Here is a 70,610-nt window from a genome sequence, read left to right on the forward strand (position 1 = left end):
ATGAGAGAATCATAGATTGGTTGCCTCTTGCATGGCCCCCCTCCCTAGTGTGGATTGAGCCCGTAACCCAGGCATGTGCCCTTGACCAGAATTGAACCCAGGGCCCTTCAATCAGCAGGCCGACGCTCTATCCATTGAGCCAAACAGGCCAGGGCTGGTTAATTCTTGTATGTGTCCACCAGGGATTGAATCACAACCTTGGTGTATTGTGATGACACTCCAACCAACTGAACTACCCAGCCAAGGCTGTTTTATTTTTATTATAACATTTATCACAGTTTGAAATGACCTTATTTAGTGCTCATATTTTTAACCCTTTGCACTCCGAACCATTCTGGACATTGGCTACCAGCTACTCGACGCTACTTTGCGGCGGAAACGTGCGTTGAAATAACTCAATTCCCTGTAATCACTAATAAACTGCAATGTCCCCTGAGAGGGGACATCCGAGTGATATGCTAGAATTACGATGTCCCCTGAGAGGGGGCAGCGGAGTGCAAACGGTTAAACTTCTCTTTTCATTATGTAAGCTCCATGAGGCATCACTGCGGCTAAAACTGCCTACAACATACCCGTGTTTCCCCGAAAATAAGACATCCTCCAAAAATAAGACCTAGCGCATGGAAAGATAAGATATCCCCTGAAAATAAGATCTAGCGCAACTTTGGGAGAAAAAATTAATATAAGACACTGTCTTATTTTCGGGGAAACAGGGTAGTAGGCGCTCAACAAATATTGTCTGACTCGGGAGGAAGGGGGTTTAACTAAATGTGTCTTAGAATCGGTGAAAATTGGACCAACCCCCTGTCCTTTGCCCTCTTGAGGGCCAGGTGTACCCCTTACTGGGACAAGTTTCCCCTTTTTTTTGGGAGGGGATCATGTATGGTAACCATTTTCTTGCTCAAGTCCTTACAGGCTCTGCAGTTTGCTTGTTCCAGATGCACTGCCAGTGCCCACCGCAGACCCTGTAGCCCCGGAACTCAATGTGGGTAAAGAAATTCACTGCCCAAGGACTTAAAGGGATGCTGCACTGTTATCCTGAGCACGCCCACTGCTGTTGAAGTAGATGGCACCCAGACCTGACTACATGACTCCCAGCTCCTGCATGGCCTGGATCCTGGCAACTACAGGCCAGGAGGAGAACTGGTGCCTGCAGGAGGGGAACTGGACTTCAGTGAGGACAATACTGATGGGAACTGTGGTACTAAGGGTCTTGATAACTGTATTTGTTGTTTATGCTGAAAGGAAGTAGGCTGAGTCAATGATTTGACTAGGCACATTAGACAAGGGGGGAATGAGAGGGCAGGGCGGGGCGAGGATGCGCTCCCAACTCCGCCCTGCAGGGCGGAGTTATCCCTAGCCCTCAAAACCCCTGGACTGGGAGAAATTCGCTCTCTTCCGCCATGCTGCCGGCGTTGGTGGGAAGGGCCCATGCTAGCATGGTGAAGGCTCTTTTGTTTATTGCATCGGACTTGGCTCCCTGGTGGTCCTTGGGGGATCACGAAGTCTGGGCATAACAATCTTAACAATGCAAAAAAAAAAAAAACCAAACAAAAAAAAAACACAAATATTGTCTGAGTTGAATGAAAGATCTATCTCACAGCATTACTGTGCGGATTAAATGAGATTATGTGTGTTGACAGCAAAGTGCTATCAACCAATTATATTATTTTAATCCTCACTGTCCGTTTTATTTTTTTAAATATATTTTATTGATTTTTTTTACAGAGAGGAAGGGAGAGAGATAGAGTTAGAAACATCGATGAGCTACCTCTTGCACACCCCCTACTGCGTATGTGCAGGCAACCAAGGTACATGCCCTTGACCGGAATCGAACCTGGGATCCTTCAGTCCGAAGGTTGACACTCTATTCACTGAGCCAAACTGGTTAGGGCAGTGGTTCTCAACCTTTCTAATTCCTCGACCCTTTAATACAGTTCCTCATGTTGCGGTGACCCCCAACCATAGAATTATTTTCGTTGCTACTTCATAACTGTAATTTTGCTACTGTTATGTATCGTATTGTAAATATCTGTATTTTCCAATGGAAACCACTAGCAGGGTCGCCTAAGACCATCGGAAAACAGATATTTACATTCACCCACAGGTTAAGAACCACTGGGTTAGGGCATCACTGTCCATTTTATAGAGAAGGAAATTGATGCTTAGGAAACTTAAGTGATAGCATGCTCTCAGCTCCAGAAACCTAGCATATAGTTGGGGTCTTGCTGAGAGTGTCCTTTGGAATGAAGTAGGAAACTAAAGGCAGCTAGCTGGGAGCTGATGGGACTAGACAGGTAAGAGGAGGAGGGGAAGGGAGGAGAGGACTGATTCGATTCATCCTGGATTAGGTTTTCATGGGTCCACACTCATTTACCACATTTGAGTTAGTAGCTCAACTTCTCTGAGTCTTGGGTTTTCATTCTAAGAGGTCTCTGAACCATCCAAGTTTGGGTATCCACATCTCCCTCCTCTCATTGGGGGGAAAAAAAGATTAAACACCATTGGGTTAAGTAGAGAAGATTAAGAGTAAAAAAGTGCCGGGACCGGTTTGGCTCAATGGATAGAGCGTCGGCTTGGGGACTGAAGGGTCCCGGGTCGATTCTGGTCAAGGGCATGTACCTTGGTTGTGGGCATATCCCCAGTAGGGGGTGTGCAAGAGGCAGCTGATCGATGACTCTCTCTCATCGATGTTTCAAGCTCTCTATCTCTCTCCCTTCCTCTCTGTATAAAATCAATAAAATATATTTAAAAAAAAAAAAAAAAAAGAGTAAAAAAGTACCACAGGGGCCAAAACTGGTTTGGCTCAGTGGTAGAGCATCGGTCTGCAGACTGAAAGGTCCCGGGTTCTATTCCAGTGAAGGGCATGTACGTTGGTTGCAAGCACCTCCCCGGTGGGGGGTGTGCAGGAGGCGGCTGGTCGATGTTTTTCTCTCATCGGCGTTTCTGGCTCTCTATCTCTCTCTCTTCCTCTCTGTAAAAAATCAATAAAATAAAATAAATTTTAAAAAAAAGAAAAAGAAAGTACCACAGGGGAGTGAGAACAACAGCCACTTGCCCAGTGCCTTCTAAAATGTGCCACCTTCTATGTCATCTCTCCACCTCCCAACATCCTGTGGGGCCTTTTAAGAATAAGAACCCAAGGCTCAGAGAGATTGAGCTACTAGCTCAAATGTAAATGACAAGCCAAAAATGAAGAACCTGCCCTAGCTGATTTGGCTCAGTGGATAGAGCATCGGCCTGTGATGGACCAAAGGGTCCCTGAGTCCGATTCCGGTTAAGGGCACATACCTTGGTTGCAGGCTCCTCCCTTACCTGGGTCCTGGTCAGGGTGCATTCTCTCACATCAATGTTTCTCTCTGTCTTATCCTCTCTCTCTTCCATTCTCCCTAAAAATCAATGGGAAAATATTTTTAGTTGAGATTAATTTTTAAAATATATATTTTATTGATTTTTAACAGAGAGGAAGGGAGAGAGATAGAGCTAGAAACATTGATGAGAGAGAATCATCAATCAGCTGCCTCCTGCACACCCCCCACTGGGGATTGCACTCAATCAAGGTACATGCCCTTGACCAGAATCGAACCCGGGACCCTTCAGTCTGCAGGCCAACGCTCTATCCACTGAGCCAAACTGGTTTCAGCGAGGATTAATTTTTTAAAAAATAAAGAGGATGGCCAAAACCGGTTTGGCTCAGTGGTAGAGCGTCAGCCTGCAGACTGAAAGGTCCCAGGTTCGATTCTGGTCAAGGGCATGTACCTTGGTTGAGGACACATCCCCAGTGGGGAGTGTGCAGGAGGCAGCTGATTGATGTTTCTCTCTCATCGATGTTTCTAACTCTCTATCCCTCTCTCTTCCTCTCTGTAAAAAAAAAAAATCAATAAAATATATATATTTAAAAAAATAAAAAAAATAGAGGAATCTGGTACCTCACTTGTTAACCGAGGATTGATGAGTCAAAGTAATAATAACAATGACATAAAATGTTTACTTCAGTAAAAAAAAGTGAGTCTTTCTTTTGTTGTTAATCCTCACCTGAGGATATTCTTTTTTCCCCCACTGATTTTTAGAGAGTGGAAGGAAGAGGAGAGGCAGACAGAAAAAGAAACATCAATGTGAGAGAGACTCACCGATCAGCTGCCTCCTGAACGCGCCCTGACCCTGGCCAGGGATCAAGCCGGCAGCAGAGGTACCTGCCCTCGATCAGAATCAAACCCAAGACCCTCAGTCCACAGGCCGACACTCTTAACTACTGAGCCAAACTGGGTAGGGCAAGTGAGTCCTTTTAAATAAAAATAAGTGGATGTTTAGTAGGTAGAAACTCATAAAAGTGGTTCAGGAATGACAGAAGTTTAGGAAACACTATGATCCAAGAACCTTAGGGTAATATTAGCTTGAACCAAAAGAAATGGATGATATCTGATCATTTTTGCTTTAACATTCAAAAATGACTATTTCAGGGTTCAACCTACTAGAAAGTCCTGCATTTTCTGACCCCTGCCTTCGTTCTAGCAAAACCAACTGCTTGCCTTTGTCCTGCACGCACATTTCTCTCCTCTGTGCCTTTGCCAAAACCAATCCCTCTACCTGGAAACCCACATTCTTAGGATGCAAGTGCCACCACCTTCAAGAACCTTCCTGTCATCTGTCCCCCAAAACAAGTGAGGTGGTCCTCCTCACAGCTTTCCTACCTAGTCAGCATGTCTGTCTGCACACTTGGGCCTGTCCCTTCTACACACCTATGGATTCCTTTAAGGAAAGGACACTTCTTTATAAAAAAGATTATTATTATTTTTTTTTTTATTGAGAGAGGGAAGGGAGAAGGAAGAGGAGGAAGAGATGGTGGAGGGGGAGGAGAGAAGGAGGGAGAGGGGGAGAAGGGGAGAGAGGGAGACAGAGGGAGACAAAGGGGGAGAGAGGGGAGAGAGGGGGAGACAGAGGGAGACAGGGGGAGAGAGGGAGAGAGAAGGAGAGAGAGGGGGAGAGAAGAGGAGAGAGGGGGAAAAAGAGAGAGATTGAGATTGGATGCCTCCTGCACATCCCCTACTGGGGATAGAGCCTGCAAGCCGGTAGTGGCCTGACCAGAAATCAAACTGGCAACCTTTTGGTGTATGGGGCTATGCTCAGCCAGTTGAGCCATACCGAGCAAGGCAGGAGCACTTTAAAAAAAAAAAAAAAGTCAGTAGCCTCTGCCTGGCAGAGTAGAACCCTCAAGCTTAGCTAGCCAAGTGAGCAAGAGAATGAAGATCTACAAAGAAGGAAGGCCTAATTCAGAGGTGGCTTCAGAAAATGATCATGTGTCCTAGATCTAGGAAGGAATTATAGTTTTCCAGTGAGAAGGGAGTGGAGAGACACTCCAGGTGAGGCAGCAGGAGTGTAAAGGAGTGGAGGTCTGAGTCTGCAGCACCGGAGAACATGGAAGCATGGCTTGAGTGCAAGGTAGAGGAAATGAGCTGATGGAAAAGGCAATGCTCAGTGTACCCCCTCCCCCAATCCTGTTCAAGGCACCCTGAAACAGATCAACACATCCACAAATACTTCAGGAAGTTGTAAGATGGCATAGTCTTCTATTTTGAAGACAAAAAACAGGTACTCTATCTGGACACAGATGCAAAACCAGCCACACCACTGTGCGCAAACCAGCGTGACCTTCAGCTGCACAGAACCGCCATGTGTAAGCACCGTGACCTCCCTCAAGGAACTTACTCTCTAGAGAAGTTGCTGTGTAACCAAGAATCAGAGGAACTGTCATCACTGATAAGGACCTGGCTTGATCAGCAAACCCACAGGAAGACACTCCTGGGAGCACAACTGCCTGCAGCAGGCAGACAGATCCTCCCCACGAGATAAGAGGCTCCTCTGACCCAGTATGAAGGCAGGGTCCTTATTGTAGCAACAACAAAAGTAAAATGGGATGCTCAGTTCTGTTAGCAGAAGTAGGTGCTTTAACTATTTTCTCATTTAAAGGAGAGCCTAAGGAGGTGGGTATCACTGCCCCCACTTTACAGAAAAAGAAGCCGAGATTTGCTGAGGTAACGGGAACCACGGGGACTGCACCCCAGGTCTCTGGCTGTAAAAACTGCTCTTCCCGCTTCACCACAGAGACGCTTCCTTTTGTGACTGCCTACTGCAGGAGGGACGACCCTCTGTCATGGAAAAGGGGGCACCTTCAATGCCAGTGTTAGTATGAGATGCACAAACTAGCAAGAGGGCACTCACAGCTCGGCCTTCTCTTCGTCAGTCTCCTGCTAGGATGATCTGTGTAGTTGGCTATCAGAATTCCAATCTGGCCCTCTCTCAAGCTCCAACTCCCCTTTCAGTAGATGCCCCCCAATCACCTCAAAGAATCACTGTAACCTTGCAGCCAGCCAGTTCCTCTTTTTACTTCCTGGTTTCAATGGAGCAAGACACAGACAAATCTTTCTTAGTCTGTTTTCTCATCAAAGTAGGGGAGTTGTGCTTGTTAAATAAGCTCATAGCTAAACTAATAATACTCGTGCCAAGAACTGCTAAATAAATACCCTGCTCTTGAAACAGCACTTGATTCAAAATATTTATCAAGCCCCTACTCTGTGCCAGGCACTGTGCTTGCTCCTGGGCCTCCTAAGATGTGCAGGCGAGAAGTCTAGTGGTGTGTGATATTATTCAAAAGATAAATTCCATTAGGAAAGTCCTAAATCTATCAGCAATTGGAGGATGACTTGGAACAAAAATTTTACTGAGGAAGAGGAAGCTTCTATAGATACATAAAAAGACATTCAGCCAAAACAGGTTTGGCTCAATGGATAGAGCGTCGGCTTGGGGACTGAAGGGTCCTGGGTTCAATTCCGGTCAAGGGCATGTACCTTGGTTGCGGGCACATCCCCAGTAAGGGGTATGCAAGAGGCAGCTGATCAATGGTTCTCTCTCATCGATGTTTCTAACTCTCTATATCTCTCCCTTCCTCTCTGTACAAAATCAATTAAATATATATTTAAAAAAAATAAAAAGACATTCAACCTCAGTAGTAATCAGGTAAGTGAAAAGTAAAACCACAATTAAATAGCATTTCAAACCCATCAGACTGAATTAGTACCTGATAGGAATACTGGGCCAGCAGGCCCAAGGTTGCCAAACAATAAACCTGACCAAGCCCAGAAGGAGTACAGGCAGGTGCAATAGGCACTCAGTAAATATTTTGCTCATCCAAGCATAGAAAGGCTGGAGCAGAGACAGCCCACTGGCCACTCATGGACTACAGATGGCCGGCTGCCACACTTTGTTTGCGCTCACTGTGTTTACAAAATTGAGCTAATTGCCAAAAGTTAAAAATCAAGCGATTTCACAACTTCCCTTGGAAGCTCTTGACCCAGTCTCCATGGGGCAACACGTGGCAGCTGAACCCAGCCTTTTACCATGTCTGCACCACTGGCCACCCTCTGTGCTGGGACTTCCATTCTCTCTGTAGGCCTGGGAGCACTGAAGTGTGCTCCCCCGGTGCCTCCCTCCCCCAATTGGAAATTAATGGGATCTACTCTCAGGGATAAAATCCAGAGACTGGTGTTACCAACTCTGCAATGAGGCCAGGAACTACAGCCAGACACAATTTCTTCAGCAAGATATTTACATACTACTATTCCAATCCTTACAACCCTGCAGGAGACCAATGAGTGACAAGGTTGGAATGCAACTCACGAATCTTGGATTTAGCTAATATTTTTAAATATATATATTTTATTGATTTTTTACAGAGAGGAAGAGAGAGGGACAGAGTGCCAGAAACATCGATGAGAGAGAATCATCGACCAGCTCCCTCCTGCACACTCCCCATCGGGATATGCCCGCAACCAAGGTACATGCCCTTGCCCGGAATTGAACCTGGGACCTTTCAGTCCACAGGCCGACGCTCTATCCACTGAGCCAAACCGGTTTCGGCGGATTTAGCTAATATTAAGCACATTCATATGCTTAAGCACTGGTGTTGTACATGAACTAAATTTCTCACTTCAACGTATGCGATAGCAATTATTTCCATTATACTTATAAAAAAATGAAGGCACAGAAGTTAATGGCTTGTCAAAGGTCACACAGCTAGTAAGACCAGAACTGGGATTGAACCCCTCAGTTCACTGTCGAGCCTCAATCTCAGTGCAACATCGGCAGGCCTTTGGAGCTTCTGCAGATTATGGCCTCAACTCCTAGACTCAACAATTCTGTGTCACCAGTTCACAATTCAGCGCCACTCTTTCAAGTCAAACAGTTTGTTCGCCTTTAACACCAAAGTGGGTACCACATACCACCCTGCAGTGTCTCCCACCCTGGTTAACAGCACACCTCGGAGCACTTTCCCTGTCAGTACGGTACTCCGTCTATGACTTACTATAATTTATTTAACTTATCTCCTGAAAAACATTTAGGTCGTCTCCAGCTTGTCCTTGTTTTATTAAAAAATTGATGGATCAAACATGTTCATTCACCTAAATTTGTAACTTTATTTTTTTAAGTTATTTATTTCAGATGGTATCTTCTTAAATCTCTCAAAATCCACTTCCTTAGCTGAGGCTCTCCTTCTCTCACCTGGATCACTAACCCCCCCTCTCCCTCCCCTTTGCAGCCAGCCCCACTCCTTTCCCACGGAGCTGCCAGTTCAGAGGACTTCTAGCATGCAAATCTGACTGTGGATAAAACCCTGCCATGTTCTCCTGTGGCCTGCAGCCCTGGCTACAAATTAGAATCAGAGAGTTTTTAAAGATGATCCCAATGCACCAAGTCCCCACAGCCTGAGGTTCAGAAGAAACTGGTTTGGGGTGTGGCCCAGATCCCTAGTTTTTAAAGTTCCCCCAATGATTCTAACGTGCAGCCAGGGTTGTGAACCACTGGTCTCCAGGATATAGAGTGCGGGTTCCTCTGTATGGTATTCAGGAACTCAATATCATTAAATCTTCCAGCAAATATTTACTGAGCGCCTGCTATGTACCAGACACCTGCTGGCATGGAGGCTAAGTGAAGAATAAATAACATTTAGGCCCCCCATGAAGTGTATGGAATAGTAGGGTCATAATACTTTAAGTCTCATTTCTGCCCCCTCTGACCGATCTGGGATTCCCCAAACTTTCACTGCTGTAACACCAGGGCCTATAAATATGCCGCTCTATCAGCCCAAAATTCTAGTCCTCAGCCTCCTGACCTAGTTAAGACTCAGCTTGAGAACCACTTCCTCTGAAGTCTCTACTTACACCAACCCCAGATCTGCCCAGATCACCCTCATTCCCACCCCTCTACCTAGGGCACATTGTCTGGCTCCCCTAGGTTGTGAGCTCTTGAGGGTAGGAACAGTGATTAAGCCATTTCTGTGTGCCCGTGGAGGCCTTGTTCAAAAACTCCCCAGCTTTTTTTCTTTTTCTTTTTCTAGCTGATTCTAATTTGTAGCCAGGCTGCAGGCCATAGGAGTCCATGGGAGGGTTTTACCCAAAATCACTTTGCATGCTAGAAGCACTCTGAATGAGTGGGGCTGGGTGCAGGGGGTAGGGGTGCGGGGGTGGTTTTAGTGATCCAGGTGAGAGAAGGAGAGTCTCAGCTAAGGAAGTGGAGAAGCAAGTGGATTTTGAGATTTAGAAATACACAATCAACTGGGGTGAACTTGAATGAATATGAGTGCAACAGAGGAGGGTGTGGATAAGAAGTACTCACACGGGGCAATACTCAGTACTAGAGGCACAGTGCATGAACCTGTGTACTGGTGGGGTCCCTCAGGCTGAGGGACCTCCCCCAATATGGGGCCCCTCGGGAGATGTTGGAGGCCCGGTGCACGGATCTGGCACGATCCACGCAGGCCAGGCCCACCCATGCATGAATCCGTGCACCGGGCCTCTCGTACGCATAAAGATCTTTGTTAATCTCTTCCTGCCTCCCCCTTGCTCCTTCCCTTCTGAGATTCATCAGTCTGTTCCATGTTTCCATGCCTGTGTGTTGAACATCTGCCCCCTGGTGGTCAGTGCACGACATAACTACCAGCTGAACTGTCGCTTAGGCTTTTTTATATATGTAGATAGAAGAGCAAGGTATGACCAGATTTTTAACCAGTTAGAGGAGAATCACTGCTTTAGTAGCTTCATGAAGCAAGGTGCTGGATAGGAGGCTCAAAAACTCATACTGTAACCGCCAGGGAGGCAGATGGATAAAGGGGAGTGTTGTCTTCCTTCTCTGAAGACGTGGCCTTGTGTGGTGGAAACAGATGATCCATGTTTTAAGTTGGGAACTCACTTGTGGTATGGTGACTTTGGATTAGGCTTACCCCTAACGTTTCCAGGGCTGGTGGGAGGAAGGTAAATGGAGGTCCCATATGTCTAAATATCTAAAAATTAAAAGAAAAATATAAATGAACAAACAAAACAGAAACAGACTCATGGATACAGATAGTTGCCAGAGGAGAGGGCAGTTGGGGGACTGGGTGAAAATAAATGTTATAAATTAAAATAAACCATTAAATATACTTTCTATCCTATTCTCCTACTTTGACAAACGTACCTTCATAACAACTTGGAAGGCCGCAATGAATTTGGAATTCGGAGTTCTTGGATATAGGGTGGTATAAGGAAAACTAGCCTCTGACCAACCCCTCTTTCTTCCCACCTGTGGAAAGCAGAATGCCCTTTCCCCCCAGATGCCCACAGCCTAATCCCTAGACCACTCCCCAAGTCCTAAACCCCTCATTTATTGCTCAAACGGTCCCAGCCTCTCTTCCAGAGCAGAGCCTCTCCCCTGGTCCCTCCTGAGAACACTGCTGTGCGCACCCCCCGGGGCGGCAAAGGAACAGATGTTTGTGGGAATACGACTTTGGATTTGTATCATAAACTTATTTCTGAAGTCCAGTCCAGAATGGGCCTCAGTGGGCTATAAATCCAGGTGTCACGGGGCTGTACTCCTTTTTGAAGGAAATGATTTGTCTTTTCCAGCTTCAGGGCCACCCATGTTCCTTTGCTCCTGGCCCCCTTCCTCCAGCTTCAAAGCCAGTAACCATGTCACTCCAACCTCTGCTTCTGAGTCACAGCTCTAGTTCTTCTTTCACTTACAAGGATACTTGTGATTATGTTGGTCACACCCAGATAATCCAGGATAATCTCTCTCTTGAGGTCCTACTATGTGCCAAGTAATTTACATATATACTACCATTAATTCTTATGACCTATTTTACACAAGTCCTGGAACCCAGGTAGTAAATGGCAGTACTGCTATCTATGCCCAATCTGAAAAACAAGCTGGTCTTGGGGGTCAGCCACTGGAAACATATAGAGGCAGCCTTGTGACTGAGATTACAGAACATCAATTACAAAAAGCAGTCTGCCCTAACTGGTTTGGCTCAGTGGACAGAGGCTCGGCCTTCAGACTGAAGGGTCCAGGGTTCAATTCCAGTCAAGGGCAAATGCCCACCTTGTGGGCTCAATCCCCGGTAGGGGGCATGCCAGGAGCAGCCAATCAATGATTCACTCTCATCATTGATATTTCCCCCTCCACCCCCGCTCTCTGAAATCAATAAAAAAATAACTTTTAAAAATGCACACACCTCCCACTTTGAGGTACTGTCTTTAATTATAATTTGGGGGCCATTTGGGTGTTTGTCCCTATAAACTTAATTATTTTTTCATGTTTTCTGTGTATTAAAAAAGCTCTCAAAAGTAAGGAAATGGGGGTTTAGAAGTGGTGATGCAAAAGAGGGAAGGCATGGGGTTGTCAGAGTAGGTGGCAACAGTGTCTCCTTCACCCCCACACCCGGTGTCATCTCCTGAAGAGGGGCAGTCACATCCCAGAACAGGCGTGTAGACTCAATATTCACAAGTTAAGACCAACTCCATTTCTGATTGCCGGTCCTCCTTCGGGACTGGAGGAGTATCAGTTAAAATGATAAAACAGCATTTTGTACATCGGTCAACTTGATGTCAGGGAAAAGCTGCTGGAAGTATATTTCAAGGAACAGATGCGTGGTTCAGTCTCATTAAGAGCTACAAACCTAAAAAAGACAGCAGGTCTGGAAGTTCTATAACCTGACAAGCTCGGTTTGAAGACTGGCTCCACCACCACTACGATGACTTTGGGCAATTCATTTTCTTCTCTATGCCTTTTGGAGCCACCATTTTAACGAGTCATAGCCGTAAAAGCTATATGCCAGGGAAGGGTTCCAAACACCACCCAGGAGAGCATACTTGTCCCTGGGAGGAACCACCACTGTGCAACTATTTCCTAAAATCAAGGTTGGAAGAAGGGCCAGATGGCAGCCCGTGGGAGTCTTCATAGGGAGTCAATCCTACCTGCCAGGGACTATAAGGGACTTGAGAAGTCTAAATTTCAAACGCTGTGATCTGATCCACTATGATATACCGTATGTTTAACCAGAACCAATCTTTAAAAGCAAAAAAAACCCCAAATACACACTTCCAGACTATCAACAAGATGTTAAAAGGTTTGACTTATCAAAGCATTATGTTCACCAGGGTCACTGAGGGAGTCTTGAACATCATTTCTGCTTAAATTGTTGAATGCCTTTGCCTTTCAAGCAACTTTCAGACTAGGTAAGGGACATTTATAGCAGAGCAAATAAAAGCAAGTGACAAATATAATTACACATTTTAAAAGCAAATTAAGTTCCTCAATCGGTACAATCACACTCCTCCTTGTTCAGACCTGTGAAAACAATCCATCTGTATTTGTGCCTCAAGCTTCCCGTACCTACATCTTGAACATAGTCAAGTTCAAGTCCTCCTGGTGCCCCCGGGTGCCTGAGGTTGGATTCCCCTTTGACAACCACAAACTGAGTTTCCATAACAAGCTGCTCTGAAAGTGGTTCCATAGCCCCAGGCACCAGCTAGGTCCCTAGCGGCTGGCAGCTTAAACTATTTGTGTTTTCTGGGCCCCAACCTCACCATTCACCTAGGAAGCCTGGGCCTTCACCCTTCAGGACTCAGACCTCTGGCAGCCTACTCGTTGTGGTCTTTACACACCAGTGGCTAAAGCACCTCAGCATGTGTGAAGTTTGACAGATTGGGATTAGCAGGTGGTAAAACTGCAGGAAAAATGGTTATACACAAAATCCAGCAGTCCAGCCTGCTCTGAAGAACCCGGAAAGCTGCAATTTGCTTTGTTAACTTCCTTGTCACAATTCTAATAGAAAAAGCAGAGAAGTGAGAACTCTGATTTTTCCAGCTTAGCATTCTTTCAACTATACCACACCATCTTAGTTTGAAGACATTATGCAAGGATTTTACAGATACTGGTCAGAGGACCAGGTCAACAGGATAAAAAGCCCTAGCTGGGTTGGTTCCATGGATAGAGCATCAGCCTGCAGACTGAAAGGTCAAGGGCACATGCCTGGGTTGGGGGTTCAGGTCTCCAATGGGTGGCATGCAAGAAGCAGCCAATGATTCTCTCATCTCCCTCTATGAAAGCAATAAAAATATATATATTTTTTAATGTTTTACATACACACACACACACACCTCTACTGGGGCAGTTCTATGGAACGGACGTTCCTGACCTTCAGTGCTGGTCACACAGATAAGGCTCTATGTCCTACACTTTTTTTTTTTTTTAAATATATTTTATTGATTTTGTACAGAGAGGAAGGGAGAGAGAGATAGAGTTAGAAACATCGATGAGAGAGTCATCGATCAGCTGCCTCTTGCACACCCTCTACTGGGGATATGCACGCAACCAAGGTACATGCCCTTGACCGGAATCGAACCTGGGACCCTTCAGTCCCCAAGCCGACGCTCTATCCATTGAGCCAAACCGGTTTTGGCCCAATGTGTGACTTTTGATTCAAATTATTTGGCACCTGGCCGGGTAGTTCAGTTGGTTAGTGTCATCCCAATATGCCAAAGTTGCAGGTTCAATCCTTGGTCAGGGCATATATTGTACAATAATCTAACAATGAATGCATAAATAAATGAAACAAAAAGCAGATGTTTCTCTCTCTCCTTTCCCCTTGCTAGAAAATCTATAAATAAAATTAAAATAGTAACCTGGCATAAAGTTATTATGATATTTTCTACCTAACAGTTCAAAACAACATATGCATGCTCACACAATTTCAAGTCCTAATACAGTAGAGGTCTGAGTCAGGGCCCAAGAGTTTCAACAATTCCCAGGTGATCCCATCCAACTTCTAGCAGCTCGACCCAAAATATCAATGCTGTGGAGCCCAGTGTTACATCTTTTTGGAACCAAGCTTCTAACCAGAACAGAGGGTAAGCCTTCCTGGTACTATCTGCTCTAAACTGGATAGGGAAGTACCCCACTCGCTCCAGTCCCCAAGATGTTTCATGACTCACTTAAAATATAGCTGGAGCTAGCACTGGAACCCAGCTAGATCTCTGAACTCCCAAGAGTTATTTTTTCAATGTGCCAGGAGCCCAGGAAGTTTAATTTTAAAACAGAAATTAATTCAACTGAGAATACAGCAGGACCTAATGAAGGGTAGGCAGGCTTATAGTGTTAAAATTAAATAGTAATACAAACATAAAAACATACAGATAGAGCAAAGCACTATCACTAACATGCACAAGGACAGCAGTAGAGGGACTGCCACTGTCCATATTTCTGAAGTGCTTTTAGATAAAACTGGCAAATGCTCTCCTCCATCTCATCTGTACAACATGCAACCTCCCATAGCAGCTAGCACCCAATACCGTAGCTATTCACCAAGAATTTGTTCTAAAAAATATTCATTTCAGCCGAAACCGGTTTGGCTCAGCGGTGGAGCGTCTGGTCTGTGGACTGAAGGGTCCCAGGTTCGATTCCCGTCAGGGGCATGTGCATTGGTTGCGGGCACATCCCCGGTAGGGGGTGTGCAAGAGGCAGCTGGTCGATGTTTCTCTCTCATGGACGTTTCTAGCTCTCTATCTCTCTCTCCCCCTTCCTCTCTGTAAGAAAAATCAATATATTTTTAAAGAAAACATTCATTTCAGTTGTTACTATAATTATAGAAGCTAAAATGAATGAGGCTCCCCTATAAAAAATAAAGCTGAATTACAAGAATCAAGACCCCTGCACAAGTTCTCATTCTGTTTACAAGATGATAGCCCTGGCCCTACAGTAAAAGATTGAGAAGCAGTTGAATATATTTTAAATGAAATAAAATGTATATGGCAACGTATTTCATGATTCTTCCCTGTAGTCAACTGGATCTGGTCTTATTGGGTAAGAAGACTTTATCAGGAAAACAAGATAAGTCACATTTTCATAAAAAACTAGGCTCACCAACTAATCTGTGGGTTTTAATGTATCTGTGAAGACAGCTAACATTACAGCACCATGAAAAGGTGGTCCAAGGACAAATGAACTTGTTAAGTCACAAGAGAGTAGGTTAGAGAGAAATGGTGGCTTTTGAATGTCACTGCTTCAGTGACCTGGAAATATACAGGCAAGAAAGTTCCCCTTTCACACTAAAGGGGGAGCAAACTGATTATGAGAAACATTTCTCATCCATTAACACCTATTCCTTTTGAGCACCATATACCTGGTACCAGTCTAGACATTCTTTTTTTAAATATATTTTATTGATTTTTCTTACAGAGAGAGAGAGAGAGAGAGAGAGAGAGAGAGAGAAAGAGAGAGAGAGAGCGCGCGCGCGAGAGCGCGCGCTAGAAACGTCGATGAGAGAGAAACACCGACCAGCTGCCTCTTGCACACCCGCTACCGGGGATGTGCCCGCAACCAATGTACATGCCCCTGACCGGAATCGAACCTGGGACCTTTCAGTACACAGACCTACGCTCTACCGCTGAGCCAAACCGGTTTCGGCCCAATCTAGACATTCTACAACTACTAATTCATTAGCCTCTGAGGGACATTACTATCGCCTCCATGACAGATGAGAAAACTAAGGCAGGGATTAACGTGCTTAAGGTTAACACTCCTAGAAGACGGTGGGAATCAATCCAGAAAACTTGCTTCAAAGGCTACCCTCCTCCCTCCTTATATTGCCTCTTAACAACCTTATAGACTCTCGTTTTAAAGGAAAACAGAGTCTGAACAGTTAAACCAAAATTTAATCCCAAGCATCACACCGAAGCCTGTAACCCCTTCACCAGGCATCAGCGTCAGTGAAACCCCTAAAGAACAGAACCCTGAGTGAGGGGGGCCTCCCGGAACATGGAAACACCACCCTACCTTTAATCAAGGCTCTGACCCCAGCCCCAATCACCTTCCCCTCTAAACCCAGTCTCCTGGGGCTGCTGCACCACAGCCTGTCACCAAGGGTGTGGCGAGCACAGGCGATGCTGTAAAGCTCGGGCTTAGACCTGCCGGAAGCAGGACAGGGTTGTTACCAGCTATTCCCATCGAAGCTTTAATGGCTTGAGGTCCAGGGACTTGAATATGGCCAGGCTCCTTTCACAGAACACACACAGTAACGTACATTTCACTGAAAACATTTTATTGGCCTTTTGCATAGAAACGGGAATTTATTTGCCAGGAAGGATGATGCCATCATACTGAAAGAGAAGAAATTTTTTTTTTTTCAGAACAGGAGGCAACAGCAAAGATCGCAGCAATGGCTATTGTTTCATTGAGGAGTCAAATCTAATACATGGATTTTGCTCCGAATCCCATACCCACTCTGAACCAAACAGGAAACTGGCCAGTTTGCTACACTGTGCTCAACTGCACTATATCCCAAGAAGAAGGGGCTCTTCGGAGAGCCGTTTTCCCACCCTCCGAGCTATCAGCATTGATGGGGTGGAGAATCAGAAAGGCCTGATTCTGGGCGTTCTTTTAAACCATTAACCCTGGAAGCCCCCACTTGCCAAGCTGCTCAAATATTCTATCTTCAAAGAAGCTGCCAGCCAATTGGTGGCTGATTTTACACCCCCAAATCCCAACTCCATTCACCACATTCCTCCATGTCACCTGAGATAAATCAGCTTTACCTTCTGCTGGAACCAGCGCATGGCCTCCTCTTTGCTGATTCTGTGTTTGGCCCCAATGCAGCCTGTCCTGCGTTTCTTGTCTGCGATGCTGAAACCTGGCCTACCCAGCACCTGTCCCAGGAATAACCAACAGTCACCTAGCCAGCTCAGAGTCACAGCGGACAGACAAGACTCACACACTGGAGATCGCTCAAGTCACCTGGTGGCCCAGTAATTCTGGAACAGATAGCAGCACCCTGGACAACACACCACCACACACACTATAGGTTTGGTTTGGAGGGTGAACTTGGCTGCACCTGCCCTCTTCCCCACCTCCCTTCCAGTGGCAGCCAAGGATTCTCCACCACTGCTTCCCAATTTTTAAAAGTAATATTAAGGACAATCTTACTACATATGTATTATATTTAAAATTCTGAGAAGTTACAAAGAAATAGTTTTATTTCTCTCCTTCCACTTCAATGCCAAGTCCTTCTTAAATTAGAATTGCTGGTCCCTGATTCCCAACGAGCACCGGATTCTCATTACTGTTTGGATATCCAAATCCGACAGGGTGCTGCCATCCTTCAGGCTCCACACTAGTCAGGACTTCTGGTTTTTGCTATTTAGTTTGATATTGGACCAAAGCATAACAGTAACACAAATGGAATCCCATCTGACACAAACCAGCCACATCACCAAACCTGCGCTCTGGATGGGAGCCGCCCTCCCGCAGGGGCTGAGGGGAAGGAGCGGGAAAGAGCCTCAGTGCAGCCAACCCAAATGCCAATGAGGCGCCCAATGCTCGCTCTCAAATTTTCAATCCAGTGGCTGGATGACCTTGTTTCTTGCTCCATCCTACAGCCATATTGATGGCTGCTAGATCCTAGACTTTAAGCTTCACACCAGCAATGACCTTGTCAGTCTAGGTCCGTGCTGCATCCCTAAACACGGCACAAGTGAGGCACATCTTCCAAAGGGAGAGAAGACAAAGGCAGACAACACTCAAGTTCCAACCCAACACCTGAACATAACAGCACACGAGATGAAGGAGCAGCGATTCCACGTCCTCCAGAGAAGCGGAAAAGACCAGATATCCATACCACATAGAAGTCCAGGCCGTAGATACCAATGCTCGGGTCATACTTGATCCCCAGGTCGATGTGTTCCTGGATCCCAAAACCAAAGTTTCCAGTATCTGAGAAGTTATTTTTCCGTAATTCGTATTCTCGCACCTGAGGAGATAAACGTAGCAATCACACTTCTTGTCAACCCAAATTCCCCCCAAATAATGAACTTGGCTTGTGCCACTCAGCACCCCAGAAATGCAATCTGACCAGAAACAAAATCTGGTTTCTCCACTTCACCAAATCCCACCCCAACCAGGGATTTCACAGAACTTTCCCACCTCCCAAGCGCAGGGAAAGACCCAGGGAAACATCAGAGTGTGGTTTAACTCTGCCAAATGCAGGACGAATCCTTTAGAAGTTCAGACATACAGATGACCCTGGCTGGGCAGCTCAGTTGGTTATAGTGTCGACCCCTTACACAAAGGTTGCAGGTTCGATCCCCAGTCAGAACACATACAAGAATTAATGAGTGCCTGAACAGGTGCAGCAACAAATAAAGATTCCCCACCCCCCTCCCTTCCTCTCCTTAGGGGAAAGCAGATCAAAACCACAATGGAATAACATCTCACACCAGGCAGAATGGCTATTATAAAAAAGATATGTTGTCAGGATATGGAGAAAAGGGAACTTTTTGTGCTCTGATGGTGGGAATGTGCAGCCACTATGGAAATCAGTATGGTTTTCCAAAAAAAAAAAAAAAAAAAATTAAGACATGCAACCCTATGTTCGCTGTATAGCATTATCTACAATAGTCAAGATATGAAAACAACTTAAGTGTTCAGTAGGGGATGAATGGATCAATATGTGGTGTACACACACACACACACGAATACTACTCAGCCATAAAAAAAGAAACCTTGCCATCTGAAATAATGCCAAGGACCTTGAGAGTATTAGGCTAAATGAAATAAATTAGACAGAGAAACACCATCATTTCACTTACAGATGGAATCTAAAAAACAAAACTCCTAGATTCAAAAAAAAAAAACCACAAACAAGCACAAAAAAAAGATTGGTGGTGGTTGCTGTGTGTGTGTGTGTGTGTGTGTGTGTAAGAGAGAGAGAGAGAGAGAGAGAGGGAGAGAGAGATGTGTGAAGAGGGAGGGTCTAGGACAAACTTCCAGTTATACCTCGCAGATTTGAAAGTTGCTAACAGTAAATCTTAAAAGTTCTCATCACAAGAAAAAATTGTTTTTTAATGTACAGTGACGGGTGATAGTCAGATTTACTGTGGTAATTTCAACGAATAGCATACTGTACACATGAAATTAATGCAAAGTTGTGCTAATTATACTTTTAAAAAAAGGAACGTGTTAAACTGGTGCTCGTTAGCATCACCCCATGACGAGATGGACCTCACCTTTAGACCTTTCTCCAAGATTTCTTCTGCCTTGGCCCCGCGGACTGTGCAGTGGACAGCAATCTTCTCATTTCTCCTGATGCCAAAGGATCTGACGGTGTACCTGGCTGCAGGCCGGGGAGCACCAGGGAGCCAGTCAGGGGCTGTCACACTCCCACTGCCCATTCCCCAGAACATCATCTCCCTCACTCCAGAGAGACACTAAGGATCAGGCCACACTCGGAGGGGTGGTCTTCTAACCAGTGTCACCGCCACCTTTTCATTGGTTTCATGTGAAACACAGACTTTTCCAACTCCAAGTCACTCAGCCACCCTTAAGCCATTAAGAGCTCAGTGGTAATGTCAAGGTCCCAGGAAGGCAAGCCCACAACCAGAATAGGCCCCTAGAAAGGAGGGTGACCACTGTGTTCTACAAAAAATGAAACATGAGGACAACGATAGCTAATGTTTGCTAAAACCTTAATGGACAGTCATCCCCATTTTACAGATGAGGTTCTGAGAGACTAACGTGTCTAAGATCACAGTTGGCAATAAGAGGTGGGATTTGAACCCGAGGACTTGCCATATTCCACTATCTTAAAGCAACACAACTTTACCCTGTTCTCAATGTCGCCTACATAACCCTACCTGCTAATCAGGCCTAATACCATTTACTGCCTCCCCAGCGTTTCCCTCTGCCCCATCCCTTTCTTGGAGAAAAAAAAAAAAAAAAAAAAAATCTTCGCTTGGGCTAGTCCTCATCTCTGCTCCCATGAAAACCTTGTAGTCCAAACGCCACAACCAACCCTAAAAGGGAGACACTCTTTGGGTTAGGCGGAGGTCAGGTGTCCCTTTCAAATCGGGAGCTCAAAAGGCTGGGCAGCAGGGGAGTTACACGCCCAGGCTGCCCGGCCTCCAGCCCCCTCCGCGCCGCCACTCACCTTTGGAGAAGACCGGGGTCTGGCCCGTGAGTTGCTCCAGCACCTTGGCCGCCCGCGTCAGCCTGTCCCCGCTCTCCCCCACGCAGATGTTGAGGCAGAGCTTGCGGATGCGCAGTTCCCGCATGGGGTTCTCCTTCTCCCCTTGGTCCTGCTGTGAACAGGGGGCGCAGGGTCACCGCCCGCAGCCGCCGCAGCTGCGAGCGCTCTTCCTCCACGTTGCACGTTTCCCTCCGATCAGCCCCCCTCCTGCCGGAAGCCCCGGGCCCTGAGCATCCGTCCCCGTGCGCGTCCGGGAGGCAGCTCGGGGCCTTGTTCCTTCCGCCACGCGCGGCAGAGGGGAGAGAAACGCCGGGCAGGCCCCGAGGACCAAGGTTATAGACACTGAGGGTGAACCTCCCCCAGGGGCCCGACATGTAGGGTGACGGGGAGCGCCCCATTATAAGGCCGATAGGGGGAAAGAAAATATAGGATTTAGCTGTTAAGGAAACGGGAAGCACGTGCTGGTGCCGGGTCCCGCAACCCACTCGGAAGCAGCGCCGAGGCTGCGGCAAAAGGCCGGCCCTCCCCGTGCGGAGGTCCCGGCCGGGGTCCCCAGCACCCGCCAAGCCCCAGGTCCTCGGGGTCGGAAGCCGGAGCGGCCCCCTTCGTTCGAGCCGCTCGCTCCCGCGGGCAGCCCAGGGCCCGTGCTTCGGGGCCTCCGGGCGGCTGCCCCCGCTGGCTCCGAGGAGGACGTGAGGGAGGCGCCGGGGGCCGGCTCCGCGCTCTCGGGCCGCAGGGCTCCGAAGTTTCGGGACGGCTGAGCAGCGACGACTCCGTCCTCCTCGGGCTGCGGGCGAGGCAGCCCTCGGGGGCTCGGCCGTCCGCGGATGGAGGCGGATGAAGGGAAGCTAGCCCGGGCCTCGGTTACTCACCGCCATGATGAGAGACAGGAAGAGAGAGTGAAGTTTCCGGAGCAGGGCCTTATGGGACAGGAGGCGGGCTCTTTCCCACGCTAACCAGAGAGAAGAGGGAGAGAGAGAGGCGCGGCGTGGCGTCGGCTTCCCCCTAGTGGTCACTGCAGGCAACGCTGGAGGACCACGAGTTTCCCGTTTTGAAAGCTTCCAGACTGGGTTTTACTGGAGCTTCCCGGCCCTCCTCCTCCCCCGGCCCAGTTTCAGGGCCTGGGGGGTCTTGCGTGATGAAACAGCCAGAACTACATTAAATCAATTACACACATTATGAAGCAAATAATTTATTCTACAACAAAGGACATTTATACAGTTAGAACAGAGTGGCTTGAGTCCTGAGCTGTGAAGACAGGCAGATGTAGTCCTGTCTTGGCTAGCTAATAGCTATATGCCCTTGGACAGGCTACTAATTAGACCTCCTTCAACCTCAGTTTTCCTTATCTTTAAAATGGGTACATGATATTGTGAACATTAAATGAGATAACTGTGTAGAGCGTATAGTAAGTCCACAATAAGTGGTTACTAGTCTTGTTATTACTATAACCCTACTGTATCCAAGCAACCCCCCAAAAAGTGTTATACACGATATACAATTAAGGGAGGGTCACCTGCAAACACCAAGACTGCTTATAAATCAGTTTCTGATAGAGGAGGTCTCCAAACCTGACTGTAAGACCCCTGACTTATACTAAATCCTTGGCAGCAGGACCCAAGAGGTTGCCAGGATCCATATTCCAGGCAGGAGCTGACCTGGAGTCAGCCAGTTCCTTTAACAGGAACCAACGGGGAAAGAGGAACTTAGAGGACTTTGGTGGGAAAGGAGCCGAGCCGCTTCCTTATGCTGCCATAATTCCTCGCTAGAGGGGAGATAGAGGCCCCCTAGGCTCTCTCTGATCCATCCGTTGGGACAAAAGGGCACTCTGGGAAGCTGGTCCGATGGAGGAGGGAAAAGGCCTCCCTTCAAGCCTCCTCCCTCAGCAGCCACTGGCTCACCCAGAGCTGGGGCCTCAGCCAGACCTCCAGGAGAGGGCAGAGCCGAAGGAGGGGCTGCTTCAAACCTTGGAATGAAGAGGCAACTGAACGCAAACACATGATCCTGGGTTTTCTTTTGCTGTGAAGCATGTTTCGGGGATAACTGACAAAATCTGAATGACGTCTGTAGACTTCGCAATGCACCCATGTTAATTTACTGGCAAAGCCCTAGTTCTGATTCCTTAACCTTGGTTCCATAGGAAAATACCCTTGGGTTTAAGAATTACACATTCGGTTTGGGGTAAAGCAGCACCATAACTGTGGCTTACTCTCAAATGGTTCTGGAAAACATATTGTACTTAGAGGGAAAAGGATAAAGCAAATGTGGTCCAATTAAGATTTAGGGAATCTAAGTGAAGTATACATAGGAATTGATGCAACTTCTCTGACTCTCAAATTGTCAGAGTGAAGTTAAGAAAATAGTTTGGCTCTGGCAGGTTTGGCTCAGTGGACAGTGTTGGCCTGCAGACTGAAGGGTCCCGGGTTCAGCACATGCCGGGTTATGGGCTCAGTCCCCAGTAGGAGGCAGCTGATCAATGATTCTCTCATCATTGGTGTTTTCTATCTCTCTCTCCCTCTCTGAAATCAATAAAAAATATATATTTTTAAAAATATATTTTATTGATTTTTTTTACCGAGAGGAAGGGAGAGGGAGAGAGAGTAAGAAACATTGATCAGCTGCCTCTTGCACACCCCCTACTGGGGATGTGACTGCAACCAAGGTACATGCCCTTGACCGGAATTAAACCAGGGACCCTTCAGTCCGCAGGCCGATGCTCTATCCACTGAGCTAAACCGGTCAGGGCAGGGAAATGACTTTTAGTAGGACAGTGCATAATATGCATGCTTTTATTTTATTTTTTTAAATATATTTTTTATTGATTTTAGAGAGGAAGGGAGAGGAAGAGATAGATAGAAACATCAATGATGAGAGAGAATCACTGATCAGCTGCCTTTTGCACATCCCCCACTGGGGATGGAGCCCAAAACTCAGGCCTGTGCCCTTGAACAGAATTGAACCCGGGACCCTTCAGTCCACAGGTGGACGCTCTATCCACTGAGCCAAACCAGCCAGGGCAATATGCATGCTTTTAAAGCAGACATTGTATTTATCCCTCTGAAAGCCCCAGCCAAAGCCCATCAGAGACATCATCTTCACCCTGACAGAGGGCACACCCGTCCACCGGAAACACAGGACAGAAGAGGTACAGGAAGAACCAAGTTCAGGGCCAAGAGGGTGGCCTGGCCATCAGAGCAGCAGGACTGGCCAGCACCGGGGCCTGGGGTCGGGTAGACCCTCAGAATCCCGATGGATGTCTCCTTTCCAGCAAACCTTTCTACTTTGGACCTCTGTGTCCCATCGGTGCCAAGGGAAACCCCGGCCTCTTCCTCAGAACTAGGAGTAAAAGGCAGGACTGGGAGGGGTGTCCTGGGCCACACACAGCAAAATCCACAGCGGTGGGTCAGTCGCTCAGTCCTAGGTGAGGCCCTCTGAGGAGGGAGGGCGGTGGCTGCCCTGGGGGGAGGGCTGGAAGGAGGGGGGAAAGGCCTTGGGGCCGGGGAGAGGGCTCCAGAAAGGAGACCTTCCCCCCTGGGTGGGAAGCAGACTGTGCAGCGCAGAAACCTCACACAGCACTCCTGGTCTCTGGACTCAAAAACTGGTGGCCCAAAGAAGAAAGCTACCCTTTCTACTAATACTCAACTCTCCAAAGTGGGGGCAGGTGGGGAGCTAGGCCTTGGAAAAATTTAGTAAGCATTTTTATATAAATAATTCAAACTTGTAAGAATAAGTGAGAGTATTTCCTCTTTTTAAAAATATATTTTATTGATTTTCTTACAGAGAGGAAGGAAGAGGTATAGAAACATCGATGAGAGAGAAACATCCATCGGTTGCCTCCTGCACACCCCCTACTGGGGATATGCCCACCACCAAGGTACATGATGCCCTTGACCAGAATCGAACCCGGGACCCTTCAGTCCGCAGGCCAATGCTCTATCCACTGAGCCAAACCGGTTAGGGCTATTTCCTCTTTTTACAGAGGGGATAATTGAGGGTCAGAAGTAGGTTTCCCAAGGCCCAAGCCAGAAGTTGATAATGAGGTCAATTCCCCATCCGAACCCCCGCCTCCTCAGTGAGGACGAGTTCTTCCATTCGTTTGAGGGACTTGGCATTTCTTGAGAGCTGAGTCTAAACCCTAACGCTATCTAGTCCGCTGACCTGAGGCTTTGTTTTCTTTCCAGCATCCAGAACATAGTGGGTGCTTAATACACTCTCCAAAGGACATCACCCTCAGGCCCTCTACCTCACTGACTGAAATGGGTGATGCTGCTCAGGGCTGGGGAGCTGGGCACCAGCGCTCCAGGTTTCTGTGTTCATGTCATGATAGGAGAGGTCCCTGAGCCACCTGATAGAAAGTAACTCTCATGCCATGCCTTCACCCCTCGTTAGCGTTCTCTTGGCATCTGCCGCTGTCCACTCTGTTACACCCTGCCCGCCCCCAGCAAGACGGAGTGCCCTGAGCAGAGCCGCACCTGCCTCTGCAGAACCCTCAGCACCAAGGACAGTGCCAGCGTGAGGCTGTTCAACCGCCATCCGAAGGAACTCACCTTTCTCAAGGGCAATTGGGCAGTATGTGCCCGAAGATTCCAAAACAATGTCTACCCTTTGTTTCATTAGGAACTTATTCTAATTAAAGTATTGGGAACACATGCAAAGGTTTATTTACCAAGAGGCTTATGGCAGCTTTTAAAAATATATATATATATTTTTTTGTTTTGTTTTATTGCCTAGCCAGAGTGGCTCAGTGGTTGAGCATCAACCTATGAATCAGGAGATCATGGTTTGATTCCTGGTCAGGGCACATGCCTGGATTGTGGCCTCGATTCGCAGTTAAACTAGAAAAATAGCTCTAGCTGGTTTGGTTCAGTGGATAGAGCATTGGCCTGTGGACTGAAGGGTCCCAGGTTCAATTCTGGTCAATGGTACATGCCAGTGGAGGGTGTGCAGGAGGCAGCCGATCAGTGATTCTCTCTCTCTCATCATTGATGTTTCTATCTCTCTCTCTCCCTCTCCCTTTCTCTCTGAAATCAATAAAAATATATTTTTAAAACACTAGAAAAATATATTTTAAATTTATACATACATGCCCCCCGGATTAGGACATCGCCATCAACAGGAAGTTCTCAGGGACAACGCAGCTCTCGGAGGAGTTGGGTCTGGCCTTCTGAAACCTTGAGGCTGAGCCGTGGTGCCAGGAGGCCTGAGTTCTGGGTCCAGCTCTGTCACTGATTGGCGGGGCTGCCTGGGACAAACCCCAGACCCCAGGACTGTGTTTCTCCTTTATAAAATGTGGGCAGCGATTAGACAAGGTGAGGCCACACTCTGACCATCTGGGTTCAATTCCGTGAGCTCTGGATTCCATTTCGGTCACCTCTACCCCCACTTCTCAGAAAACTCAAACTTCTCAACTCTTTCCGTTTCCCCTGCCTACGAGAGGAGCTTGGATGAGCTCATTGGCCCTCCAGTGAGCGGTGACTTGCTGAGCCGAGCCGGCTAGGGCTTACTGTACATTTAAGGGTCAACATTTTGAGAGCTTGTTTGGAGGTTCTAGCAGGGGAGCGCAGCTACTCGTATACCCTTGACCGAAGACCGGTCCTCTCCTCTTGGGGGAAAGTCGTCCTCTTCGACCGAGCGCGCAGCTCCGGGAGGGACGCACGTGGATCAGTGAGGGAGGAGGGGGACACCCGCCTAGCCAGCCAGATCAGCCGAATCAACCCTGGCGATCAATGGGGTGACAGATGTCGCAGCCAGATCGCCCTCACATCCAAGGGTCAACATCTTATTAGACCCAGCAGTTCACACTCTCTCCAACAGGAACCTGGTTTGGGGATTTAAGGTCCATGATGGTGAGTCTCTGCAGGCGGCTGAGACTGAGCTGGGAGAAGGTGGAGTGGGTGGTGGCCACCGAGTGGAGAAAGCCAGTCCAGAGGGAGGGAGGGAGGGAGCGAGAGAGAAGGAGGGGAGAGGAAGAGAGAGTGGGACACACAAGCCTCCAGGAAGAAGCAGCGAGAAGAACCCCACACAGTGCACACACCCCAGACCCCAGGCCCCTCTGCTCCCCCTCCCCCTCCCTCTGTCTGCTCCAATGTCCTGCTGGCCCTTTCTTTCCACTTTCCACCAGTCTCTTCCTCCTGGGGGTCACACTTCCTGGGCTCGGAGCCCAGCTTCATACCCTTGGCCTTGGGCCCATCACTCGAACGCTGATGCTGCTCCTCCACCGTGAGGGAGGGTCACAAGCCGCCCCACCTCTGGGGGTGGCTGAGAGGGTGAAGGGTGATGTCGCCACAAAGCACCTGCCCCTCAACAGTGGGAGCTCAGCCGTCATTGTCATTCACATCCGCCTTGGCCTTGCTCTGACCCCACACCTCTACCTCCTGCTGGGGTCCTGCCTCTCCTCCTCCGGGGAACTGCCCCCCTTCCACCTGGGCCTCCTTTCTCCTCCTCATACCCTCCCTCCTTCCTGAACCCTAGACACAGATCCCCGAGGGGCTGGAGAAGGAGAAAGGGCAGCCATCCCTCAAAGAGAAATGCCGCCTGGCTGAGTGGGGAAGGGCTCCCGCCCAGCCCAAACCCAGCGTGACCCCGTGACCCTTGCAGGTCTTCTGCAGACAAAAGCCAGGCAGACTCACCTGGGGAGGTCAGGCCACTGCCGACAGCTGGTCCCCCACCTGTGAGTCAGAAAGGGAGGGCCTAGATGCCCCTAAACTGCCCGTGGGGGGCAGTCAGGGGGGCTGAGTCCACATTGGGGTCAGGTGGGGTGTGGCAAACATTTCAAACATTCCTCCTCTGCTTCTCTGAATCGTCTTGGAGAAATCTCCTCCTCTCTGAGCCTTGTCTCCTCATTGGTAAATTGAGGCCAGACAACACTCCCTGCCTACTGGCCTCCCAGGGCTGTTGGGAGGAAAAAGGCAGAAAAAGAATTGTGTGCGCCACGCTGGGGAGTGAGCGTCTTTCCACTCTTGGCCAGCAGATGGCGCTATGGTGACGCCAGTATCTCAACCCCAGGTCTCCTTACACCCGGGTCCCCCAACCCGCCGCCGCCTGCCTGTGCTTGGGTGGGGACATGTGTTGCACGTGGCAGAACTCATGGGATGTTCCTTAGGAGCCCGAAGTTTGGAGTCCATCGACCCAGCTGGACCGATTCTATCCCTTTGAAAAGGCAATGTGACTAGGTAACTTGCTTAACCTCTCTGAACGTCAGTTTCCCCGTCTGTCCAACCAGGCTGGCGTCTCCCCTTCCGGAGTCAGGCAGGCTGGATGTGATCTGGGATACAAAGCTCCCTGCACGCCCCGCAGGGGGTCAGCGACTGGTACAGCTGGCCAGAGAGCCAGGCTATACCTCCTTCCGACCCTCCCCAGCTGCCCGGACTGAGCCACGTCCACTCCTGTCACCAGCTTTCACCCCTGCCCTCTCTCCTCGTCTGGAATATTCGTCTCCTCCTTGTTTCATGCTTTCCTTGAAAACTTGGGACCTGTTGGTGTTTTCCCCCCTAATTGCATTTTAAGCCTTAATGAGATATCAACTATATATTATAAAAATGTACTCATTGTGAGTGTACTATTCAATGCTTTTCAACAAGCCTACCAAATTGTGCTCAAGACTTGTTTTTTTATAATATTTTTTTTTTATTGATTTTTCACAGAGAGGAAGAGAGAGGGATAGAGAGTTAGAAACATCGATGAGAGAGAATCATTGATCAGCTGCCTCTTGCACACCCTCCACTGGGGATGTGCCCGCAACCAAGGTACATGCCCTTGCCCGGAATGGAACCCGGGACCTTTCAGTCCGCAGGCCAGCGCTCTATCCACTGAGCCAAACCGGTCCCGGCAAGACTTGGTTTTTTAAATCCTGTATCTTAAATTTGACCTCTCTCCAGAGTCCAGGCCCTTTATCCAATACCCTTTGGACACTGTCACCTGGCTATCCCTTGGCCCCTCTGACTCAACACCCTCCCCAGCCAAATACATCCTTCTCTTCCCTCCTTTCTCTCCCAGCAAGTCCCACCTCCTCCTGGGCTTCTTCAGGCTAGCAACGCTATCTTCCTTCCCTGTGTCCTCAGCGCTTCGCCCAGGACATGGCATTCAGTAGATGCTCAATAAAAATATGCTCTATGCATGGATGAAATAAAGAGCATCATCCCCTTACCCAAGTGTGATTGCTCGCCCCTCACTTCCCGCCTGCCAGCCACCGACGACTCTATCTTAGAACTGTCTGCCTGGGGTCTGACCCCGCCTGGAGCCCTCTGCTCCGGCCCCACACTCCTGCCCTCTGCGGTGGCAGCAGCCTCTTTCCTGCCCTCCCCCCTGCCCCGCCTCAGTCTCCCCACCCTGGCTTTCTCCCTCCATCTGGTCCCAGAGTGGCTTCGCAAACAAGCACATCCGGTCTTACCCTCCCCCCGCTAAGAAAGTGCTGCCCATTCTGCTGTAATGAAGGCTGGGTCCCCATCCCTCTGGCCTGGCCTCGTCCCTCTCCCCTCCCCAACTCTTCCCGGCTCCAGGCACCCAAACCGTAGGAGCCGTATGACACCATGGCTGACGGGCAGCCTGGCAGCCTGGCTGTGGTTCCTATCCCCACACTGCACCCTGTTGAACCTCAATTTCTTTTTCTTTTTAAAAATATATATTTTATTGATTTTTCACAGAGAGGAAGGGAGAGGGATAGAGAGGTAGAAACATCGATGAGAGAGAGACATCAATCAGCTGTCTCCTGCACACCCCGTACTGGGGATGTGCCCACAACCAAGATACATGCCCTTGACCCAACCTGGGACCCTTCAGTCCGCAGGCCGACATTCTATCCACGGAGCCAAACCGGTCAGGGCAGAGCCTCGGTATCTTCATCCCTAGCAGGGGAGTGATGACAGCGCCGGCCTCCTAGGGCTGTTGTGGGGTCACATGAGATGACGAAGTAAAACACTTGGAATAGATGTGGCTCGTGGCCAGGACTTCAGGAACGTTAGTTTCAGGGCGGGCTCCCCAAGCACACAGTTTTGCGCCTCCGGGTTCAACTATAGAGACTGTCTTCCTCCTTTCTGTCCACCAGGGGGCGCTGCAACCCATGCCACAGCCCAGGGGAGATTTGCTCCATCGGAAGGCACTGCTCAGGCCCTCCAGTCAGCTGGAGTCAGACCCTCCTCCTTCACAGATCTGGGCACACCGGCACCCCTCTTGCCACCTCCCCCCGGGCAAATCCAACACTAGTCACATATCTCCCCTGTAGCTCTCAACTCCGCCCCTCTCCTCATCCCCACGGCCACCCATCAGTCACCTAGTCAACCTGCTCCCACCCTGCCCCTTCAGTGCTCTTCCCAGAATGAACCCCCACTCTGACCGCCCCTCCCCTCAGCCCTTCACTGGCTCCCAGCATGGCCCGCCAGCCCCCTCCCCAGCCACAGGGGAGACCCATCCCTTCCACCCACCGGGCCTCAGCCACACGGGCCTCAGGCGTGCTCTCCCGCTCCCACCTCAGGGCCTTGGCACATCCCGTCTCTCCCTCCTGGACTCTCTCTCCCCACCCCTCCGCCTCTTATTAATCTCCTCCCGATCTTTCTCTGACCCTCCCGTCACCACGAAACCAAGGTCCCCGGGAGAAGCTGTCCCAAGGGAAGGGCCATGACCCATGTCTGTACCTCCAGACGGACCCCCTACCTCACCGGGGCCGGGAACAGGGTAGGGGATCCACAAATGTCACACGGATGAAAGATAACTTTCGCCGCTCCTTCTAAGGTTGACATTTTAAGGATGCTTCAAGAAACAATGGTGTGGCCGTGACCGGTTTGGCTCAGTGGATAGAGCATCGGCCTGCGGAGTGAAGGGTCCTGGGTTCGATTCTGGTTAAGGGCATGTGTCTTGGTTGAGGGCAGATCCCCAGTAGAGAGCGTGCAGGAGGCAGCTGATCGATGTTTCTAACTCTCTATCCCTCTCCCTTCCTCCCTGTAAAAAATTAATAAAATATATATATATATATATATATATATATATATATATATATATTTTTTTTTAAAAAGAAACGATGGTGTGTTATGATATACAGAGCTAATGCCTGCGGTGGGCATCGGAACTGGCTGTCATTCCTGTTACTCTCCCAGAAGAGCGTGACCTTGGACCGCGAACATCTCTGCAGACTTTCCCAGCCCTGATCAGCCCTGTGGATGGGCAGGCCGTGTCATTGTTTTCTCCCTTTTACGGGAGAGAAGCGGGAAGACTGGGAAGACGAATGGCACGCCCAGGGGAGCGTGAGCCGGAGCTCAGATGCGGGCCCCCTCCGTCCGAGCTGTGACTCTCCCTCCACGCCTCCGGGCCTGGACCCTGAGCGCCGCCCGGCAGGGCGTACGGTGTCGCCCCAGGTACCTGGTGGCAGGTGCAGCCCTGTCAGGGGAGGCCCACGGGGCTGCTGAGGGAATGCACAGGGGAAGGAAGGCCCCAGGCCACCCCCTCCTTCCAGAAACGCCCAGAGATGCTCTCTCAGGTCAGGGCTCTCTCTCAGAGCCCAGGATGGAAGAGGAAAAGAGCCAGGGCAAGAGGAGGAACAGTGCACCCAGCAGCACCCTGAGCACAGCGTTTTACAGTTTTTGTGGTTATTTTGTAAGAATTTACTGGAGCCAAACTGATGACATATGCCAGGGAGCAAGGCCATAAATGCTCTCCAGCACCTGACGGTTCACAAAGCCCTCACCCTCACCGGCTGCACCTGAGACCCCACAGGAGCGCTGCTCACTGCAGCACGGAACAGACAAACAGGGGAAAAAGAAGACAAGCTTTTTCTATTTTATTTAAAAGTATATTTTATTGATCTTCTACAGAGAGGAAGGGAGAGGGATAGAGAGTCAGAAATATCGACGAGATCCATCAGCTGCCTCTTGCACACCCCCTACTGGAGATGTGCCTGCAACCAAGGCACGTGCCCTTGACCGGAACCAAACCTGGGACCTTTCAGTCCATAGGCCAACACTCTATCCACTGAGGCAAACTGGTCAGGGCCAATCTGTATTCTTTTTAAAAATATATATATTTTATTGATTTTTTTATAGAGAGGAAGGGAGAGGAATAGAGAGTTAGAAACATCAATGAGACAGAAACATTGACCAGCTGCCTCCTGCACACTCTCTACTGGGGATGTGCCCCCAACCAAGGTGCATGCCCTTGACCGGAATCGAACCCGGGACCCTTCAATCTGCAGGCTCTCTATCCACTGAGCCAAACCAGTCAGGGCAATGTGTATTCTTTATAAACAACTTAGAATTGTGCTCCCCAAGCAGTTGCCACTTACTGCACGTGGCTTTTTGTTTTATTTTTTTAAATTTTATTTAAAATATACTTTTTATTGATTTCAGAGAGGAAGGGAGAGGGAGAGAGAGATAGAACCTTCCATGATGATGGAGAATTACTGATCGGTTGCCTCCTGCACTCCCCACCATGGGGATCCAGTCCATAATCCGGGCATGTGCCCTGACCGGGAATCGAACCATGACCTCCTGGTGCATCGGTCATGCCGGCTGGGCCTGCACGTGGCTTTTAAAAGTAAAATTAATTAAAATTAGATGGGATATAAAAGTCAATTCCTCAGTCTCACTAGCCACCTCTAAAGTGCTCAGTAGCACCCGGTGGCGTGGCTCAGGGGTTGAGCGTTGACCCATGAACCAAGAGGTCACTGGGCCGATCCCCGGTCAGGGCACATGCCTGGGGTGTGGGCTCAGTCCTCAGTGGGGGCGTGCAGGGGGCAGCCGATCAGTGATGTTTCTATCTCTCTATCCCTCTTCCTCTCTCTCTAAAAAAATCAATGAAAACATATCTAAACAGAAGTGAAGTGCTCGGCAGCCACACGTGGCTGGTGGCCACCGGACTGGACAGTGAGGCGAGAAGGTTCCCCTCGGGCAGAGAGTTGAGTGGGACACACTGATTTATGACACAAGCAAGCAAAAGAAGGGGACAGACACCTGCGCTTCCATTTCCCGGAGAAAAACACTGCTCACATGTTGGCATGGATATTCTTAGTGTTCTCGATGGGCGAGCGTTATCCATTATTGTTTTCTTTCTTTTCCTTTTTTCAAACATGGCTTACTCCTGTGCAAACTGTTTTTACCGCCTGTTTTTTTTTCACTTGTCAAGGGACTATACACATCTTTTCTATAACACTTATTTTTTTAAAACAGTAGCCCAGCTGAAACCAGTTTGGCTCAGTAGATAGAGCGTCGGTCTGCGGACTGAAAGGTCCTGGGTTCAATTCCTGTTAAGGACATGTACCTTGGTTGCGGGCACATCCCCAGTAGGGGGTGTGCAAGAGGCAGCTGATCGATGATTCTCTCTCATCGATGTTTCTAACTCTCTATCCCTCTCTCTTCCTCTCTTTAAAAATAAATAAATAAATAAATAAATAAATAAATAATAAAAACAAAACAGTAGTCCAGCATTTGTATGACTACCACAATTCATGTATCCAATTCTCTCCTCATAGGTATTTGTGTTTTCTTCCCTTTAAAACACACACACACACACACACACACACACACACACACAAAACTATCTGGGTACTTATTAAAAATGTATTTAGCCGAAACCGGTTTGGCTCAGTGGTAGAGCGTCGGTCTGCAGACTGAAAGGTCCCAGGTTCGATTCCGGTCAAGGGCATGTACATTGGTTGCGGACACATCCCCGGTAGGGGGTGTGCAGGAGGCAGCTGGTCGATGTTTCTCTCTCATCGATGTTTCTAGCTCTCTATCTCTCTCCCTTCCTCCTCTCTATAAAATATCAATAAAATAATATATTTTTAAAAAAATGTATTTAGCCCTAACCGGTTTGGATCAGTGGATAGAGCATCAGTCTGTGGACCAAAGGGTCCCAGGTTTGATTCCGGTCAAGGGGGTGTGTGCAGGAGGCAACGTATCCATGTGTTTCTCTCACATCAATGTTTCTCTCTGTCTCTCCCTCTCTTTTTCACTCTCAAAATCAATGGGAAAATATCCTTGGGTGAGGATTAAATAAATAAGTAAAAAGAATTTATTTAAACATTTTGTGTGACAAGAGCTGTATTTTATTCTGAAATCTACTTCATTATTTTTGTCAAAGCAGTAGATGCTCAGTGGAGAAAATGAAAGAAAATACATGATGTAAAGAAGAAAAAGTCCTCCAATCACTCTACCTCAAAATAACCACATTTCCTTTCAACGTTTTAATTGTAAGGTATTTTTCCCAAACACAGGGAAGGTTAAAGACTAGCACAATAAACACTATACACCCACCACCTTGAGTAAACAATCAAAACCACCACATTTTAAACATGTTGGCGTCCTCTTCCTAAACATCTTCCTGGATCTAAACACATACAGATATGTAAATATAAGAACGGCGTCATGCTTTACATGCTGTTTGGCAATTTAAAAACTTTTTAATTTTTATTTATTTTATTTTATTTTTATTTTTAAAATATATTTTATTGACTTTTTTACAGAGAGGAAGGGAGAGAGATAGAGAGCTAGAAAGATCGATGAGAGAGAAACACATCGATCAGCTGCCTCCTGCACACCTCGCACTGGGGATATGCCCGCAACCAAGGTACATGCCCTTGACCGGAATCGAACCTGGGACCTTTCAGTCCGCAGACTGACGCTCTACCACTGAGCCAAACCGGTTTTGGCAAAACTTTTTTTATTTTTAATAATACATCACAAATACCTTCTCATGTTTCACTTCAAATGTTTTTCCACAGCGTCGTGTTCAATGACCACTTAGTATCCATTGTTTGGAGCTATGACAATTTTCATAACCAACCCCCTCAGGTTGGGCATTAATGTTTCCAACTTTTCACTTTCCTATATAATAAAAGCCCAGCAACCATAATGGCGTAACGACCAGGATGACCGCTTGTCCAGTCACTATGAGGTGCATTGACATCTCTTGGTCTCCCCCTTACCTCAGCCCACAGGCTCCGATTGCCAGATAGTGAACGGGGAACTGGGGTGGGTAGCGGTGGGGTGGGACTTGGGAGTGGCGAGGGGAACTGGGTGGGTAGTGGTGGTGGGGTGGGACTGGGGACTGATGAGTGGGCAGAAGATGGCCCCGATCACAGGCTAGGCCTAGGGACCCTACCTGCGCACGATTTCATGCGCTGGGCCTCTAGTAATGAAAATAAAAGTTCAGTGAACGTCCCTGTGTCCTGTTGCCTTTGGAGACAAACTCCTTAGACTGGAGGGCGATTCGGGGGCAGGAGGACACGCCTTCCACGATGGTTATGACGAACGTGCAGGCGACGCTCCAGTTCCCACATCCTCACCAAAGCGTTTAGGCTCCGAGCAATTGTGTGTTTCCATGACATGGTTCCATCTCTGCCTTTCTCTCCAGAGATGACCTTATGTTGATTGCTCCTTTTGGATTTTCAGAGCCTAGCACAGCAGCTGGCACATGAGACACTCAATACATGTATGTTGAGTGCGTGGTTGCTCCATCTCACAGCCGGACACCAGAGAGGGGCGTGACCCGGAGAGTGAAGTGGAAATTCATCTTACTTGACACTGAAGGGTTTGCAAAAAAAGGAAATAAAGTCATTTGACTCGTGTTACTAAAAGGCCTTGCTGGCTATGAGATGGAGACTAGAACACGGAGGGCAGGACAAGGATGGAAGCAGGGTGCTCTGTGGGGAGGCTGTTACACAAATCTAGGCAAGAACTGATGGCCCCAGACACAGGGTAGGCCATGGAGGTGGCGAGGGTCAGGTTAGGGGCATCTTTAGAAGGCAGGGCTGGGGGTATTTGTGCTGGATCAGATATGGGGGTAAGAGAGAGAAGTCAAGGACGATCTGAGTAATGGTGTGAGCAACAGGAAGGATAGATTTGCCATCTGCCCAGATGGGAAAAACCAAGAGACTATCAGGATTAGAGGTAAAAATTAAGAGTTCATCCAGGCCATTGTGGCTCAGTGGTTGAGCATCGACTGATGAACCAGGAGGTCATGGTTGATTCCAGGTCAGGGCACATGTCCTGGTTGCGGGCTCGATCCCCAATGGGGGGCATGCAGGAGGCAGCCGATCAGTGACTCTCATCATTGATGTTTCTCTCTCTCTCTCTCTCTCTCTCTCTCTCTCTCTCTCTCTCTCTCTCTCTCTCCTTCTCTTTTCCTCTCAGAAATCAATACAAACATATTAATTTTTAAAAAAAAGATTATCAGGAAAGCTCTTGGACAAGTTTTGGTGTAAGGGAAGCAAAGAAAAGTGTCCTTGATCGCATGGTGTGTGGTATGTTTAAGACGGGATGAGCTGCGCATGACTGTGCTGATGGGAATGGACCGGAGGGGAGGAAGCCCAGGGCTGCGGACGGAAAGGGGACGCTGGATGATGGCCTGGAGTAGCCAGGGGACCCAGGGCAGCGCCAAACGCAGGGCGTGGTCTTGGCAGTAAACCAGGTGGGGGGAGGCAGAGACCCCGGCACAGATGTGGCAGGTGAGTGGGGTGAAGTGGGAATTCGGGGCAGTTTCCACCCTTTGCTTCTGTTTTCCCACTGAAGCAGGAAGCGGGGTTACCCATCAGCTGGCCGTGACTCTCCCTGGTGTTGTTACGATAGCTGTATTGTATTTAGAGGCACGCAGAGTAAAAACCTTGGAATCCCTGAGTCACGCTCGGCATGGAAAGAGCCCACACTCTGCTGGGACCCGTGTGTTCAGGGAGGGGACTGTGGAAGGCCACATGACATCACGTCCCCATTAAGGTGGAGAGCTCACGGGGGCGGTGGGAGTGTGACTGCAGCAGTGACTCATGCACAGCGCTCTCTTCTCTCCTCCTCCTGTGCTCACGCGTGTTAGTTCAATGCATTCGGACGAGGACCCCGCTGTAAATGTCACAGCCAGAGCCTCGGGCCTCCTGGTCTTCACTCTACCTTGCTCCTCCGTGTCTCCTCTTGTGTAGTCACGGACCAACAATATTTCAGGAAAGCGAGTGACCTGCATAGGTGAAAAGGAGGAAGAGAGAGTATAAATCAGAGAATCCCAGGACATCAGAGCCATGGGTCATCTGGCCCAACAACCTTATTTTACAGGTTTATTTTACGTCTTTATTTTATTTCTCAGCGCAGGCTGGAGAGGTCCAGTGACTCACCCAAGATCACACAGCACAAGCCCATCCTCCCCACCATCATCATCGTCATCACCGTCATCACCATCATCACCACCATCACCACCATCACCATCACAATGGCAGCGAGCCTGTGTGGTCACTCCCTGTTGTCAAGCTTCATCCCCGTTCATCCTCACGGGCTCTCTGAGGTGGCTACTCTGGTCATTTTATTTTTTTTAATTATTATTTTGTTAAATATTTTTATTGATTTTTTACAGAGAGGAAGGGAGAGGGAGAGTTAGAAACATCAATGATATGGGAGTGGGGAGAGGGGTGGCCAATGGTAAGATATGTACATATATAATACCTTAATTTAAAAAATGAAGAAAAAAAAAAAGAAACATCAACGAGAGAGAAACATCGATCAGCTGCCTCCTGCACACTCCCCACTGGGAATGTGCCCGCAACCAAGGTACATGCCCTTGACCGGAATCAAACTCGGGACCCTTTAGTCCGCAGGCTGAATGCTCTATCCACTGAGCCAAAAACGGTCAGGGTTATTCTGGTCACTTTAACTTTACAGGTGGCAAAACATCACAGAGCAGGTAAGGTGCATCCTGGGAGACCCTCCTCTCCCTCGGGAAAAACACTGACCTGATGTGGGCACATGCCCCGTGGGGGGTGTGCAGGAGGCGGCTGGTCGATGTTTCTCTCTCATCGATGTTTCTAGCTCTCTGTCCCTCTCCCTTTCTCTCTATAAAAAATCAATTAAAAAAAAAATATATATATATATATATATATATATATATATATTTTAAATACAATAAGTTACATTTTTTTATATATATTTTTAAATCAATCTTTATTGTTCATATTATTACAAAGGTTCCTCATTTCTTCCCCCCTCCACCAGGTTCCCACCCCACCCTCTGCCCCCCCCATCCCCCATTGTCCTCATCCATAGGTGCACAGTTTATGTTCAGTCTCTTCCTCCCTCCCTTTCCCCGATAGTAAATCCCTTTTCAGATAGTAAATCTGTTACTTAGCATTTTCTCATATCAATAATACCTCCACATGCCCAATGATACACTTCACACAAAAGACATTTTCAAATAGGTCAACCAGCCTCATCCAGGCCCCACCCAAGGCACTCACAGATCAACACCCCAGCGCTATACTAACTCAACACATCCAGATCTAAGCCTTCATCACTTGATTCAGCAGACCCTCAAGTTCCCGCGAAAGTTTCCAGCCATGTCTGAGAGGCAGCCGTGGGCAGGTACAGGCGAGGAGCGAGCTGTTTCGGGCCTGGTTGCTCCGGGCCTGGCCTCTGTTGCTCTGGTTCGTTCCACAACCAGCTGCTCCGGGTCTGGTCACTGCCGCTCCCGACCTAGTTGCTCTGGACTTGGCTGTTGCTGCTACAGGCCTGGCCGCACCCGACCCGGTTGCTCTGGGCCCGGTTGCTCCGGTCCCGGCCGCTCCGGGCCTGGCCGCTCCCAGCCTGTTAGCCGCTGCTCCGGGCCTGGCCACACAAGACCCGGCTGTTCCGGGCCTGGCCGCTCCCAGCCCGGCAGCTGCTGCTCCGGGCCTGGCTGCTCCCAGCCTGTCAGCCGCTGCTCCGGGCCTGGCCGCACCAGACCCGGCTGCTCCGGGCCTGGCCGCTCCCAGCCTGGCAGCTGCTGCTCCGGGCCTGGCCGCTCCCAGCCTGGCAGCCGCTGCTCCGGGCCTGGCCGCACCAGACCCGGCTGCTCCGGGCCTGGCCACTCCCAGCCTGGCAGCCACTGCTCCGGGCCTGGCCGCACCAGGCCCAGCTGCTCCGGGCCTGGCCGCTCCCAGCCTGATGCTCCGTGCTTGGCTACTGCTGTTCTGGGCCTGGCTGCTCCCAACCGGGCTGCTCTGGGCCCTGCTTCTCCGGGCCCAGCCACTCCGTGTCTGGGTGTTCCTGGACTGGCCACCCTGGGCTTGGCCGCCTCTGCCTCAGGCCTGGCTGCCACTGCCCCAGGTCTGGCTGCTCCAGTGCTGGCCGTTGATGCTCTTGTTCTGGCTGCTGCTGCTCTGGGGCCTGGCCACTGCTGCTCCGGGCCCAGCTGCCACTGCCTTGTGCCTGGCCACTCTAGGCCTGGTCGCTGCTGTTCCAACATTCTGTCCCTTTTTTCTCTCTTTTTTTTTCTTTTTTTTTAAAAAAAAAACAAACGCATTTATGTTGCAATGTTGGCTGGTGCGTTGAGTTCTGACTTAGTCTTTGATTTTTCAAGATCTTCTTTGTATTCTTTCTTAAGTAATTTTACTATCATTTGCTCTCACTTGATTTCTTCACATTGAGAACTTCTTTGGTTTCTTCCTCCTTGTCCTGGGAGCTCAGCTGGTTGGCCTGTGGCACCCCTTTGTTCTCCGCGGGCTCCTGCGCTGCTCCAGCCTGTTGCCGGGGTCGGCGCCACCCAGGAAGCAGCCCCCGTCCTTGGCTCCATTGCCCGCGCTCAGCAGTCGAAGGCTCAGGGGCACCCCCCCCCCCCCCCCGGGGGCCCCGTCGCCCGGCTCCTTGCTGGCGCCCAGCTGGCCGGTGTCCGGCAGGGGCTCCTGCTCCTCGTGGCGTTCCTCCAGTCTGGAGCTTTCTTTCTCCCTCCCACTAGGGGAGTCCAGGATCAGAGTCAACAGACTGTCTTCTCTGCACAGTGTGCGCGACTCCGGGGGCTCGGCCTTTCGCCGCACTCCCAGGACTCCACCTCACAGCCCCGTCACCCCCTGCCCGAGCCTGGGTCCCCAGGGTCTGGCCCAGACCTGGAGTTCGGGGCGGTCTGGACTGAGGCTCAGAGCTGCCGCCGGAGGCTTTGTTTCTTCCGGCTAGGGTAATCCAGCATCAGAGTCAACATTCAGTCCTCTGCGCGCCATGTGCGCGCGACTCCGGGGGCCCCGCCTTTCGCAGTCCCCCGGGATTGTCTCCCCCTGCCGGAGCCTGGGTCCCCAGGTTCTGGCCCATAGCTTGGGGCTCAGCGCTGCCGGTTCGGGGGTTCAGCCCAGGCTGGGGGTTCTATTTCCTTCCTGCTAGGGAACGCCAGGCAGCACCCAGCCCTCTCCTCCTCTCCGGCTGCGACCTCTCCGCGCGCGCGGGCGTGCGAGCTCGCCGCATGTCTCCGTACCTTAGGCTTTTTTTCAGCTCCTCTGATTTTCCTTCTGGTTGTCTCCCTCCTTCCTATTGTAGAGTTTTCAGTCAGTCGACTACCTGTAGCTCTGGGCAATGTCCACTCTACATTTTAGTTGTATTCCCTTGAAATTGTTGTGAGCTGCTGCGGCTAGGTGTATACCCAAGCAGCCATCTTGGATCCTCCTCAATAAAAATATATATTTAAAAAAAACACTGACCAGAGACCTCCCATGGGGCTGATAACCCTCAGGTCTGAGGTGGGAAGGGGCGCCCCTTGAAACTCAAAAGCAGTACATTTAAGATCCACAAAGGGAAGTTTTGCTTTGCACAGAAGGGGTACTGACTAAAAATACTAGTAGTGATGAGAAGTATTTAAATGAATTCATAGATAGTTGGGCCTCTCAGGGCAGTTGAAATGACCTTTTAAAAACATAACCCAGACCACAGCACTCTACGGTCCAAACCCTCTCACTCACTGCCCTCAGTTCCAACCTCAGACTGTTCACCCGGTGGCTCCCGCACCACCCCTCCTGCCTCTCGCCTCCTTGCTCACTTGGCTCCAGGCAGGCTGCTCTCCTTGCACAGGGACAGGATAGGTGTCTCTTGGATTCACCCCGCCCTTCCTGCCCCAGGGCCTTTGCACATGTCCTTTACTCCAGTGGGCTACTCTCCCCTGCTCTTTGCCTGAGTGGCTCTTTCTCAGCCTCCACACCTCAGCCTAAATGTCACCGCCTTCAGAGGGCTTTCCCCCCTGACCACCAGCTGAGTCAGCGCCTGGTCAGTCTGTCGTGTCATCGTTTGGTTTCCTTTTTTAAATATATTATTGATTTTTTACAGAGAGGAAGGGAGAGTTAGAAACATTGATGAGAGAGAAACATCGATCAGCTGCCTCCTGCACACTCCCTACTGGGGATGTGCCCACAACCAAGGTACGTGCCCCTGACCGGAATCGAACCAGGGACCTTTCAGTCCAAAGGCTGACGCTCTATCCACTGAGCCAAACCGGTTTTGGTACACCATTTGGTTTTCTTCCTTGCCCTGATCGCAAGCCACATTATTTTATTTATTTGTTTACTTGTTTTGTGTCCACTTCTTCCACTGGACAGTGGGCTCCCTGAGGGCAACGTCCTTTTCACCTCCATGTCCCCAGAACAAGTCCCCTGCTGGTATAATGAACTATTTGTTCAGCGCTCACTGTGCTGGATAAAGTCCTACTTGCTTTTCTATGAATTAATTCATTCACTCTGTACACGTTAAGCCTGTAGGAGAGGTAAGGAAACTAACGTACAATTCGCTAGAAATTTACCCACAGTTTGAGCTGGTGAGTGAGAAGAGTTAAAATCCAGGCGGGGGGCGGGAGGAGCTCCAGGGTCTACACTCTTTTGTTGTTGTTGTTGATCCTCACCTGGGGAAGTTTTTCCATTGACTTTTAGGGAGAGTGGGAGAGAGAGGGAGCGAGAGAGAAACATTGATGTGAGAGAAACATATTGATAGGTTGCCTCTTGCACGCACCCTGACCAGGGCTTAGGTTGGGGAGGAGCCTGCTGCAACCAAGGTACGTGCCCTTGACCGGAATCAAACTGGGGACCCTTTGGTCCGCAGGCCAACACTATCCACTGAGCTAAACTGGTGAGGGTCAGAGTCTACACTTGTTTTTAATATGTATATTTTTATTGATTTTAAAGAGGAAGGGATAAGGAGAGAGAAATAGAAACATAAATGCTGAGAGAGAATCATCAATTGGTTGCCTTCTGCACAACCCACACTGGGGATCGAGCCCACAACCTGGGCATGTGCCCTGACTGGGGATCGAACCGTGAACTCCTGGTCCATAGGTCAATGCTCGACAGTGGAGTCATGCTGGCCAGGCCAGAGTCTACACTCTTAACCATAATTCTCTACTCCCTTTCCAATACATTTGAGGAATGGATGAATGAATGAATGAATGAGAGGCAAAGGGGTTGGTGTAAAGGATCCTAGAATCAGATAGATGTGGGTTTGGGACCCAGCTTTGTCTCCTGTGAACTTGGCTCTCAGATGCTCACTCTATTAAGAAACCAAAAACTTCCCTGAGAATTCTTTAAAGCAATAAGAAATAATTAAAAACCTTTAAAAAAAAAAAAAAAGTGGGCAAAAGTCTTGAACAGGAAATTCACTGAAAAAGAAACCAGAATGCAAAATAAACAAATGAAAAGATGCTCCATCTCATTAGGGGAATGCAAATGAAGACTGAGGGAGAAGTCTGATCACACTGAATGCTGGTGAGGATGTGGAGCAACCGGAACTCTCGTACACGGTGGCAGAGGAAGGGGAGAGCGTGCAGGGGTACAAGCAGGTAGGAAAGCAATCGGCCGCACATGTAAAGCTAAATGCGAGCAGACTTGATGGCCCACAATTTCAATCTTAGGTATATACCGTGTTTCCCCGAAAATAAGACATTCCCTGAAAATAAGACCTAGCACAACTTTGGGAGAAAAAATTAATATAAGACACTGTCTTATTTTGATTAGCTTAGAGAAAGTCGTGTGCATGTGTGTGTGTATGTGTGTGTTTAAGAGACATGGTAGGAGAATGATCATGGCAAAACACTAGGAAAAACCTTCATCCCCACTGACCGGAGAAAGGAGAAAGTAGCGGTCTATTTAGACAATGGAATACTAGACAGCTGAAAAAAATGAGTGACAGCTAAAAAGCAAAATTGTGTATGTATTGAAAAACATAGCAATACTTAAAAAAAAAAAAAAAAAAAAAAAAAGTCAAGCCAGTGAGGAATGCATGTGCATTATACTATTTATGTGAAGGTCTCGAAGCAAACAAAACAATATGTTGTATAGGATTCATTCCCACATGGTATAGTATTTTTTTCCAAAGCGATACAGTGGGGACCACAAATTCAGGATTGTGTGGCCTTTGGAGTGAGGCGAGGAACGGAAGTAGAAGGCACACATGGGTTCCAACAGGGCTGGTGGAGTTCAGGCTTCTAAGCTGGGCAGTGGGTTGATGGATGTTTATTTTCATAAACAAGACATTCATCCCACATTTTTGTATTCACCAAATATTACATGATAAGTGCTAGCCTGTTTGGCTCAGTGGATAGAGTATTGGCCTGCGGAATGAAGGGTCCCAGGTTCGATCTCAGTCAAGGGCACATGCCGGGGTTTGCCGGCTTGATCTCCAGTAGGGGGAGTGCAGGAGGCAGCAGATCAATGATTCTCTCTCATCATTGATGTTTCTGTCTCCTCCCCCTCCCTCTCTCTTCCTCTCGGAAATCAATAAACATATATTTAAAAAAATATTACATAATACAAAATTAAACTTCTGTAGTTCCCAGGGTTGTTGTAAGAGTCAAATGGGCGTGTGAGTAGAGTTGATTCTTCATTCAGCAAGCACCCACCATATGACGGGGGAGATACAAGAATTGAGAACACTATCCAGCTGGGAGGAGGTGGCTCAAGGTCAGAGCAGTGAAGAGCACCAGCTTTGGAGCTAGGGAGACCTGGGTACGAATCCCAACTCTGCTACTTGCTAGCTGTGTGACCTTGGGAGAGTTACCCTACCTCCCTCTTCCTCCATTTTCTCATCTGTCTATCAGGAACGGGAAAGCCACGAGGCTGAGATAAAGCTGAACAGACACTGGCTTGCCATGATACGGAGCCCTTAGCATGAGCTCAGGGACTGTCCCTGCTGGTGCTCCGTGCTGAGAGGCAGGGTGGGGAGAGGGTGTCACTCTGCCCAGGGCAGTTTGCATGGAGGAGAAGGACTGGATGCTGAAGTTCGGATTGTAAACTGAAGGCTCCACGGTCAATGAAGGTTTGGAGCAAGACAGGGATAGGACTGGTGTCTCAGAAAGAGACCTGGCTAACGTGGCTGGAGCCAGGAAGGCGTTACAATAACCTAGGTGAGCCCTAGCTGGTTTGGCTCAGTGGGTAGAGTGTCGGCCTGGGGACTGAAAGGTACTGGGTTTGATTCCGGTGAAGGACATGCCCGGATTGCAGGCTGGATCCCCAGTAGGAGGTGTGTAGGAGGCAGCTGATCAATGATTCTCTCCCATCACTGATGTTTCTCTGTCTCTCCCTCTCCCTTCTTTTCTGAAATCAATAATAATAATAATAATAATCATCATCATCTAGGTGAGAGATCATGCAGTCCTGAATTCGGGGTCTGGAGTCCACAGGGACAGGAGGACTGGAGAGAAGGGGACAGATTGGACTGGAGAGATAAAATGGATTGGCATGGGAGGCTGTATGTGGGGGCAAAGGAGCAGAACCACCTGGGACAGCATCTGGGTGTGATGCCCAGAGACAGGGAACCCAGAAGGAGATGCAGTTGGAGGAGCGATCTAGGGAAGCTGGGCTTCGAGCTGGGAGAGCTGAGCTGGGGTGCTTGGGGGTTAATAAGTGGGTGTCTAGGAGGTGCTCCGTTTGCACATCGGGAGCTCAGGGCAAAGCTCAGCTTGCAGACCGGAGCTGTGAGCGGCTGAGGATGCCCAGGAGGGTGTGCAGCAGACCACAAGGCCTGTGGCCAGGGGCAGGAGGACAAGGGGCTGGGGTGGCCGAAAAGGATCTGTTGGGGGCGGGGGTGGGGGGAGATAGGAATATGAGGCCTCCCTGAGGCGCAGGGAGGGGGGAGCTTGGCGCAGGAGGGTGTGGCCCGCCCCACGTCAGATGCCGCAGAGGCAGAGCACCTCCATCCTGGCCTTCGCCGGTGGCCTGTGCTCCGGGCGCGGCCATTTTCCTGGCATGCTGGGCGCTGGGCTTCCGTGAAGCCGCCTGGTGAAGGGCTTGTCTCCATGTCCCCAGAGTAATTCGTGGCCCCTCCGCTGTCCCCCGCGGCCCCATCCATTTTGCCTGCCTCCTAGGTCTTACTTGTCCTATTTGTCTGTGTCTGTTCCTGGTTGGTCTGTGAACTCCAGGAGCAACCGGCGAGAACCGTGCTAAATGTGTTATATCCTCTGAGCCTCCTTTAAGTCCCAAGAAATAGTCACCCCCACTGAACAGGTGGGCAAGCTGAGGCCCTGAGGTCAGGGACTTACATGGCCTCACTGGGGATGGGCTCCATCTCCAGCTGCAGGCGGCAGTCAGTACCCAGCCTGCAGATTCGGGTGCAGCGGGTGCCCGGCAGTGCCTGGCAGTGCCCGGGGACCTGGTGTGGCAGCCAGCACCCCAGGTGAGGGACCCCCATGCAGGTGATGGAGGGCCGCCCTGGGGCAGCTCCCTCTGTGCTGTGCTGCACTCCCGGTGGACTCTCAGGTCCTGCGCCCCCAAAGCCACTGGCTTCTGGCGATCAGTTGGGGCGCTGGCTGCAGCTGGGAGCGCCCGGGGCCGGGAGGCAGAGGGTGGCAATAAAGTCACAACAGGAAGCTCAGCTTTTATTAGCCCTGGGTGCTCGCAGCTGCAGGTGAGTAATCTGATTTCTGCGGCGTCCTGTTTTCTCCGCTGCATGGCGGTTCCTCGACACCCACTCACCTGCCACCAGCCACGGGAGGGAGGGCGGGCGGGGCGAGGATGGGCGTGGGGCTCCGCCTGTCTGGGTCCCTCGCCCACGCTCCGCGGGCGCGCACCGGGGCGCCGGCCCAGCGCACCTGGCGGCTCCCGGCAGGGAGCAGGGCTCCGCCCGCCCGCGGAATGGGGGGGGGGGGGGCCGGGAGGATGCGCAGACGGGGGCTCCCAGCTTGCTTCCCCAGATCAGATGACCTAGTGCCCATGTCCCGGCTCCGCCAATGATTGCCAAGCCTCAGTGCAGAATGGGAGGGAGTCAGGCTGGTGATGGAGGTGGTGGTGGTGGGGGGGGGGGGGGGGTCTCAAGTGCTTACCACCACCGAGGGCCAGGGGGAGCCTGCTGAGAGAGCCGGTCTCAGCTGCTTGTGTCTCAGGGGGTGCCTTTGTAAGACAGGAATGTGAGCTCTTAGTAGGACAGGTCCACTTAGGGCAGTGGCTTCCCTGTGGTCCACTCTTGGGCCATCAGAAGCCCGCCTTCTCGCTCTTCCCCAGGTTCTCTGCTCTTCCTTGGCTCTCCACTCCATCCCTCCATCCGGGAAATGGGGAGCCCGGGGAAGGCTTGGGTCAAAAAGCCTGAGGGGCTGGGAGTCGGGGGCTTGCCCAAGGCGGCGGGTTTGTTCAGGGAGGTGTGACTGTCTCTAAAGTCCTCTGCTTTTCCTTCTGTAAAATGGGGTTGATAACTCGTCCCCTGACAATCCACCGCGGGGGACCGTAAAGACCACATGAGGAAAAAACCCAGAAACATTTGTAATCTTTAAGTGCATGCAAAGGACTGTAATTAGGATTTCTTTCTGGCGCCTCTTTGTCCTAAGAGGGATGGAACTAGATTTAGCCACTGCATTTCAGAGGATCTTGTAGATAAGACCCAACAGCATCCAGGGAGAAGCCAGAGAGAGGGGGACATTGTGTGAGTTGGGAATCTTTGGTTGTAATGAGAGAAACTCCAATTCAAACTGGCTGGAAATAAAAAATAAAAAGGAAAAGAGCAAATTAGAATCGAGTGGCTCCTTTATCTTGGTTTCAAGGGTGAGTCAACTTCAGGCATTGCTGGATCCGGGTCCCCAGTATTGTCCTGGGCTATCTCCCCACAACCCCCCTCAGTCAGTTCTGTTTGCTTCTGCTTTGCTTGAAAAATGGACCTCCCTCTCTCCCACAGCAGGCAGGCCCTCTCAGTCCCAGCAAAGATGCTCACATATTTACACACCATCAGCTAACACTTCAGAAGGAGAAAGCCGGGTCCCCATGGGCTCCATCCCAGTCCCTGGGCGGGCCCTGAATGACCCCGCCTCTGTCCACATGCCCAGGCCTAACCAGGTCATTATGGCAGGGAGAACGGGGCGCTGTGATTGGCCCACTTGCCCTTCCCCAGGGGCGGGGCCTTCTGACGCACACCCCACCGCAGACAAGCAATGGAAGCGGATAGAAGGATGTGTCAGACAGACAACATGAAATTCATCACTCACGCGATTCATTAGGAGACGTGAGGGCAGAACCCTGGGAACAGCAGCAGTGAGGGGCTGGGGAAGGAGGCTGAGGAGGCTGAGGGAGGTTCTGGGAGGAACCAGGTCTTCAAAGGAGGAGAGAAGTTCTCCAAGGAGAGAACTGGCGGAGGGGAATTCTGGAAGCAGTGACAGGCTTCTGCTGCTCTGGATCCAGCCACCCCCCTCCCTGGGGGAGAGAGGCAATGAGCCCAGGCTGGGCCAGTACAGATTCTCCCACTTACCCCAGAAGGGCCTGTTTCCTTCTCTGTGAAGCGAGGATCCTAACAGAACAACCACCCCAGAGGATGACAGAGATGTGAATATGATGTGACCAAGAAATGCCTACTCCAGTGCCTGTGGCACATAGTAAATGCTCAATAAATGGGAGTTACTTACAGTGCTGGTGGAAGAAATAGTAGCGGTGGTCGTAGTAATAGTATCCAGAATCCTAATGCCTGATAGGGCAAGAAGTATAGCTAATCAATTCACTACTAGAGCAGCAATCCATTCATTCATTGAACAATCTTTGAGCGCCTGCTGTATACCAGTCTCCACAACCGATGTGAAGACGAGAACACAAGAGTTTGCAAGGTGTGGGATACAGAGAAGATGGCAGAGAGTTACAACTCAAGCAATACCTGCCATGGGGGCTGGGCTGTGGGAGCCCACACACACTTGGTCTCTGTGGAGGTAACAGGGCAACCCACTGGGAAGGCAACGTTTGAGGTGAGAACTGATGAAGACACAAAAAGCTGGCATCTGTGCACACCCATCATGGGGCAAGGGCTGGTGTGCTGCTCATTTCCACATGTCCCCGTTACATGGATGAAGGAATGGGAGCCCGGAGAGGACAGGTGGCCTACTCAGAGTCACCACACCTGTAACTGGGGGCACCAGGGCTGGCCCAGGGACCTGGCTCCACAGGATGAGTTTGCCAGGTGGAGAAGAGGGAGAAACAGGATGCAAGGCGGAGAGAAGAGGATGATGTGACCCAGCCCTCTGGGAAGGGGAGGAGCCAGGGTTTAAACCGGGGAAGCCAGTGGGAGGCTGCGGCAGGAACAGCAGGATGAGGACAAGATGGGGGCTACAACTTCCACCACCTCCAGCGAGTCCTGGCCTCCGGGAATCTGTGTCCTTATCTGTTCTACGGGATAAGGAAGTCTGTTATCTCCATCCCATTTTACAGACGAGGAAGCGGAGATTAGATCAGGCCCTCTGGCGCTGCTGGAGCGGAGCAGAGGTGAGAGTTCCCTGTAATTCTCCTCCCTGTCTCCAGGTCGGCAGCCACAGAGAGCACCCGGAGAGGAGGGGAGAGCCTCCACGGAGCAGCCCGTAGGGTCCCAGAAGACACTCCTGTGCTCTTACACAAAAACTCAATATCCCAAGGACCTTCGAGACAATGCATGCAACTTGCAAATAGAGAAATGGAGCCCAGAAAAGGTGAGTGACTAGTTCAAGGCCGCCCTGCAAGCTGGCGGTAGACCTCCATCTGACACCTGGGCCTGGGCTTTTCCTCCATTCCCAAGTCTATTCTCACCCACGACCTCTCACTGCACCTCCAGGAGAGCAGCCTCACCGGTTCGAACAGTTAGTGTGGACCAGGCACTTCACCTCTCTTTTCCTCTGGCCCTCCGACTCTCCCTGTGAGGTGCTATCCAGGGCAGCCGCGAGGTCTGGCAACAGAGACACATGTACACACATAACCAAGGGCTTATTGATGGCACACTCATTGCAAAACATGTAAAATAATAAGCAAGGCATCCCGACGTCAGGGTCACCCTGTACATGATACAATCCTGTTTTACAGATGAGAAAGCGGAGGCTCGGAGATGTGAGACGTCTGCCTTGGGGACTACAACAAGGAAGCAGCAGGGAGAGGGTCAGCACGCAGGCACCACTGACTCCAGAGCCAGGTGCCTTGTCCCCAGCCACGCTGCTGTCAGGTCAGAGATGATGGACCTGCCCAGGGAGGTGAGGGGCGATGGCCCGAGGCACTGAACCCTGGTGATGAGGCAGGTCCCGTTAGGGTAGTGGTGAAACGTTTAGCTGCTGAAGTCCAGGGTTTGAATCCTGCTCTCTCGCATCCTTGCTCTGTGTCCTCAGGCAAGTCACGGCTCCTCTCTGAGCTTCAGTTTCCTCGTGGGTGAAATGTGAACGGCGATAGTGCTCTTGGGCTGTTGGGGGGGCCTTCAATCAGAAGAGTGTGGCACATGGCAAGCACAGTGGAAGGGTGGCCCCTGACGGGCACCCCGTATGGCATTTTGCAGGGACTGCCTCACTGCCCATCAGTTCTGCTTTTATAACCCTGTGGACTCTGTAGCTGGCCACCTGGGGTCTGCCACTTGCTAGGAAGGTGATTGTGAGCTTAGAGAGAGAGTGTGAAGGTTAAAGCCTTGGGTTCCTCCTTGCATGGCTGTGCAGCTCAGCTTGTATTTATAACTTTATATTATTTTTCTTAAAGGGGCCTCCCAATATTGTATAAGCTCTGCTGGCGTCGTGCAGAACCCGGACCCACCCTTGTGTGAGCAATGCACTGGCCTCAGATTTCTCATCTGTGGGAGAGGGGAGAGGGGAGAGGGCAGAGGGCAGAGGGGAGAGGGCAGAGGGGAGAGGGCAGAGGGGAGAGGGAAGAGGGGAGAGGGCAGAGGGGAGAGGGGAGAGGGGAGAGGGCAGAGGGGAGAGGGGAGAGGGCAGAGGGGAGAGGGGAGGGGGAGAGGGCAGAGGGCAGAGGGGAGAGGGCAGAGGGGAGAGGGGAGGGGGCAGAGAGGAGAGGGGAGAGGGGAGAGGGGAGGGGGCAGAGGGGAGAGGGCAGAGGGGAGAGGGGAGGGGGCAGAGAGGAAAGGGGAGAGGGGAGAGGGGAGGGGGCAGAGGGGAGAAGGCGAGGGGAGAGGGGAGAGGGCAGAGGGGAGAGGGCAGAGGGGAGAGGAGAGAGGAGAGAGGGGAGAGGGAATAGGGAATAGGGAATAAAGGAGAAGGGAGAGGAGAGGAGAAGGGAGAGGAGGAGAGAGGGGAGAGGGGAGAGAAGAGAGGGGAGAGGGGAGAGGAGAGAGGGGAGAGGGCTATCGAACTGATCAGATGCATGCATTCGTGTAGAATGCTTTCAAAGTGCCTGGCATATTGTAAGTGCCCGATAAATGTTGGCTTCTTAAGTCAATCTCCAGCTAGTATAGATGCCAAGGGTTGTAAGTGTGCTACATGCCTTACGTGCACCGTGTTATTTATTTATGTTTAATCTTCACCACCACCCGTTCCATTTTACAGGTGAGAAAACAGAGGCTCCGAGAGATGAGGTCACAGAGCTTGGAAGTCACATAGGTCTGAGCCCTGCCCCCCACTTAAGCCCCTGGCCCCTAAACCCGGGGGACCCGGGCCCCCCCTCAGGCAGACACTGCCTGCCAGGCCCTGGTCACCTGAACGTGGCTCATGAGGCCCCTGCCAAGGAAGAGACACCCCCCCCCCCCCCCCCCGCAGCCCAGCTGGGCCTGGGGGCCTGCCACACCTAGAACCCGCGTCCCTCTGCTCCCTGGCGCTTCCTCTTGCGCCCCTGTCATCAGAGGCCCTGGCCCAGGTGGGGCGGGGGCCAACGGGTGACAATGACCGATTTAGAAAGTAAAGTTGCTTCTCAAACAAATAAGAAAGAAGAGGAAAGAAAGAAATGGCCTGCCCGCTTCCTGCCCCACTCTCTCTCCCGGCACCTGGGGCCCAGCTGCGAGGTTTTCACTGCTTGTTTGTTCCTCCTCCTCGAGGAGCCTCTTCTCAGAGCCCAGCCCCCGCCCCGTGGGCAGCGGAGGATCGGGAGCCCATGGAAATAAGCCCCCTTCGTGATTGTGGTATTGTGACTGTCTCCAGTATTGTTTTGGACAACAATACCAATAATCCCAACGAGCTGCCGCTTCCTGTGGCCGGGAGAGAGGGAATTAGCAGCTTCGACTTGGCAGGGGCCGTCCTGGCGCTGCCTCTCAGGTGCGGGGGGCCTGGCCAGGTCCTTACTGCTCTCTGGACCTCCTTCTCCTTGTCTGTGAAGTGGTGATGGGGGGGCGGGGGGGAGGGTAGGCAGGGAGTGAGGAGGGGGGGAGAGCAGCTCGCAGCCAGTGACTAGGAAAGCCGGGATCGCGCAGGAACAGTTGTAAGAGACTTCATGGCTGTGGTCGGAAGGCCCAGAGGACTCGGGGGTAGAATTAATTACCCGTGGTCTGTCCTAGCGCTTTATGTGTAACTCGTTTTATCCTTACCACAACCAAAGGAAGTAGATAGTACGGCCACCCTGGTTTTGCAGTGAGGAAGCTAAGACAGAAAAGTGACTTGCCCAAGGTGAACAAGTCTGGTTGGAGCCAGGGCGAAGTCAGCCTGTCTGGGTCCCGAGGCGGGGCGGTGCCCTAGCTGCCTACCCTGCCCCCGGGCAGGCCTGGCTGTGTAGGGGCTGATTTGCTGAGACCCTTCTCAGCCTCAGTTCTTTGTTTGTTTGTTGTTTGTTTTGTTGACCCTCACCTGAGGATATTTCTCCATTGATCTTTTAGAGAGAGTGGAGGGGAGAGGGAGAAGGAGACAGAGAGAAACATCGATGTGAGAGAGACACATCAACTGGTTGCCTCCTGCATGCAGGGCAGAGGAACTTGCAACGAAGGTATGTGCCCTTGACCGGAATCAAACCCAGGACTCTTCAGTCTGTCCCCTGAGCCAAACCAGCCAGAGCTCAGCCTTGGTTCTTGATCTGCAGAGTGAGCAGCACCGAATGCCTGCCCAGAGATCCTGTGCAGCCCTACGGGAGAGCTGTGGTCAGACTTAGTGACAACGCGAATCACTATAGCAGATGCTCAGGAAGCCATGCCTGTCACTGCTGTAATTATTATTAGTTTGAGAGTCACAGGCGAGCGCCAGCCTAGAGGATGCTGAGGGCCCTGCCCTGCCCAGAAAATCTAACTCGTGGTTGCAGCTGGGTAGTGACTCCAGGAGGCACCTGGTGAGAGGTGACTCCACCCATTGGGGCTAAAAAAGTCCCTGAGGCGGCCACTGTGCACTCTGCCAGATACCTGCCCCATTGAATGGCAGACTCTCCCATTCTGCCTCCCACCACCCCAGCCCCACCTCCCAGGAGCTCTGTGGTTCCGGAGAAATCACTTGACCTCTCTGAGATAGGAAAAGGATACACGTGTGCAGAGTTCTGTTGGATTAGAGATCATGCAGATAAAGGGCTTAGCATAGTACCTGGCCTGCAGCCTCAAAGAGGCGGCCGGAACCTGAGTTTTGGGGCTGACCTATGTTCCAGGCCTGGCTGTGCCATTTCCTGGCGTGTGATCTTGGGCAAGTTGCTTATACTCCATGAGGCCAGAAAACAGCTTAGCATGGCACCCAGGACGCAGCAGTTGCTTTGTTAATGACTGTAGTTGTCTGTGACCATTTCTTGGACTTTATCAGGATGTCTAGGGCCCCTCAAAGATCCTAGGGGGAGGGTGTCTTCTCTAGTGATGATTTATGTTTCTGTTTGCCCCTCCCGAACTCCTCATCTGCCCTTCTGCATCCTGTTCTGTGCCCTGGTAGGCGACCTTTCTGAGTGGGATCAATGGTCTCCTTTGCCCTTTGGCTCCTGGCTGGGTGGGTCCGGGGGCTGGGAGCACCGAGGGCAGGTGGAGAACGGGGCCTGGGTGCTTATTTCCCAAGCCCATTCCTGCAGGGTTGTCCCAGGTTGGCTGTATCCTTCACCCAAAGCTGCAGCTCCTGCATAGAACCACGCATAGAACTCTGGGCCTGGATCCGGGTAACCTCTTCCTCCTCATCTTTCACGCTTAGCGTGGTGACAGCTCCTCTCGCCGGCTCCGGGACACAGCACCCTCCCTCCCGGTTTCTCTAAATCCTGCCCATGTCTTTGTTAATAATCTCTTGCTGAAACTCTCTTCACATCACTCAACTCGAGCGCACCATCTGTTTCCTGCCGGAGCCCCGGCCGTATTGTGTTCTGCTGTCCTCGCCCGGGGCCTCAGGTGTGGTGGAATCATAGAGATCACACTGCTTTTACAGGCAGGGATTTACCCACCGAGTGCCTTCTGCCGAGTGTCTGCTGGGTGCCAGGGGGTGGGGAGCAGAGATGACCAAGGCAGAGTCCCTGACTTCAAGGAGCTCCCGGGCTAGTTGGGGAGAGAAACACCTAGAGTAGGGGTGTCGAACTCAATTAGAGAAGGGGCCAAAATCTAAAATCCAGCCTAAATCGCGGGCCGAATGGTTTACTGAACAGTCATAAACTGACAATGTCATAAACTGACAGCGGAGTGCAGTGATGACAGCGCGGTGCGGGCCACATTGCAAGGCCTGGCGAGCTGGATTTGGCCTGCGGGCCTTGTGTTTGACACATGTGACCTAGAGCAATGTTTCCCAAAGTGTGGTACGCAAACCCCCAGGGGCACGGGAAGAGTTTGGTGGGGGTATGCGTTGCACCGGAGTTTGGTGGGGATATGCACTGCACCGTGCTTAGCTGCGCCTATTTCTACGTTCTCATGAGTACGAAAATTATAGAAGGGGTACACATATGTCAAAAGTTTGGGAAACGCTGACTTAAAGGGACAACCAGTGCACTTGCCAGAGCCGTGGCAGAGGTGTGTGCGAAGCCTGTGGCAAGGCCGACGAGGCACCGTCACACGCAGGAGAGCTGGGCAGGCTGTACAGGAGAAGGACTGTGGATCAGCATCCCAAAATGTTACCAACGTATCATATTATCAACTAAAATGGATATAAAAGTTCTTGAGAGTTGTTATGTATTTTTCTAAGTCTTCCCATCCTGGTGTATGTTTCATCCTTAAGGCCCACCTCAGGTCAGCCCGGCTGTGTTTCAGGGCTCAGGAGCCACCTATGGGTTAGGGGCTGAGGAGCATCTCCTGTGACCCTCACACCGGCCCTGGGAGCTCGCTGGTGCCGTTTCTCCCCTTTTACAGAAGAGGAAGCAGAGACTCTGAGGAGTTGAGGCCCTGGTCCGAGGCTGCAATGGCTCTGGGTGGGGCGGAATTTGAACCCGCATCTCTGAGCTCCAGAGCCTGTCTCTTCCTGCTGCCCTGCCCTGCCTCAGGCCAACCCTCCCTCCCCAGAGAGAAGCAGCTAAACGGGGCTGAGGAGTCAGAACTTCAACTGAGGCCTTCTGACCCCTAATCCTGTCATGTTTCTGCCTCAGCTGATTTTTTTTTTAAAGATGTATTTTATTGATTTTTTTACAGAGAGGAAATGAGAGGGATAGAGAGTTAGAAACATTGATGAGAGAGAAACATCGATCAGCTGCCTCCTGCATACCCCCCACTGGGGATGTGCCTGCATCCAAGGTACATGCCCTTGACTGGAATCGAACCTGGGACCCTTCAGTCCGCAGCCCGACGCTCTATCCACTGAGCCAAACCAGTTACGGCTCTACCTCAGCTGATTCTAAGGGACAGACTGGGGGAGGCTCACAACCCTCCAAAATGGGATCTGACCCCATCCACATGGCGTGGGGGCATGGTGGCAGAAGAGACCTGAGGCTGGCTGGCTGGTAGGCTGGAGCTTGTTGATGGCGGAAGACACAGTCCTGATGGGTAGGGGGAGGGTGGCAACCAGCCTAGGCGCACTGAGAAGCCAGCTTGGCATCTGTGCCAAGGCCACAGTTGGCAATTGCTTCCTAGCTCATGCACTGCTTTATCCCAAAGTACCCTCCTCCCCCAACCTGCCTGGCGGAGTTCGTGGAGGTCAGAGTGAGTTAGTCGCCATCGCTCACCCTGATGCTTGGAAATTAACATGGGAGCACAAAGTTAAGAAATTCTGATGGGAGCTTACATCCCTCTACCCCCCAACGCCCTGCTCTCATGTGGAGAGAGTCATAGGAGAGAATTCTCAGACCCACATCCATGCTTCGGAGGACAAACCAGGGCCTGGAGTATGGAAACAAGGCGAGTGAGTTCCCTGGCATGCCCAGGTGTGTGTGTGGTGACCCCAGGGAGGTTGTGTGATGCTAAAAATAATGATCAGTAGCCGAGTATTCCTGACCTATTTGCTACTCATCACTTACCCATCCACTCACAGAATCATCCATCCCACCATCCATGGCATACCCACCCATGCACCCCTCTCTCCTTCGCTCCTTCTTCAGCCATGGACTCACTTTCTCCACATCCTCTCACCCACCCCTCTGCTCCCACCAACTCTGCACTAATCCTGGGCCGGGTGCTCTACATGCAACAACGAGTAAGAGTCAGATCTTCCCCCAAACCTGGAGGGCGCCAGACACGCAGCCTCAGCAGGGAGGGGGTGCGGTGATGGAGGTCCTAGGAGGCGCGGGGAGCTCCAGGGAGCAGACGCCCCGGAGTGCCAGGGAAGGCAGCTCGGGGAGGGAGCACCTGAGCTGGTTTTGAAAGAGGAACAGGGGCCGGTGAAGCCAGAAGGAGGAAGCCTGGCTGGTGCGATGGGCAGTGATGCGGGCTGGGCAGCACCACAGGAGGACCAGCAGAAGCCGGTGGGAGGAAATGAAGGACTGGCCTCGAGCCAGGATTTCACACACACACACACACACACACACACACACACACACACACACACCTGCCCAGGTTCTCGGGGGGGGGGGGGGGGGCTTAAAACGGTGCCAACTCAGAAGTTCGCAGCAGCCTTACCGGGTCTTGCCTTCTGTTGGCACAGCAGGGTCTGGGATGTCGGGGCTCGCAGACTTGGAGCATCTGAGTCCGTTCCCTTATTGTTGGGGAAACAGAAATCTAGAGAGGAGAAAGGACATGCCAACGTCACGTAGAGGGTGAGGGGGTCCCCAGCCCAGATCCCTGACCCCAGTGCCTTCTGGTGTTCTTTCCAGTACAGTCTAGGGCCCAACCTCCAACCCCTCCCATCACACACACACACACACACACACACACACACACACTCAGCAACACGGGAGTCTAAGCTCTTGCAACTCCTCAAAGCCTGGCCCGGGGCCGGGCCTTTAGAAGGGACCTTCTCTGCTGCCAGTGGGCTTCTGCCCTGTCCCCACAGAGAATCAGGCTGTTAGGACTCATTTACTCTCTCTCCGCTGTCCCATTTAATGCCCACAGCAACCCCGGGGACTCAATCACTGCTGCTTCTTACAGATGGGCAAAGAGGCTCAGAGAGGGCAAGGGACTTGCTCCAAGTCACACAGCTCTCATGCAGCAGAGGCAGCAGCCTGACTTCCCACCCTGCGCCCGACCTGAGACACCAGGGGACATTCACCTCCCCGTAGCGCCTTCGTATTCTGGCCCCTGACGCACCCTGTGCCATTGAGGTCAGGGGCTGTGGGCTGAGAGACTCCGCAGGGACAGAAGCCACACGGGGTGGGAGTTGCGGGGCGGGGGGCGGGAGAGGGCTGGGAGATGGGGGAAGGAGCCTGGGAAGGAAACCTCGGCGATTGTTTTCACCTGAGCCCTGCTCTGCCCCACCCAGCGATGGAAAATGTGTGTCAGAGGAAGCTGCCGGCCGGGGACGGGCTAGGGGTGCGTGGGTGACAGCCTGTGGAGGGGTACCATGGGGGGGCAGGATGTGCTGGGGTTTGGGGGGCAAGGTCAAGGGTGCTGGAGCAGGGTTCAGGCTGTGCCTTTTCTCTCTGGCTCTCACTTTCTTTCTTCTGCTCTCAGAACCAGCGGTGGGACTTTCACTTCCAGGAGGATGGGCAGAGCGTCCTACGTAGCCGTCCCCAGGCTCTGCCCCCCCCCCCCCAGCCCGCCGTGGCCCCTGCCCGTGCTCTGCCCAGGAGTCCATCCAATAAGCATGCACTGGGCACCGGCTGTGTGCCCAAATGCAGGGGTGCTGGGCGGCCTACCCCCTGCCCGCAGAGGCGCACCGTCTGGTTAAACAGACATGCAGAGACGGACAGGAGACCGGGAGGCACGGACAGGCGACCGGGAGGCACAGACAGGGGACCGGGAGGCTCTCCCCAGGGCAGCACGCCAAGCACCAGGCAGCTAACAGTAGCCGCTCTGCTGTGTGCTCACCACAAGCTTTGCCCTTTCATGCCATTCTCATCTTCTGAAAGAAATATTTTTATTGATTTCAGAGAGAAAGGGAGAAGGAGAGAGAGATAGAAACATCAATGATGGAGAGGGAGTCATTGATCGGCTGCCTCCTGAATGCCCCACCCGTGGACCCGGCCAGCAAGCCGGACACATGCCCTGACCGAGAATCCGACCGTGACCTTCCTGGTTCGTAGGTCGACACCTAACCACTGAGCAACACCGGCCGGGCAGGCTTTCACATCTTTCCACTCTGAGAGTAGCGACTGCTAGTGTTCTCGTCTTAGCGGAGGCGGTTGAGGCATTGAGGTCAGACCTTGCCCCAGGTCTCACTGCTAGATGCTAGGAAACCAGGCAGCCTGCTCTTAACTGCTCCACCGAGGAAAGGGAAGAGGGAGCAGGTGTCAGGGGCAGGATGTGGCGTGAGCAACCAGAGGAAAGGCCGGAACAGAGAGGGTGTGTTGGCGCTGGGTGGGGTGGGGCAGGTGCTGAGCGGGAGGCCGGGGAGCAGCCAGAGCCCAGGCGCCAGGCTGCTCCGGACAAAGTCTGAGCAGGGGAGTGATGCGCACATGTGTGTCCTGGAGAGGTGGCCGCCGTTCACGTGGTGATGAGCGGGGGCCTCCGTGGACAGAAGTGAAATGTGATGTATTTCAGCGTTTTCCTTTCCTAGGCTTCCTGCAGCAGAGCGCCTCCAGCCAGGTGGCTTTAGAGAACAGAAATGGCTGAAACTGCTTTGGCTCAGTGGACAGAGCATCAGCCTGGGGACTGAAGGGTCCCGGGTTCGATTCCAGTCAAGGGCATGTACCTTGGTTGCGGACATATCCCCAGTGGGGAGTGTGCAAGAGGCAGCTGATTGATGACTCATTGATGTTTCTAACTCTCTAGCCCTCTCTCTTCCTCTCTGTAAAAAATCAATAAAATATATTAAAAAAGAAAAAAAAAAAAAGAAAAAAAAGAAGAAGTCCCCAGAGAACAAAGTCAGGCTGCCCTCTGTCCTGGATTCCTGGCGGGTAGCTGCTCCCCTGGCCTGGGCACCTCCTCCCCTCCTGCCTGGGCACCAGCTTGGGGCCGAGCCCAGCGTGAGGAGAGAGAAGAGAGGCCTTGGCCCCCTTCCTCCCTGGGTTAAGCAGAAGGCACCGTTCTCAGCCTTCCCCTTTGCTTCCCTATCCAAACAGGCTCAGACGGCTCCATCCAGAAAAATGCCCCCGCTCTGCCCTTGCCTCCTCCACCTGCTTCAGGCCTTTATCTTTGCCGCTGGGACTGTGACCCTCCCCTCCAAACTGATTTGCCTGCCGCTGGCAGCTAATTGGGTCATCGTAAACATGGGTCTGATGACTGCTCTTCCTGCCATAAAACCTTCAATGGCTCCCTATTGCTCTCGGAATAACGTCCAGATTCCTCAGCCTGCCATTTCAGGCCTTGGACAAGCTGGCCTCCAGGTAGCTGCCCAGATCTGTTCTTCACTCTTTCCCTACGTGTGCTCTGCCCTACAGGCAATGGTCTTTCCGGAATTCCCATTGAAAAGAGTCGGGGGGATTGCAAGCAACACTCTGTGGCAGATGATGGACACTGTCTGACACAATTTCAGCTTGCTATAGCAACAAAGTCTAACCTATTCCTGTGCTCTCCTCTATGAGATGAGCCGTTATATAGACTTAAACAGTGTAAAAAAAAAAAAAAAGAAAAGAAAAGAGTCGGGGGTGGCACATCCTGGTGGGCAGGGGACGCGGGAGGGGAGGGGCGTGTCTGGACGGGGTGTCCGTGAGCAGGAACACTGGAGCAGGCCCGCTGCGCTTTTCCCCCTTCCTGCATCTGTTCCTCCCACATGCTGTGCACCTCCGCAGGGAATGCTCTCTCCACACCTCCGTGTTTCAACATCCGACTCGAAGGACATAGTCACCCTGATCATACAACCACGGGTCTGCTCCCTCCTCCCAATGAGCTCCCTTCGGACCCGTGTTCCAGTCCAGCCCGTGTACCTCCTTTCCCTAGAGCAGTGGTCGGCAAACTCATTCGTCCAAAGAGCCAAGTATCAACAGGACAACGATGGAAATTTCTTTGGAGAGCCACATGTTTTAAACGTAAACTTCTCCTAACGCCACGTCTTCAACGTAGACTCGCCCAGGCCGTGGTATTTCGTGGAAGAGCCACACACAAGGGGCCAAAGAGCCGCATGAGGCTCTCGAGCCACCGTTTGTCGACCACGGACTTAGAGCTAGGTGCTAGCCCCAGGCCAGCAGCCGACGGGCAAGGAGAACAGGCAAGAAAATGACAAGATCAGAAACCTGGCCCGTAACACGCTTTGCTGTGTGACCTTGACCTTGGGGACTTTTCCTCTTTGGGCCTCGGTTTCCTCTCTGCAGCGTGGGGTCGGAGGAAAGACATCCAAACAGGTTTCTCCCTCCACGGAAGGTCTGGCCAGACCTTGGTCCGGTACACAAGAGCTTCTAGGGCCCTTTCTTTTGGGCTAATTTGCATATATTTGCATGGGTGCTATAAGAGGCACCGACTACATTTCATTCATAGAAAGAATTGAGGCTGCCGTCTAATTGATGATGTCCAGGCATGGAAAAGACCCAGTGGCTTGTGGTTCCGCGTCACTCTCAGCAGACAGAGGCCTTCAGCACTGAACCTCCACCCCCCTCCTTTCAGAAATGAGTAAGGAGGCGCCGAGAGGGAAAGTGACACGGCCAGGGCCGCGGGAGGAGCACCTGGCTGGCGCAATGGGCTGACTCCCGGGCTCCCCGCCGCCTGCCAGGGGGATGCAGGAGGCACCCGCTCCTCTCTCCGTGCAGGGAGGGGGGCTTCGTTCTCCTCTGAGGGCCTTCTTCGCACCCCGGATAACAAAGCCTGCTGGCTCGGCAGCCTCCGCAACCACCACAGGAAACCAGAGTGCAGTCGAGAGGCAGATGGGAGTGGAAAATCCTCTCAGAGAGGTTAGGTCGTTGCTTTCACCTGGTCTAAAAATAGCCCGGTTTATTAGAGATTGATAGATGACAAAATAACCCACAAGTTATTCCGCTGAGGCTCGGGGGGGGGGGGGGGGGGTGCGGTGCTGTGTGAACCCAAAGGTGCTGGGAGCTGCTGCTGAGGAGGGATGAGCCGGCAGGACCCGGCGAACTCCGTCTTTGGCCAACGGCAAGGAAAGGACTGAGACACCTGGCCGCTGAAACCGGTTGGGCTCAGTGGATGGAGCGTCGGCCTGCAGACTGAGGGGTCCAGGGTTCGATTCCGGTCAAGGGCATGTACCTTGGTTGTGGGCACATCCCCAGTAGGGGGTGTGCAGGAGGCAGCTGATCAATGTTTCTAGCTCTCTATCCCTCTCCCTTCCTCTCTCTATATAAAAAAAATCAATAAAATATATATATTTTTTTTTTAAAAGGGAGGGACACCTGGCTGCTGCCTTCAAGAGGCTTTATTCTACAGAGGGGGAGACAGAACACGGAAGCCAACAAAGCAATAGCAAATGGGGGTAAGGGCTCCGAGGAAAACAAGTGGGGCTCAGGCACAGACATGGGGGGGGGGGCACGACCAGGCTGGGCAGGGAGGCCCCGGGAAGCAGGGACCAGGTAAACTGAGGCTGGAGCGTGAGAAGGCCGCCCCGCAGAGAAGGGGAGGCAGGGCCTCTCCTGGAGAGGGACCAGCACACACAATGGCCAGCAGGAGAGAGGGCAGGAGCATGGTGGCTGAAGGAAGGCCGGTGCAGGGAAAGAGGGAGGAGGTGAGGAGGTGCGGAGGAGGCCGGGAGGGGCGGGGCCGGCCTGGGCCGGCTTTGAGGACCGCTCAGCCCTCCGGGTTGGAGTCCAGGCCCGTGGGAAACCACAGAAGCCGGGCTTGCAGGAGTGGAAGCACGGGGTGTGGCCGGCTCGGCTCGCCTGGAGGAAGCGCCCTCTGGCCGGTTGTGTGGGATGAGGGTGGGGGTAGGGCGGGGCCGGGCCACAGGGAGGCCGGGGAGGCCAGGACATCTATCCAGGTGCCTCCACCGAGATGGGAAAGGGGAAAGGCGCGCACCGGATGGATTCAAATCTGTTTTGGAAATTAACTCGTGGGAGCTGCAGATGGCCTGGCGGGGGGCGGGGTGGGTAGGTGAGGAGGCGGTCCCTGCAGGCGGCACTCAGGTCTGTGCCTGGGGGGAGGGAAACCTGCAGGGAGGAGGGGCGGTGTGGGGACCCAGTGTGGGGCGGGCCAGGTTTGGGGGTCTGCAGAGCTCCTAGGGAACCTGCCAGGAGGCAGCTCCCGGGGCTCTCGCCACCTCAGAACACGTGACGAAAGCAGCAGACGGTCCTTCCATCATTAGCCACGAGCGAGCAGTGAGCTCCAGGGGACCGGGACCAGCTCGGCTTTGCATTGTAGCTTCGCACTCAGGAAGGGGCCTTGCCCATCGTGGGTACTCACTGAGAAGCTAGATGAATGAAGCAGAGGACGTGCTGAATGAACTGGCCCATAGACACGGTGGTGCTAGATATTCAAGGAGTCCTCTGACTCTCCAGTCCACCAGTGATTCCTGCAGACTTACTTTCTCGGTGTTTCTCAGACCAGTCTCCTACTCTATCCCTGCTACACTGCCCTGACTCAGACCCTCAGCATGAACTACATTTATGGTGACCTTTACCTGAGAATCTACAATACTATGTGCCTGGCACTGTGCTGGGCCCGTCATTGAGTCGAATTCTTGTTTAACCTTCAAAACAATACAGAGAGGCAGCTCCCCCCGCCTCACTCCCTCCGCCACTGCCGCACCAGCCTCCTGTGTGACCTCAGAGCCTTAGACGGCACCTCCAGCCCATCCTCCGGAGGGAGGAGAATCAAAATCCGACCTGTCCCTCCTCCCTTCATCTCTGCAGGCTGGTGACCCAGCATCTTCCTCGGTCTCCTCTCCCTCTGGGCCTCTTCTGAATCTCCACCTGCACTTCCCTGGAGCAGCTGATGCTATTTCTCATCTCCAGGCCTTTGCTGTGCCAGGGGTGCCCTCTGCCAGGGGTGCCCTCCCTGCCGCTGGTTCGTTCACACTCAGCATGTAATGCTCAGCTTTTCACAGTCTTCCTCACTCCAATGCTTCCATGCTTAGAAGCCCTCAGGCCACTCCTCCCCACTCCGTGTGGACTTCATCAGTACCTATAATAACCACTTTTAAAAAATATGATCATGCCGAAAACAGTTTGGCTCAGTGGATAGGCATCGGCCTGCAGACTGAAGGGTCCCAGGTTCGATTCCGGTCAAGGGCATGTACCTTGGTTGCGGGCACATCCCCAGTGGGGGCTGTGCAGGAGGCAGCTGGTCGATGTTTCTCTCTCATCGATGTTTCTAACTCTCTATCCCTCTCCCTTCCTCTCTGTAAAAAAATCAATAAAATGTATATATTTTTAAAATGATCATTTCTCTTTCAATGTACAGGGTTATCTCCCCCAAACCCCAGCCCCTCCTCTCATCGGGTCTAGGGTTCCAAACCCAACTCGACGGGCATGGAGGGCCTGCCGTGTCAGAGGTCGGTCACTCATCTCCCTCCCCCAGCGTGGAGGAGCCTGGGGACAGAGGCCGGCTTCCCACCCACTCAGCCCTCGGGGTCTGACACCCCCTCAGACCAGGGACAGGAAACCCTTCCTTGTCCCAGCGCCGAAGGCCTCCCTCCCCCCTCGGCTCCCCACCCCAGACCACTCCCCTCCGTATCCCCCCTGGAGGGTCCCGGTAAAAGCATCCGCTTGTCAGTGTAAATCTGCTGGGCTCAGACCAGCAGCTGGAGATGGATGGGCAGGAAGCAGTAACAATGGATGAAAGACCCTCTGTGCCCAGGTGGGTGGGGGAGGGAGCGGCAGGAAACAGAAGCCTCCCTCCCGGGGCGGCCAGGAGCGGCTGGCGGGAGGGAGGCCGGGATGCCAGAACCCGCGGGGTTTATTTGGATTCCCCAAGGATGCGGGCTGGGAGCCCTCCCCGAACACCAGCGCCGACGGGCGCCCGGTGCGGGTGTGTGTGTGGCCAGAATGTCAGTTGCATGCACCGCGGCCGGCCCCCCGGGTGTGAGCACGGGCCAGCTTGTTGAAGGAAGAACGTAACCTGGCACTACTAATAACTAAAAAATCACGGTTTTATATCGATTTTCTTTTTTCTTCCTTCCTTTATTTTTTTTTAATTAAAAGGCACCATAATGATCCCTTTCCTCCTTCGGAGCTTTTGCACATCCTGTGCCTTCGGCCTGGCATGATCTTCCCTCTGCTTTTTGCTACGTCAGCACCTTCTCGGTCCTCTCCGGCCTGACACCCTGCCCATTTCCTTTGGGGCACTTTTGTAATGAGCAATCCTGATTAACATGCATCCTTATTTATTTATTTTTAACTTCCTGTCTCAGCCACCGCGTGTGAGCTCCGAGAGCGTTGCTCGTTCATTGTTACAGCCTCGGAGCCGATGCCCAGAAGATGCTCCCGAAATAGTTGTTCAAGAGAGAAGAGATGGACGGATGAGTCCCCGTAATAATGTCATTGGCGCCAGATGCTCCTCAGTCTGCTTCCTGGAAGAGAACAAAAGGGGAGCTTGCTCTTGCGCTGAGGACGGTAAAGCCCAAAGTGGTAAAGCCCTAAGCCCTGTGAGCGGCCAGATCCCAGGTCAATACCGGGGACAGTTGCAAATCATCTTAGAGCTTTGCTTCCCCCCAAAAAATTATTGAGGTTCATCAGTGCCTTCAGACTGTGTCGGGAAGGCGGGGGGGAACGACAAAAGAGGGGGCTCTACTTTGGGAATGTCCACTGCCTGTCCAGCAGGCTACAGTGAACCGTGGGGCAGGCAGGGCTCCTGCCATCACATGAGCCATTTCAAAGATGGGAAAACCAAGTCCCAGAAGTGCCAAGGTCACACAGGTGCCAATTGAGTCCTGAGATCTGGTCATTCATGTAATGAATTTTTATTGAGCACCTATTCTGTGTCCGGCACGGTGCTAGGCATGGTGCTAGGAACTGGGACTATGATAACGATTATAGACTCAGAGATTGGATTCCAGTCAAGGGCATGTACCTTGGTTACAAGCACATACCCAGTGTGGAGGTGCAGGAGGCAGCTGATGGATGTTTCTCTCTCATCGATGTTTCTGACTCTCTGTCCCTCTTCCTTCCTCTCTGTAAAAAAATCAATAAAATATATATATATATTTTAAAGAAAGAAAGAAAGAAACCAGCTTAGATGGGAGTGGTAACCCTGCTTATGCGCCTACTGTTGCCAGTGGGGTCAGATTAGAGCCCAGAAATTCAGTGCCTTCAAGTGGAATCATTGGTGCCATCTCAACAGTATGGGACCCGGTCAACATAGAAGGCCAAGGGCCATCATTCGCTCTGGACCTCATATTAGTCCCCTCTGTATGTCCCTGTGCTGAGCCCTGGAGTGAGGAGACCTCATCCTGCCCCTAAAACTGCGCCGTCCTGGGGAGCGGGGGTAGCACACAGACCTGCAGACGTGCCTGCAATCCGGGCACCTGAAGCCAGCACAGCTCAGCAAGGCAGGCCACAGTGCCTTCCCGACGCCCTCTGTCCACACCACAGAGATCAGGGACCATTCAGAGCGTCACGAGGCCAGGCTGGTCAGCATGTGACTCTGAGCAAGTGACTCAACGTCCCTGAACCTCAGTCACCCCGCATGTAAAATGGGGACCGTAACAGAACCTGCTGATGGGGTGCTGTGGGGATTTGAAGAAATAAGCTGCCAAGTCCTTTGCCTGCAGGTGCTCAAAATAAATAAATAAAAATAAAGCAAACGGTAAGCCGAAGCTGGCTTCTCCTTTGGGTGGGAATGGGGTGCGCCTGCTGTCACAGTCACCCCTGTTCCATCTCACCCATTCCTGGGTGGAATCAGTCAGCCACGTGGCCGCCGACAGACAGGTATGGAGCTCTGATTCTGTGCCAGGCCCAGTGCCCAGCATGGTGGGGGGGGGGCATAGATGAATGTGACCCAGCCCTGACCCGGGCGCTGGTCCCCATGCTGGGCGGAGCAGGCATGTAGTTCACGTGTAACCGAAGTTCTTGGCTACATTATAAGAGCGAGTCTGCGGCTCAGCGGACAGGCCTCTGAACAGCCTCGTTCACACCTCTCCGTGGCCCTTTACCAGGTGTGCATGTCACTGATGAGCGAACGGAGGCTCAGAGAGACCAGTTCGCCTGCCCAGGATCACATCCACTCTGCTGTCTCTGTCTGTCTCCAGCACCCAAGCTCCGTCCTCCCAAACTCCCTGCACACAGCCCGTCCTGTTCTCCAAAGTCCTGTGCAGAGAGGCTGGCGCCTGCAGACACGGAGCATCAGTGTGTCCTGCTGTGTGCAGGCCCGGCCTAGGTTCAATGGGGATGGAGGTGAAGAGGACGGGGCCACGGCCCCCACCTCCAGCCAGCAACCTGGCACAGATTTGTGGCATGTTGGGGCTCAGTCTCCGTGCCTTCGGGAGGACCGCTGGGCCGGCCTCCCCGGTCCCCTCCTAAGTGCCTGTAAGGCTGCGGGGGGGGGGGGGGGGGAACCGTGAAGGAGGGAGGTTGTGACAGCTTCAGGCCCTCGGGGCCACCATGTGTGCCGGCCTGGCTCTGACTCACCACCCACACCTGGCCCCGGCCTCAGGCAGCCCCGCTGCTGGAAATAGACACGGGCAGAGAGCAGGGACGGGGAGGGCAGGGAGGTGACACCTGCACGGGTGGCTGCCGTTCCCACCCTCCCTGCCAGGAAGTAGAGAAATGTCATCCCACAGAGCCCACCCCAAATGGCCGGGCCCGGGGATACTCCAGGAACGGAAGGCTCCCGTCGGGGAGGTTGTCCGAGCAGCTGTGATGGGTACAAGGAGAGTGAGGAGGAGGCTCCCTTCCCAGCAGGCGGGGCGGTTACTGAGCACTGCTGCGCGCCAGGCGCGGGCCTGAGTCAGTGCTTTGCATGTCTTCATGATCTCATTGGACTTTCACAGCTCCCCAGGAGGTTGTAATGTGACCGAGCCCGCTTCACAGATGAGGAACTTGAGGCTCAGAGAAAGCGGCGTAACTTGCCTGAGACCACACAGCCCCTGTGTTTAGGCAACGCGGGCCCACCTCAAGTTCCCCACCCAAAGCCAGCTCACATGGCTCATGCCCGGTCCCCCAGGCCAGGTCTTTTCCCTTCTGCCCTGCCTGCACCACCTTCCCACCTTGCCCAGGTAAGGCCTACCTTCTTCCCTTTCTGGGAAGCAGACACCAAACCATACGCCTTCTCCGTTCCCCCTGCCTATCTCAACCTCGCTCAGCGTTCGGCCCGAGTCCATCCCAGTGCCTCCCCGTCTAAGACTGACAGTGGCTCCGCGTCGCCCTCAAGAGAAAGTGCATTCAAGGCCCTCCGTCCACTGGGCTCTGCCCACTTCTCCATTCTCATTGCTCAGCAACCTCTGCTTGGCCAAGCCAGGAGACCTCACAGGCTCCCTCCCCCGGAGGCCGTAAGCCAGGGTGAGGAGGCTGAAGAGTGTGAAGGACCTAGGAGGGTCCGTGGTGTGTGGCTGGTGTTCAGCACACCCGCCCGCCCACCTGCAGTCCTGAGCCAGGGACTGGGGCAGAGGCGGGGGTGAGGGAAGTGGTCTCTGCTCTCAGCCAGGCTGGGGCCCAGGGCTCTCTGGTGGGTCAGCCCCAAGGCTGTCCAGTGCTAATGGAATTCATCTTTCTGAGAAATTCTGAAAGGCTTCAGGGAAGCAGTAGTTGGAACTGAAGGGGGAAAAAAGGCAAAGGAACTGCTGATGAGAATGCGAAACAGTACAGCCACTGTAGAAAGGAGTATAGTGATTCTTAAAAAAAAAAAAAAAAATATATATATATATATATATATATATATATATATATATATATACACACATAATTTTTTACAGAGGGGAAGAGTGGGATAGAGAGTCAGAAATATTGATTAACTGCCTCCTGTACATCTCCAGCCCACAACCAAAGTACATGCCCTTGGCCAGAATTGAAACCGGGAGCCTTCAGGTTAGGGCTCTTTTTTAAAAAAAATTAATTTAAATAATTTATTGTTTAAATTATTACATGTGTCTCCTAGGGCTCCCTCCCCATTGACCTCTCTCTGGCCACTCCCACCCCCCAGCACATGCCCTTACCCCCTCTACTGTCTGGGTGCATTGGTTCCGCTCATATTCATGCAAACAAGTCCTTTGGTTGATCTCTTACCTCTGACCCCGCCTTCCCTCATAGGTTGGACACTCTCTGTTCGATGCTTCTATGTCTCTGGGCCTATTTTTGTTCATCAGTTTATGTTGTTCATCATATTCCACAAATGATGAGATCGTGTGATATTTCTCTTTCCCCGACTGGCTTATTTCGCTTAGCATGATGCTCTCCAGATCCACCCAAGCTGTTGCAAGTGGTAAAAGTTCCTCCTTTTTTATTGCGGCAGAGTATTCCATTGTGTGGATCTACTGCAGTTTCCTAATCCACTCGTCTGCTCCTGGGCACTGAGGCTGTTTCCAAATCTCAGCTATTGTACATTGTGCTGCTATGACCATAGGGGTGCATATATCCTTTCTGATTGGTGTTTCTATTTCCTTGGGAAAGATGCCTAGAAGTGGGATTACTGAGTCAAAGAGTATAGTGATTCCTCAACAACCCAAAGTGCAATTGCCTCCCGGCCGGCGTGCTCAGTGGTTGAGCATCGACCTATGAACTAAGAGGTCATGGTTGGATTCTGGTCAGGGCACATGCCTGGGTTGCAGGCTCGATCCCCAGTGGGGGTTGTATAGGAGGCAGCCAATCAATGATTCTCTCTCTCATGGATATTTCTATCTCTCTCTTCCTCTCTGAAATCAATAAAAAAATATTTTTTTAAAAGAAAGTGCAATAGCCCTGTGATCTAGCAATCCCACTTCTGGGTACGTATGTATCAGAACTGCAAGCAGGATCTCAAAGAGATTGCTGTACAGCGATGCTTCTAGCAGCATTATTCACAATAACTAAGCATGGAGCAGCCCAAATGTCCCTGACAACTGAGTGGATAAAAAAAGGTGGCACAGCACATAACAGAGTGTTATCAGCCTCAGAAAGGAAGGAAATTCGGACACATGCTACAACATGGGTGAACCGTGAGGACATTACGCTAAGTGAAAGAAGCTAGTCACAAAACAGCAAATACTGTTTGATTCCACTTGCATGAGGCATCTAGGGTAATCTCACTCATACAGGCAAAAAGTGAAATGGTGGTTGCCCGGGGCTGGGGAGCGGGCATGAGGAGTTATTGTTTAGTCAGTACAGAGCTTCAGTTTTACAAATTGAAAAGAGTTCTGAAGACCGATGGTGGTGATGGTTGCACATTACGGATGTATTTAATGCCACTGAACTGTACTTAAAAATGGATAAGATGGGCCCTGACCGGTTTGGCTCAGTGGATAGAGCATTGGCCTGCGGACTGAAGGGTCCCAGGTTCGATTCCAGTCAGGGGCATGTACCATGGTTGCGGGCACGTCCCCAGTGGACGTGTGCTGATCGATGTTTCTCTCTCATCGATGTTTCTGACGCTCTATTCCTCTCTGTAAAAAAAAAAAAATCAATAATATATATATTATATATTATTATATATTTAATATATATTATATATTATATATTTAATATATATATTAAAATGAGTAAGATGATATATTTTGTGTGTGTATTTTTACCACCAAAAAAAAAAGACCACGATTCACCAGGGCATGAGGGAGAGAGCTGGATCTGGGACTGGTCTGTCAGCCTGCAAAGCATTTGCCTTGCCTGCACCCAGCACCCATGAGCCCGGAAGATGGGGAGCACTGCCTTAGGGAGGAGGGACTAGAGTGGGTGTTGGGTGGGGGTCTGTGGCAGGACTGGTTCCAGAACTGGAGGCAAATGTGGGTGCACTGAGTGGAGGTGCACAGCTGGGGAGGCCATCTGTGACAAGCAGTGAACTTGATCCTTCCTTCCCCTCCCCTCACTTCCCAGCAAGGAAACTGAGGACCGGTGCTGTCCCAGCCGGGCCTCCAGGCCTCCGGGCCTCCGTACTGCAGTGGGCTGGCGCAGGGCTGAGGGGAGAAAGAAGAGACAGGTTGAACAGCAGCTACCCCTTCCCGGCCCTCCCCACCCCTCTCAGGACCACCCCCACCCCCAGGTTGGGCCTGGTCACCTGACTTACAGGTGGCAGTGACTCAGGCTGGGGGCCTGCCCTGGTGGCCCTGGTCCCTGGGCCACAACAGCTCTGGGCCTCTCAGCTGTGATGTCAGGGCCCTTCCTTCCTCCCACATCTGCTTGAAAAGGTCGCCTATTTTAAACTCTTTCTCACCCCACCCTGTCCCTTCCCCCCAAAGAGGATGAGTTTTTCTAACCTGTATCAGCAGCTCGTTTCAGTATCCCAACAGCTTTTCCTTCTGGTATCCATCACCAGCACCTCCACCACCAGAACCCCGAGCCCTGGCAGACTCCCCTAGATTGCAGGCACCCACCCTGGCCACTTCCAAGTTCATGAATGATTCCTGAGCATTTGCTGCATGCCAAGCACTGTCCTAGGCCCTGCCTTCCTAAAGATTAATTTTTTAAAAAAATTCTTGACAGTATTACAGATATCTACACCCCTCCCCCCCATTTATCCCCTTCCACCCAGCTTCCCCTCCCCCCTGTCTTCCCCACACCATTGTCTGTGTCCACGGGTTCATCTGTGCCCTATTCTAGTGGGGGTATAGCTCAGTGGTAAAGCATTTGACTGTGCCCCCATTCTTCAGTTAATCTCTTTCCCGTCCATCCCCCACACTCCCCTCTGAGATCTGTCATTCTGTTGCATGCATCCATGCCTCTGGATCTATTTTGTTCTTCAGTTTTGTTTTGTTTTGTTTTTTCTTCTTAGATTCCACAGAAGTGAGATCATGTGATATTTGTCTTTCTCGAACTGGCTTATTCCACTTAGTGTAATAATCTCCAGATCCATCCATGCTGTCACAAAGGGTGAGTTCCTTCTTTTTTACAGCTGCATAGTATTCCGTTGTGTAAATGTACCACAGCTTTTTTACCCACTAATTTACTGGTGGGCACTTGGGCTGTTCCCACATCTTAACTATTGTAAATAATGCTATATGAACAGAGGGGTACATATATTCTCTCTGATAGGTATTTTGAGATTCTTAGGATATATTCCCAGATGTAGGATTGCTGGGTCAAAGGCAGTTCCATTTTTAATTTTTTTTATTGCTTTTTAGAGAGAGAAGAAGGGAGAGGGAGACAGAGAGAGAAACATCAATGTGAGAATGGAACATCAACCTGCTGCCTTCTGTAACTACCCCTCCTCCCCCGCAACCGGGGATCAAGCCCAAAATCCAGGCATGTGCCATGACCAGGAATTGAACCAGCAACCCTTTGGTGCAGGCACAACACCCAACCAAGCCACACCAGCCAGAGGAAACTCCATACTGTTTTCCACAGTGGCTGGCACCAGTCTGCACTCCCACCAGCAGTCCCCTTTCTCCACATCCATCGCTTGTTGTTTGTTGATTTGTTGATGGTAGTCATTTTTGACAGGTGTGAGGTGATACCTCGTTGTAGTTTTAATTTGCATCTCTCTGATGATTAGTGATGTTGAGTTTTTTTCATATGTCTATTGGCCATCTGTATGTCTTCATTAGAGAAGTGTCTATTCAGTTCCTTTGCCTATTTTTAAATTGAATTGTTTGTTGAATGAGTTCTTTGTATATTTTGAAATTAACCCCTTATCAGATGTCTCATTGCCAAATACGTTCTTCCAAAGAGTGGGTTCCCTTTTCATTTTATAGATGGCGATCGGGGGCCAGGCCGGCTGCGGGGAGGGGCTGTGGGAGGTTGAGGGGGGGTCAATCAGAGGCCCCAATCAGGCCGGTTGGCTGTGCGGTGCACATCATAGTGACTGGTCATTCCGGTCATTCAGTCATTCCTGTCGCTTGGCTTTTATATATAGATTATATCTCAATAAAAAAGAAAATAAAAATATAAGAACAGCCCTTCTTCTCCCAGCTAATGTCAAACCTCTGATGAACATTATGACAGGGTAGCACGGGGTTGGCTGGTGTGGAAGGAGAGAGGCAGTGTCTCACCATGGTTAGGCGATCAGGGGTCTTCCCACAGTAAGTTTAGTAAACATCCATCACTGTACATAGTCACAAATTTATCTCTTTTTTTTTTTTTTGTAATAAG

At 51.3% G+C, this 70,610-nt stretch overlaps 1 protein-coding gene and 2 long non-coding RNA genes across 4 annotated transcripts in view; all 3 read right to left on the reverse strand.

The window, feature by feature from the left end:
* LOC311616823 overlaps positions 1–737 on the reverse strand; it is an 801-nt gene extending 64 nt beyond the window's left edge. Inside the window, exons 1-2 of the long non-coding RNA XR_014793996.1 lie at positions 511–737; positions 1–315 (exon numbers count right to left, since the gene is read on the reverse strand). The exon at positions 1–315 is cut by the window's left edge and continues 64 nt beyond it. This is a non-coding gene — a long non-coding RNA (uncharacterized lncRNA). The remainder of the gene's footprint in view (positions 316–510) is intronic.
* A 15,650-nt stretch (positions 738–16,387) lies between these two features.
* Positions 16,388–21,298, reverse strand: RPL11 (ribosomal protein L11). 2 transcript variants are annotated; one of them, XM_084875166.1, is made up of 6 exons: positions 21,199–21,298; positions 20,288–20,438; positions 19,368–19,474; positions 17,981–18,112; positions 16,902–17,012; positions 16,388–16,466 (listed from the first exon to the last, which is right to left on the reverse strand). In XM_084875166.1, the coding sequence occupies exons 1-6, from the start codon at positions 21,202–21,204 to the stop codon at positions 16,437–16,439; spliced, it is 537 nt and encodes a 178-aa protein (XP_084731292.1). In that variant the 5' UTR covers positions 21,205–21,298; the 3' UTR covers positions 16,388–16,436. The 2 variants fall into 2 exon arrangements, with proteins under 2 accessions (XP_084731292.1, XP_084731293.1); XM_084875167.1 differs by having other exon boundaries at positions 20,288–20,435; positions 21,199–21,279.
* A 12,985-nt stretch (positions 21,299–34,283) lies between these two features.
* LOC311616449 lies at positions 34,284–55,344 on the reverse strand. Its single transcript, XR_014793900.1, has 3 exons — positions 55,105–55,344; positions 36,190–36,253; positions 34,284–34,833 (listed from the first exon to the last, which is right to left on the reverse strand). It is a non-coding gene; the product is annotated as an uncharacterized lncRNA (long non-coding RNA).
* Positions 55,345–70,610: the final 15,266 nt, after the last annotated feature.

Source organism: Pipistrellus hanaki, assembly GCF_964339955.1.
Source record: "Pipistrellus hanaki genome assembly, chromosome: 2".
Classification (NCBI taxonomy): domain Eukaryota; kingdom Metazoa; phylum Chordata; class Mammalia; order Chiroptera; family Vespertilionidae; genus Pipistrellus; species Pipistrellus hanaki.

Excerpts from the sequence above, each read along its gene's own strand:
- RPL11 (XM_084875166.1), bottom strand. Across the intron at positions 19,475-20,287 it reads GACCCCGGTCTTCTCCAAAG|CCAGGTACACCGTCAGATCC; the intron begins GTGAGTGGCGGC and ends CCCGGCCTGCAG. Across the intron at positions 16,467-16,901 it reads TGCGCTGGTTCCAGCAGAAG|TATGATGGCATCATCCTTCC; the intron begins GTAAAGCTGATT and ends CTTCTCTTTCAG.